We start from the raw sequence: 68,022 nt of genomic DNA, 5'->3' as shown, positions 1-68,022 counted from the left end.
CAAGCAGGTGTTGCTCAAAAGTCGTGGTGTGACAACAATGTCATCCAGATACACCGCGCAGGACTTATAAACCAGGCCAGCTAGAACATTGTTTATAAGCTGCTGAAAAGTCACAGGGGTGTTACACAGGCCAAAAGGAAGGACTCTGAAACGAAACAGGCCACAGTGCATGATAAAAGTAGTCTTTGGTTTAGCTTCTTCAGCAATGGGGACCTGCTCAAAACCTTGAGCGAGGTCTAGTGTTGTGAGAAACTTCCCTCTTGACAAAAAGTCCAGTGTTTCATTCACTTGCGGGAGTGGGTAAAAATCTTTCGCGGTCAGCTAATTTAGACCATGGAAGTCAACACAGAACCGTGGTTCGCGGGGGGGTTTGTTCACAGTGACCATGGGAGCAGCCCATTTTCACAGATCATCCATAATTACAGTTCTCATTGGGACACGTATTGTTAGTGAAGTGTGAGTCATAAAGTCCATCCCAAGAACCAAGGGGGATGTCAGGTCCTGCACTATCACAAACCGTTGATAGACTTGCTTGCCCATAAATCCAATGATTAACCAGGTTATTCCTAATGGATTGCAGTTAGTGCCATTGGCCAGTCTTATGGGTGGAGAATTCCACAGATTCTTTAATGACTTTTTTTTTTCAGGCAACAGGTCTGCATTTACTGCTGGAAGAGACTAACCTGTATCTAGTGTGGCATCCAGAGCTGCTCCATTAACGTTCACATAAACTCTGGGAGGGGCGTTCCACGGTGATTGTGAAGCTCCAGAAACGTTTCGTCATCATCCAGGTGACGTCTTCAGTCTCAGCGGACTGCAGCTTTCAATCTTATAAACAGTACATTTGCATAATGACTGAAACCAGCCCAGTGAAGGGACAATGGGCTGGGAGGTCAGTTCCTTAATCTTAATTATGCAAATTCTCGAGGCCTGGAGTTCGAGACCCCTGATCTAAGTGCTCTGTTGGGATTGTATAAGTGGAGGAGTTCAGAGAGATAGCTGGGCGCTAAATTATTTAGAATTTTAAAAGTGAACAAAAGAATTTTAAAATCTATGCGATATTTAACAGGGAGCCAATGTAGTTTGGCTAAAATTGGAGTGATGCGTTCATAGATTCTCGTACCTGTTAAAAGACGCGCAGCTGCATTTTGAATTAACTGAAGCCGGTAAAGAGAAGAGTGTTGGAGGCCGGAGTAGAGGCAGTTACAGTCATCCAATCTGGATGTGATAAATGCGTGGATAAGCTTTTCAAGGTCCTTTAAAGGAGGGAACGGCTTTGCTTTGGAAATCTGACGCAACTGGCAAAAGCTGTTTTTTTACCACAGTGGAGACCTGTTTCTCAAGTTTTAAAGAGCCATCCAGGAACTGTCACGGGAGTGGAACGGACTCAGGCGCAGACTGAGGTAGCACAGTTCAACGACACTTTATTAATCACACTGGTGCACTATATACACGTGAAGGGGGGGGAAACACCAGGGTCCCGGGGATCACTTGGCTGGGGAGACACACTTCTTCGCACTCGCTCTGCTCCTCGTCCAAACAGTCTCCACACAAGCAGCTCAGCTCACTCTCCTACTCACGGGGTCCAGGGGTCACAAAAGGGCTGATCCAGGTAAACCTGTTTACACAGACGAGGGTAAGTCGAAGGCAAACACGGGAACAGTAGAATCGCAAGGAAGCCAGGCAATACTAACGAGAGTTACTCAATATTCCAGCGACGAACAGCTCAGAGCCCCAGCCTTAAGAGCCAGAGAACTGCAATCCGCTCGAGATCAGCTGCAGGTGCGTGGGCCAAGGGCAGGAGCCCAATCAGAGCTCCGCCCAGGCAGACAGGTAGGAGAGACAGAGTGAGAGAAAAACAACAAACACTTGTGGCCACACTGGGCTGGCCGGGGAGGCACAGGGACCATGACAGGAACACTCACAGGTTCCTTACAGTGAGCGAGAGATGGCTAGCGAGAGGGCCAAGGGCATCAGCTAACTGGTCTAGCAGAGTGTGACTACCAAAGACTATGATTTTGGTCTTATTCTCGTTCAGTGTAAGAAAATTATGTGATAACCAAAATTTAACTTCATGCAAACAGTTGAACAGAGGTTGCAAAGAAGCAGACACATTGGATTTCAAAGGTGAATAAATCTGGATATCATCAGCATAACAGTGAAAGGAGATGTTGTATTTACTAAAAATTAATCCCAACGTCAACATGTACAAAGAGAAGAGAGCAGGGCCGAGCACGGACCCTTGAGGCACACCACAGTAAATAGGGGCAGAAGCTGAGGAGTGTTGCCCCATAGCAACAGAGAACGACCTCTCTGAGAGGTAGGATTTAAACCAAGTTAAACCGTACCTTTGAGACCAACAACATGTTCCAGTCTTGACAGAAGAATGTTGTGGTTAACCAAAGCAGCAGTCAAGTCAAGTAAAACTAAAACCACGGAGTATCCAGAGTCAACAGTTAAAAGAAGATCATTAAAAACTCTAAGTAAGGCTGTCTCTGTGCTGGGGCGAGGTTTCAAACCAGGCTGAAACTTTTCATTAATACCATTTACATCTAAAAAGGCCTGAAGTTGTTTTAGAACTACCGTTTCCAATATTTTGGAAATAAAAGGGAGTTTGGAGATCGGCCTGTAGTTAGTGAGAGCATTAGGGTCAAGATTTTTCTTTTTCATAATAGGTTGCACAACAGCATGCTTAAAGACAGACGGTACACAACCTGATGACAATGATGCATTCAGCAGAGATAAGATACAAGGACCAATAACATGTAAAGCTTCCTTAAAGAAACGAGAAGGAAGAATATTATGCGGGGAACCAGAGATTTTGAGATGATCAATTATGTCTTTTAAAGCAGAATAAGACACTGGCTCAAACTGTTGGAAGACAGTCAAGCATTCAGAGGCTGGAACTGGGTCTAAAACTGATGATGAATGAGATGGATGAGAAGCCCTTAGAGCTGAGATTTTATCAGAGAAATACTTTAAGTATTTATCACAAAGAGCAGGGGAGGCATCCCTATAAGTGATAGTGCAAGGGTTTACCACAGAGTTAAAAGTATTGAAAAGGGCTCGGGGGTTGTGGCTATTAGTCATGATAATGCTGGACAAAAAGGCAGATTTGGCAGCTTTAACAGACTTTTGATACTTTTGATATAATTAGGGAGGATGTCCAGAGAGACGTGGAGTTTGTCTTTCCTCCATTTTCATATCTCATCACTCTCCACTTTCTGTTCATCTGAGAAAAAGACACAATTTGCTATTGCATTGATCGATTATTTATTATCCACACTTAACAACTCTTGCACCTGATCCATAATAAAGCAATGATAGAAAAAATGTTATAGAACCAAAGCATTGTGTTTATTTATTTTTTTCACTAGCTGGGCCCACGTCCTCATTTTAGGTTTGACAGCGTTTTAGTAGGTAAAGGTGATGCTTGGACATGAGTTGAGCTGTGGTTTGGGGAAGGCCTCGAAGGGGACTGGCGACGGCTCCCATGCCTGGCAGATCCCCAAAGAAGGCGTCCCCTAGAAGGTCGAAGATCTCAGCAGTAACAATTTGATTTTCAATTCAACGTATTTATACGGCACCAAATCACAGTGACAGACGCCTAAAGACCCTGCAATGATGTCTGGCAGAACCAGGCTCACGGAGTGGCGGGGCCATCTGCTGTTTTTGGGGTGAGAGAGAGAGAACAGGACAAAGATAAGTGCAGGGAGAGCGAACGCCGAGTGACATCCCCACCGAAAGGAGAGGGAAATAACTGGTGGCAGGCCAGCGAAGATGAACAGCCCTCAGTAAAGTAGTCGAGGATTTCATGAAGTGGAGTGGATGAGCTCGGACAATTAGGAAGGAATGTTTGGAGAAGAGATCAAATGAAGGGTTGATTAATTGAAACACTGACTGGAGGAAAATTGCCTTCTGTAATGATCAGCCCCCAAATTGTCAGAGAGCAGAGTGCGAGTCCACCAAACTTCATGGGAGATGATAAGATGTTTAGACGTAGTCAGAACTGTGAGTTGGCTTAGAGAGCGGTCTTGAATGACGGTGTCGAGGGTGGATGCTAGATGATGCTAGTGAAAGCACATGAAAAGTGAAGGGACGCCATGAAGAATTAGGCGCATTGTGCGGTTTGGATGTCTTAAAAGGGGCGATAGAGGACAGAATCTGGTATCCCCGAACCATGAAAGTTCGCTGGTGCTTTGCAAAGACAGGAAAGATGGCAGAGAAACTGGCATCTCGGTGCCGGCAGGGTTTGTTGCTACATCTTGTGGAAGACTGGACAAAACGGAGAAACTGGTTAGAGGAATGGGATCCCAGTGCCGAAAGCTTGCTGCTGCCATTGCAAATGATGGAAATAGGGAGCCTAGCATCCCATTCACACACACACTGACACAGATACACACTCACTCCCCTTCCCCACTCCAAACTCCTCCGATACTTGCCTCCCATCCGGCGCAGACGGTGGGTCAGCTGGAATGTGCAGTGATGCAGCGACCCTGATGCCGCTTACTCGGCTCACTCCCTGTTGCTTGTCATGTGTTTTCATGGTGTTATGGTGTGAAGATTCATGCACTTTTGTGCTGTGATGTTTTTGTTTTCTGAGCAGAGTTTCTTTGTTCCTCCTCGACTGTCCATTGTTGTTATACATTTCATTGTTTTCTTTACATTACCTGTTGTGACCTGCCTCCCCAATGTGATGTATGTACGTTTAGAAAAGGTCCAATTTTGCTGCAGGCAACTGCAAGGGACAAATAAAGGCTTAAATCAATCAACTATAGTCTATGTGCACTTTCCCCTCCTGAGTCACCTGATGGTTTGCCAGAATCTCTTCGAGGCAGTCCAAAAGTCTTTTTCCATGGCCTCTCTGAACTCCTCCCACACATGAGTTTTTGCTTTAGCCACTGCCCGAGCCTTGTTCAGCCTGTTGGTTCCTGGTTGGCTTCCTCTGAAGTTATCAAGGCTAATCAAGCCCGATAGGACTCCTTCTTCAGGCTGGTGGTTCCCTTTCACCTCTGATGTCCACCATCAGGTTCGGGGCTTACCACCTTGACAGACACCAACCACCTGGAAGTGCTGAACAGGGTCCATTCAGACTAGTGCGCCCTTGCAATGCTGTCAAAGATCTGCTGCAGGTGGGTGTTGAAGATCAGTAACTCTACCCCAGATAGAGCAAACTATTTCCTGGATCTTCTGCTCATAGGGGTTTTTGAGTCGCTCTTCATCTGGTCCCTCACCCAGGACCAATTGGCCATGGGAGACGCTACCAGGGGACAAAAAGCCCCACAAGACACACAAACCCCTCCACCTTGATAAGGTAATGAATCCCGGATAGCAATGGCATATAGAAAGTATTATTTTTATGTCATAGCTGATCAGAGGTAATATAGGCATTGATAAATAACAATTAGCATCCTGAAAGCCTCTGTGATCCAGGCACTTTAAGTATTTTAAAAACCTTTTCCAAACTTAAATAAGTTAAAATTTAAAGTAAAGTAAAAGTAAAAGGAGACTTTTCATCAATCTATCCCACATGAGATGAACCAGATCAGAAACAGATTCAACATCATGGCATCAGCACTGCTTTCTGCTCCTCTGCATCACAGCCATGAACCTGCTGCAGGTGATTCACACGGTGATGGATCCATCACACTGATGCTCACAGCTGGGTCTGGAGAGCACCGAGCTGAACTTAACCAGATGTTGTCTTCAGTCTGTGAGTCTTGGAGTGTAAAGCTGATGGGGATCAGCTCTCATCGTAGCTGCAGACACTTCAGGTCACTTCACCCTTTAACCTCAGCCTGTGGCTGTATCCCAATTCAGGGTCTGCAGCCTTAAAGGCCGCATTTTAAGGCCGATTACGTCACAGCGGCGCGCCGAAGGCTGTCCCAATTCAAAGGCTGCTCGAAATGCGGCCCTGAAATGCGTCCTTCATTTCCCTGAATTTTAAGGACGTGGCAGTGTAGACTTCGTGGCCCAACATATCCCAGAATGCATAGCGCGGCGGTGGGTGTGGATAAATTTGCCGAAAAAAACGGCGGATGAGGGGCGGCTGAAGAGTAAACTTTAAGTAAGTACTGAATATTACGTCACTTATGTGCAAATGTTTAATAACGAAGAACATTAAACATTCCTGTTGGCCACATGTCGGCAAAGTCATGTGACATTAGTGACGTTTGTACTAACTTGGTTTTAAAGCCTTTACTTTAAAATATACGCCGTTCAATAGCTGAGCTTAATCTTACAGAGAATGATCAAAGCTCATGTAGCAACAAACAAATGAACAAAAGATTTTCTCCTTCATTTCTGTCAAACACAGCTGTATGACACATTTCCAGCTGTTAGTATCATGGTTGCTAGGCAACCTGGGCAGCGCAACAGAGGCTTTTTTTTTTTAACTTTATTGACAAACAACAGTATCAGCGCAACGGAGGCTAGACCGTCCCATTACACAAGCCTCGTACTTCCGGCCTTAGCGGTCTTTGAGTACGCGGCCCTTGAGGATCGTTGAGGCTGCGTTCTTTAAGGCTGCAGACCCTGAATTGGGATACAGCCTGTGTCAGACGTTTCAAACCCAGACAGACCAGCAGGTGTAGTTTCTCCTGTGGCCACCAGAGGGCAGACGTTCAGCAAACTGCTCCTCAGAGTCCAACATCCTCAAACCAGGAGGCGGGCTCAGTGCTGGGGAGGAGCTGGACCATCAGAGAGGAGGGGGTTATCAGAAGTGAGGAGAGGAGCGCGCTCAGTCAGGACGGCTCACTGCTCCTCTGAGCATCACAGGGAAACACGAGTGATTTAAGCCTTAAAGCTGTGATTTTTAAAGTGTTACCTCAACCACACTGATGTAGCTGCTGTTGTAATCAGAGGTTGTCAAAGATTTTCATTTCAAAAGCCAAAATACCTCTCGCCCACACTCTGACCCACAACTTTTCTCAGTCATTAATGATAAAAGAGTTTAAGGGTTTGAGAACAGCTTGGTCGTTGAAGCTGCAGCTGGTAGCTTATAATAACATATAACCTCCAATAAAAGTCCTGGAAATTCACTCACAAAACTGAAGCTCAGATTTCTTAGAGGGTCTGTTAGTACAGTAACCTCACAGACGATGTGTCATATCAATGAAAATGCTCCAGCAGCACAAACACTGTGCAGAGATCTAGTTCAGGGACTCCAGTTAGCTGAGGTGAAGCCTAGAAGACTGCTAGCGGCTACCTGTGTCACCATCCACCTGTCTGAGCGTTTTCTGGTCTGATTACTGACCTGGAAGATCCGCAGTAAAAACAAAGGAGAAATGCACATTTCAAGACAAGAAATAGTCGCCTAACATGTTTCATTTTTGAATAGATATTTCTGATTCCTGTGTAAAAGAAAGAACGTGTCCTTTCTATCAAAGGTCGTCGTACTGATGTGCACTTCTGCCAGCTCTACGCAGGATCTTTGTGAACGGCTTCATTTTATTTTCAGGTCCTTGCATCATCTTTTTTGTACACACTGTTTTAAATACCACGTCCCACTTTCTTAAAAAGAATTAAACTAATTAAATTTTAATAAGTGAAAAATCCCAGCACCCTGTTGGTTGAACCTTTCTTTTTTTGGTCCTTGAGTCTGCATCTCATTCTGACTCGTGCTCTGTGATTGGACGGCTCTTTCGGAAACCAGTTTGGTGATGTGTGTTCAAGGGGAGGGAACTATACAGACGTTATTATAAAAACATGAAGTTACAAAGAAGAGGACCCACTCGTGACTGCCCACCAACCACATCTAGCAGGCAGGATGGCCGGCAAACATGCAAATGATGGTAAGAACGTTTTATATTTGAGCTTTTGGATGAACCAGCAGAGCGAGGACTCGTTCTCTTCCTCAGACTAATATTTCCAGGTTTACGTTCGTGTATGTTAACTGTCAGCCTGTGGAGTTACCTGTAACTTTGAAAGTAACTTTCCATTTCTCACACACTTTGGTGTTTTAGTCAAACTCAGCTTTCTTGTCACATTCAACAGATGCTGCCAATATTCAGTGACGCTTCCACCGTCACACAACAGCTGCTCGTTATACTGTTCATGTTATTAGACAAAAACACAGAGAACAGCAGTTCATCTGGAGAATTCAGTGAAGTTTAAAGACTTCAGCTGCAGATGTTCACTGCACGATTTAAACTAAATGTTTAAAGTTTAGAGTTTCACTCAAAGGTCCCTTACAGATGTTTTACTAACTTGGTGTTTCAGCAAAACTAGAAAGTCATTTTGTTTCTGACATGATGTAATTTATGTTATTTATTTATATTTATAATGGAGTGCTTTACTATCATTGGTTGTAGTTTAATAGTTACAGTTTCAGACATTTTCTTCCTTTTAGCTGTTTAACTGTATTCTCAGGGCAGAGCTCCAGGAGGTGTGAACATCATTAATGCTCCTAAAATTATTTTCATACTTAAATAAAACTTTACTTTCATTTCTATCCATGTATTATACTGAAAGGGTTTTCTTTAAATAGATGGCTGCCTGGTTCACATGGCAGGTGACTGCTGCAGAACTGAGACGCCTTAAAAACCATCTGAAGCCTTTCAGGTGTTTTGCAGCATTAGACATAAAGAGCACCGAGTCATCAGCAAAGCAGCGTTTAGCTCAGTGAGACTCTACAAAGCTGGAGTCAGCTGTTCAACCCAGACTAACTGATCATGTCTTTGAAAAGCAAAGGAAGCAAATAGGATCAATTTAAGCTAATGTCAGTTGTTGTTGTCTAGATCAGTCACACTGTGACTGCTGCAGTGTTGATGTGTGATGAATGTCGTGTAAATTCTCAAACAGGGCCGACAAAGCTGAGGATTATCCTCGTTGGGAAGACTGGAGCTGGGAAGACTTCAACCATCAACACGTTCCTGGGTAAACCTGCTGTGAAGAAGAACCGCCTTCTCTCAGATACAACACCGTGCAAGACGGAGACGGCACAGTTTGGAGACCAAGAACTGGTTTTAGTTGATACTCCTGGTCTGTGCCACACCAACTATAAAAAAGAGGAAGTGCTGAATAAGATCACTGCATCCGTGTTTGAGGCTGATCAGGGTCCTCATGTGTTCCTGTATGTGCAAAAATGGGTGGGAGATAACACACAAGACGAGAAACGAGTGGAAGCCCTGAAGAAGATGTTTGGCGACGCGTCAGGGCCTTACTTTTTCCTCTTGATGACTGTAGATGGAGCTGAGGATGAGGATAAGATAACAAAGTTTACTCAGAGAGTTGGTTTTAAAACAGAGAACTATTGTGTCCTTAACAACAAAGGTGAAAAAGACCAGAAAACTGAAAAGGTAAAGGAGCTGGTGGACAAAATCAATCAGGTGGTGCAAACTAACAAGGCAGAGGGCAAAGAATATTACACCAAGGAAATGTTGGAAGAACATAAGAACAGGCTGAAACCAACATATCAGGTCAGTGATGCAAACAGGGACCTGACCTCTGTGGTGGGGGGCTTGTTAGCTTCTATGCTGGGTGAAGAATTAGCTCAGAAAGTGATACAGTTTAATTCTTACCTGGCAAAGGAGTGTGATGAATGGCTCTGACTGTAGCCGTGCAACAGCCACTTACAACATCCAGCACGATGAAAAGGATCAGCGAGGGTCATGAGACTTTTTCTTAAACTGATTATGTGACTTAAAGCCTTCAGACTGAGTTTGAAGAAACGACATTAAACATCCTTTGATGCATTAACGACCATCCAGCCCTGTTTTTAATGCAGCGCCGCCCGAAGATCACGAGCGTCCAAACCTGATGAACGATGTTGTTGCACAGAGCGTCTCTGAGTGTTGATGTCACTGTGCTGTGGCTGATGATGAGCATTATTCTGAAATTGTTCTCCAGTTTGTAGATGCAGGTTTGTGCTGATTGGTGAGCTTTTATTTCTGACGCTGCGTCTCTCACCCTGATCGAGACAACCAGCGGTTTCCTCTCAGTACCTCTGAGACGTGTTGACATCGTCATTTCATATGTATTCTTCATGATTTTTAATGTTCCCCTTCTGTTTTTCTTCACATTTGAATGTTTTTGGAGTTAGGTTCGGACACATTGGCAGTTTACTTTCATGCTTTTGATCGATTAAAACTGTGAACATTTTTGCTGCTGCAGGACTTGTTAAAGTTGCTTCCTTATATGTTTTTTCTACAGTTTGTTAAATTTGCAGAAACAATGATAAAATGTCCAAATTAAAATAAATTGGCCTTTTAAATGTCACCTGTCCCGACTCTCTTTCTACTCGTGTGCTGTTTTTTTCTGTTATAACGTTAGATTGCCGAGTGCTGCAACTTTATTCCAGCATTAGTTGGGATGTAAGTATAAAGGAACGAGCTCTTTATGCGCAGGTATTTATGGCTGCAGCTGTATTACCAATGCTAACATTCTCTTATTTTGAAAAGTATTGATACGGCCTCTCTTTCCCCTCTTGTCCACAGCTCATATAGCTCAGCGCACACACAGGCATGCATTAGACTGGATCGTTAGCCTCACTTCTATAAACTTGATTAATTTTGTAAAGAACAATTCTCACACACAAACAACGAGTCCTCTTCAGCTCTGCGGTTCAGAGTCAGCAGCAGCTGAGATTTAATCATGTGGAGTTTATCAGCACTGACAGAGACATTCAGGCTCTGACTCAGCTCCTGTCCTCCTGCTGTGACCTGAAACAGCCTCAGTGCTCCATGTTTATGCCTCAGGTTCTAAAATGCATCAGAGGTTTGTGAGACCAGCTCTGCTGAGTTAGTGATGTCTCTGTTGCCTGTCCATACAAACATAACAAATGTTAATTATGTTCGAGTATTGTTAATGACTGAGGGCGGAAGTAATGTGGACACTGCTCCAGTCTGTCGTGGTGAAGCAAGGAGGGGAAAGTAAAGCTGTCAGTTTACCTGTTCCTGGTCTCATCTGTGCTCATGAGCTTTGGGTAGTGAAGAAATGAAAGTGTGAATACAAGAAATGAGTTTGCTCTAGAGGATGGCCGTATTTTCTGGAGTGATGCGGTCAGGAGTTCAGTCAACAGCAGCACACTGACGTGGTTTGGGCACCTGACGAGGATGCTTCTGGCAGCTTCCTGTGTGAGGCGTTATGAGCATGTCCATATGAAAGGAGACACCTGGGCAGACTGAGGACACTGCTCCTGAAGACATAAGAAATTATGTCTCTGGGTGACTTGGTGTCTCGCTAGAAATAAGTGCTTGGGTTAAGGAGGTCTGGGCATCTCTGCTGAGACCACTGCCTTCATCATCTGGACCTGGAGAAGAGGCAGAAAATGGTTGGATGGATGTGGCAACTGTGTCAATCAGCTAAATGTGGCACTGCTGCCTGACCCCCAGATCTGTCAGACCCCATCAGGATCCCCCTCAGAGCTGAGGACGCCATCATCCACCTGATGCCTGTTATCGGACCCGGAGTTAGCAACATCCCCCAAGAACCCGAAGAGGAGAGTCCTGGCCCCTAGCCCTGCCAGTGTAGCAGAAATGATGAGGATGATGATGCAGCAGCAGCCGTTCTTCTCTGCGTGAGGAGCTTAATGTTGTTCGTGTGTAATTTACGTTGAGTAGGCTAACCACGTTATTACATTAATGCATGTAAGGTGAACTAGCAAACATCATCATAGCTACATGCGGCTGTCTTCTTGTTTGATGGCAGATACTCCCTTCACCCTGGCCAAAAAGGCTAAAATGACCAAAGAAAAAGAGGAAAACAGTTAAACATGAGAGGTTTTTGGACAAAGTTTGTGTTTTTTCCATTGTTTAAGCACTGCTTCCAGCCAAGAGTGATACCATATATGCCCCATAGCTGCAGAAAAGGCTAACATTGTTATCTTTTTACAAAAAAACAGCTGAACATGAGAGGTTTTTGGACAAAGTTTGTGTTCTCCATTCTTTAAGCACCGGTTTGAGCACCGTTTAACCCTTGTGTGGTGTTCATATTTTTGTTACTCAGCCAGTGTTCATGGGTCTGGTGGACCCGCTAGAGTTTTGGCTTTCCAAATTAACACTATCAAACAATTTTATGTTAAATTACTCAACAGATGTTTACTTCATCCCAATTACAAGACATATGAACAGCAAACATGGTTAATTTTTTCCCTTTACCTTTGTTAGATCACATTTATGAATTAATGTGCTTCTCGTTTTTCTTTTATATAAAATGTTATAAATAAATCAGTTATAATCAAGTGGAGTGAGTGGAAAGACACAACACATTTACACGTGAAAAAATAATTAATTGTTTAATTTTTCTTTTGAAAAAAACTGAACACGGGTCTCACAGACCCGAACACCATACAAGGGTTAAGCACCGGCACCGTTTCAAAAGTACCGGTTTGGCACCGGTATCGGATAAAACCTAAACGATACCCATCCCTAGTTAAAACACCACTGCACTTTACAGGAAGAGCCAGAATCGTCTCTGAGGTCTTTTAACATCTGTCGGACAATGCTCAGGATTTTCTATGATTTTCTATGAGTCTGTTGTGGCCAGTACCATCATCTGTGCTGTTGCATGCTGGGAAAGCAGGTCAAGGGTCACAGATGCTAACAGACTCAATAAACTGATCAAAATGCAGTAATGTTGTAGGGATGGAGCTGTAAAGTTCACCTAATGCACAGCACACAGAGCAGTACACCCTCTTGCACATGCTCGACTGTAAAAATAACAAATAACAAAGTTCTACAGTTTAGAGTAAAATGTCAATCATATATATTTACTCTCTGTAATATTTTGCATATTTATATTTCTTAAATTTTGTCAGTTTCTTTGTAAAATATTTGTATTATTTGATTTAGTTCAGTCTGTTCTTATTGTCTTGGAGCAACTATAACCATATCATTTCTTCTGGGATTAATAAAGTATTCTGATTCTGAGCAAGGTTTTAGTCTCCCACCATGGTTTTATCCAACACTGACAGATAAATGCTCCGTGAAAAGGCTGCGTTAGGACACTGGCTGTGGTTAATAACCTGGGTTACAGACCGAGTGTATGTGATCTTTGGTGTTTGTTTTTCCTCCTTGCCTTTTAGTTTACGTTTCACTAACAGCTACAGTCACCTGTGTCACCATCCACCTCTCAGTTAAAGAGACCACGCCCCTAATTATGCAGACTTAAAGCCTTAGTTGAAGCAGGTGCGTTGTAAAAAGCTCAGTGCAGGAGCCTCTGCTGGACATTAGAGGAACTGCAGGTTTTGGTGCTTCAGTGCTGATGGTTCATCTCATCCTGACATTTGATCTGAATAACAAACACATTAATGCTGTTTTATTGTGATGTTTCCTGCTGTCGTCAGAAGGTTAAGTGTGAGGAGGCAGACCTGTGGAAATGCACTCTGATGATGCACTTTTTTCAGCCTTCTGATTGGTTTCTTTCAGCCGGACTTCTGATTGGACAGCTGAAGTTTAGGGGAGGGAACCAGGAGCAGACTTGAATATAGAGGTGAGTTGGAAATGTAAACAGTCAGAAGAAGACATGGATGGTCGTACTGCAATGGAGACCAAGGTACTGATTGATCCACAGCCCATGGGTGAGTGTATTTGTCCTGCAGTGATCCTCAGGCTGGTGTGTGCTTTGAGTTTTGGGACAGTCATTATTTCCTGAAACATAAAACAGGAGCAGCTCTTTGCTTAAATCACTGGGACACGATTTCATTTTCAGTCTGAAATGTTTTTTAGTTCACACATGTTAGGTTTGTTCATTTACTCTCAGTCTAAAGCTTGATCAGCACCAAGCTGCACTCAAAGAAATCATTTATGATTTTTAAGCTGTAAAGATTTTATATCACAGATAAGAGGAAAATAACCAAATGAATCTCATATGACTCTTAATATTTGAGTCAATAATAGAAATTATAAATATATAATAATTCAAGTTTTATAAAACTCTGAGCTGATGAGTTGATATTAATAAAAGTTTTAAATGTATCATCTGCTCATGAAATAAAACAGTTTCTGTTTTTTTAATGTGAATATTTTTATCGCACTTTTAAAACAAAGTTGTTCAATAATCAGATCCTTTCATTTTATAGAAAAACTATTGATGAGCTGTAAAATCATCATCAGGTGATCTGACAGTAAAGGTGATAAAGTCAGCGTTCAGTCCTGATATTTTAGGAGGCTTTATGATGGTGAGATGATTTTTTATTCTGGTATTTCTGGACGTTTTCTGTTTCAGTCAGTTCAAATCTATCGTGACAGCATTTCGCCGCCATTTTCCTTGCGATCCTCTAAACGTCTCGAACCTGTGCGGTTAAATCCGTCACATCTACGACTTTAAACTATAAATGTGATGAAATCAGTTTCTGTGGATTCACTGAAGTCTTTGTTCTTGGAGTGAAGCTGAAGCTTCTTCATATTTGGTTCTGGACACTCGGACTTCTTCACCTCTGTTCAAACTTCCTGGTAAGTAAACTGATTTATTAACAACAGTTTGATTTTTAATATGATGAAATAAACGAGGGTGACAGCGAGCAGTTAACCAGCTTTACTTTGGTATCAGTAGCATTAGCTTTTGTGTTGATGTTAATCCAGCTAATAAACTGTAATATGCAAATGCTATAAATGAACTTTTAAACCTGACTTTGGTCCAGTTCTCTCATTTTCACTGCCTTGTTGTGTCTGTCGGTCTTTAGATGCAGTTCTCTCCTCGTTGGTAAGGATGCAGACTTTCTTTTCAGCAATAATTTTCAGATCATGAGTTGAATATTTTTGTAAACACTAAATGTTTCATGTAAAAAGTCCTGACTCCTCTTCATGTTTAATCCTCTGCAGCTTCTATCAGATTCAGTCTGCAGCGATGTGGAACCGAGTCTGAAATAATTCTCCTTTGGTGAGTGCAAAGTTCTCAGACATGAACAAAGTTATATGGAGGTTTTATGACTCTTTACAGACACAGGTTATATAAAGCAGGATCACAGTGACGGCTTCATGTTCTGACGCTTCTCTGAAACACTTCCTGTTAAATCTGTTACTCCCAGTATTTCAGTGTATCACAGATACGTTAAACAGCTGGTAGCTGTCCACAGACGAGACCCAGGCCTTCCATTAAACTTCATGAGTGGCCGTTACCTGCTGGCATAGCAGCTGTTTGTACTGATGACCCAGAATGAAGCTTCTATGTGCACACCTGTGCTCCGCCTCAGCATCGCCCAGCTAAATCTGTGTGCCATCGATTTACTCAAGTTTCCAGAGGACATAAAAATAATGAAGTCCATGTCACATTCAGTCCAAAAACCTTTCTTCAAATGTTGATCTCAATCCTAACAGTGACATTTTGTAGTTTTATTGAATAACACTGAATTCAAACAGTGACCACATCCCTTCATTTTTATATTTTATGAATAAACCTGATTATATCCATGTGAAACAATGAGTGTGATTTGTCCTCATATGTCTCGGGTCTGTTTTTTACAGAAGCTCCATCATCGGCTCCGTTTATTTAAAGAGCAGATGAAGATAACAGGCGTCATATGGGCAAATCAAATTTGTTCTATTTTCAAACAAAAGCGATATCATGAAGTCTAAAGGTTCTGCCTTTTAAATGTTTTTTATGAGACAGTGTCAAAATAAGACCATTTTTATTGATTCTCATTTTGTTTTGTCTTTTAAGCCACAGTGGGACTCCATAAACTGTTTCATGGCCGAAGTGTATCTCTACAGGACGAGACACTCAATAGAAAGATTGTTGTGTCTGGATGTCACTCTGAAACAGGTCGTGTGATAAATACTGAACTCTGGGCCATCTCTGTCCCATCTTTGCCAAACCATGTGCCATATTTTATTTGGGATTTTTGGTTAGAGTTGGGAGCCTAAACTGGGCTCTACATCTGCAGATGCACCAGAGCATGCCCGGTCAACAGGACCCCACCAGAGGCGGAGCCAGCCATTTTATACACCCGGGCTTAGCCCTATCCGGTCTTTAAGTGATGACGTGACAAATCCTACTTCCGGGCCTAAAGTAGTCTGCGTTTAATATGGCTTTTGTGTTGTTAACATGTTTAATGTTTTGTATTTTCTTCAATTTAATCTCAAAAAGCTCCTAAAACAGTCAGTGATCACTGTTGACCTCCCTCGGCTTTTATTACCGCTAATCATTTATTTAAGCTCAGTTTTTTTTTTTTTTGTATTGTATTGTATTGTATCTTTATTTCAGACATATGCAGAAAAAACAACAACAATAGTTTTAACAGTTTTAACCTTACGATGTAGCTACAGCCCAGGGATTCCAAACCCCCTCAGTCAGGACATGCTATATTGTATTTAGATGGAAGCTAGCGAGCTAACTTCCTTTAAAACTTCCTAACTTCCTTTCCCCTTCCATCAGTACATAACTGAAACCGATTTAGAGAGTTTGTTTAGCCGTGGAGGGTAACAACAGAAAGTATGAAATAAACACACATGTAAGCAAGGGCTGGGCGATATATCGAGTTTTTTAAAAATATCGATATATTTTTATATGAGATATAAGATGTGACAATATCTTTTATATCGATATAGTCTATGTTACGTTATAATTATAGTTGTGGAGCCACAAGTTTGCCTCTCTTTCATCCACTTTTGTCTTTACGCAACGTTACTCGACCTTGCCTCTCCTTCACTGAACACAACTCCCCCTCCTTCCCCATCGCTTCACCTGCAGGCAGCGACAAGATGGACACGGCAAATCTCCGTTAACGAGTTACTGCGCATCGCCCCATGCGTGGGGCTGGACGGCATCAACGTGTTAACGAGCTAACCACGCTAACAAGCTAACCACGCTAACGAGCTAACCACGCTTTTTGTTATGCACAAAAACAACAGTTTTCTTTTATTTATGGAGCATTATTATTTAATAAATGCTGATAATTTATTTTTGAGTAGTTTTTTTCATGTACATCTATGCTGTATGTTAATAAAAGTGCCTGTGTGACATCTGGGACACAGCTTTGACTAAGAACTCTCTGTTTGTTCTTACTTTATGGCTTTAAAAAAAATATCGAGATATATATCTTATATCGCCATCCAGCTAAAAAATATCGAGATATGAATTTTGGGTCATATCGCCCAGCCCTAATGTAAGCTAAGACTCTCTAAAAAACAGCATTGTTGTTGTTCAGCTTTTCATTTCGCCATTTGTTGATTCACTCGAAGAACAAGTAACGTAATATGGGTCAAGTGATCAGTTTGATATCAATCTTTTGTGATACACCGTCATATTTACATTATTTGTACAGTAGGAATGATTTGCTTTTGTACCTGGTGAAACTAAGCTCTCCTCTGTGCAGCAAACTCGCAGGCAGCAGCTTCTCCCCCCTCGCTCACATGTGTAAGTGCTCAGTCGCCCAGTGCCTGAGCTCGGATCATACCAAAATTAGGGGGGATTTACGACTGTGCGTCATGTAGTTTTTGTTTTATACAGTTGTCAGTCAGGCATCTAACTATGAAACAAATAACACTCCAAGACCCCGGGCTTCTGATAAGATTACCCGGGCTTAAGCCCAGTAAGCCCGGGTTTGACCCCATCCCCCCCAAAAAAAGAAAACATCAGTATATTAATCAGCAGCTTAGAGTTGCTGGTTGCAGCATGCTTTGCTAGCTTTAAGTCAGCTAACTTTACTTGACCAGGAAATTAATCCCGACTCCAGGTTTCTCCAAACTCTAACTATATCCATTCCTGATTAGAGCCACACCTTTTTGTCCTCATGCTGAAGCACACTTGGGTTCTGCTGCAGGACTCTGTAGTGACCTCAAAGTCCCGACCTGAATCCGATTGAGATGCTGTGGCATGACCTTAAAAAGTTGGTTCATGCTCAAAAACCCTCCAAAGATGAGTGGGCCAAAACTCCTCCACAGTGCTGGAAGATTCATTGGCAGTTACAAGGTACATTTGAGATTCAAGAGGTTGTTCTTCCGAAACATGAGATACGAGCACGAGAGATTTTGGGCAATCTTTTTTTGTGTCTCTGCTGAAAGATTTTGTGTTTCCTTGTCTGTGAACGTTCTTAGTCATCGTAGTCTAAGGAGCTTAGAAAGAAAAGCTTCTGGACTTTCTTAAGTTGCTTGAAGACGTTTCACCTCTCATCCGAGAAGCTTCTTCAGTTCTAAGGTCAAATGGTGGAGAGTCCCAGATTTAAGTCCAGTGGCACATGAGCCAAGGTGTGAAAAGCACATGAGCCAAGGTGGGAAACTGGGCGTGGGTCCCAATCAGCCAGAGTTTCGGGTGTGTTCATTGTGAAACCTGGCCCCACCTTATCATGTGATTTCCTGAGGTCAGATGGCCCAGGATGTGAGTGGGCGTTAAGGCGTCTGGGAGGGATCTCAAAACTGGAGATAGATGGCAGAGAGTTGGTGTCGTAAACCACCGCCTCTGTTCAAAGATGGTCGCTCACAGTGGACATAGATGGCTTCTTTCACTCCTCTTTCAAACCATCTGTCCTCTCTGTCCAAAATGTGAACATTGGCATCCTCAAAAGAGAGGATCCTCTTTTGAGAATTTCTAAGCTCCTTAGACTTTGTGTTTCCTTGTTAATAAACGCTGATTGTTCATTCCTCCTGCCTTCATGTTTTATATTTCCTTCCTCGCAGCTGCTTTATGATTTATGAGATGGTGACTGGGACAGTTCTCACATACTAATATTCTTCCAACAGATGACCTGAGGATCGTGCTGTTTGGGAAGACCAGGGTTGGTAAAAGTACTCTAGGAAACATCATCATGGGGAACACAGAGACTTTCACCTCAAAGGATTCGTCCAAAGATCGCACACAGAAATCCCACAGCACTGTGGAAGGTCAAAAAGTGGCTGTTGTTGATACTCCAGGTCTGTTTAAACCTGGAAAACATGAAGATGAGCTGGTGAACGAGATCAAGCGATCCATTGATCTTGCCAGTCCTGGTCCTCATGTGTTCCTGCTGGTGCTGAGGTTCGGTATGATCACCTCTGAAGAATTAGAGGTACTGGAGGTTTTTGTGCGCACCTTTGGCAGACGTGCATTGGCCTACACAACAGTGGTGTTCACCCATAGAAATGAAGATGAAGACTATGAAGCTAACATACAGGAGGCTATGATCGAGAGTAAGGATTTCAGGGAACTCATTGAGCAGTGCCAGTGGAGATATTTTGCTTTTAACATTGAAGACAAAAGTCCTGCTCAGGTCACCGAGCTGCTGAAGAAGATAACACCGATGGGAAAAGATTACTTCTACACTCCTGACATGCTCCAAGAGGCTGGAAAACCGGACGAGCAGGACGAAAAACCAAAAACAGCAGAAACAACAGGCAGGCGTGCGCTTCTGGAAAGGACTGGATTGGTGGGAATCATTTTGGGATCTGTGGGGGGATATTTACTTGGAGGTGGTGAGCTGACGTCTACATCGGGAGCTTTACTGGGAGCTTTAGGGGGTTCAGTACTGTTGATGGGAACAACAGCTTTAGCGATGAAGGCCAAAATGCTCACTGAGAAATGCTGCAAAAAGTGAGTTTTTAGTCCTACTGGGGGATTTTGATTTAGTTAAGCTCTTCAAACTGAGTTAACCACATCTAATTTTCATATTTCAGGAAGGGTTTTTAAGACAGAGTCAGTGGTTTGCAGAGTAGTTTACAGTGAAATAAGTACTAACTACCATGGGTGCTTCGGTGTTGGTGGAGGGGAGGGCAACACGATTACTGGATACTTTCATTACTGGGAAACAAACCTAAAACAGAACATCACTTTCCTTTTGGAAGCAGGTTTCCACCTGATGAAAGTACCACTCACAGGAGACAATGTCTCATAATAATGACTCATGTCAGGTGTGAATATATCACAGGAAGTGGACAGTCTGGAAACCTGACCAGAACCAGATGTTTAGCTGTGTTGGAGCATCTAAAAGAAAGTCTGTGAGGCGCTCAGCAGAGAGTGATGAGGAGGAGAACGACCGCGGTGTTTGGATCTGCTGCTGACGTCTCAGAGCTCGATTGTACGAGTTTCCAAAAGCAGCTGAATGAATGGAGGCTCTGAGCTCCACGCTGTGGGACTCCACCACCACCCTGCCAGATGGGAGCTTTTTGTACATGAACACATCATCATTGTACATTATTATATACAACTGAACATTCACCAGGTCACCAGAGTTTAGGGTTCAGGTTTTGTATGAGCCACATGTTAATAAAAAACTAGATGTTAGATTCAGATGATGTTTCTAATATTTTGGCTTTACGATGTTTCCTCTTGTGAGTCTGAAACAACTGAAACAGGATAAAAACAGGTGAAGCCCAACTCTGGATCTGCTGCAGTGACCTGCTGGATGCTAAGTGAACTTTTATCTTCATTAACCTGTGACTGCTTTCACATCCAGTGGTGATCTGTGAGATAACACACAGTCTTTAAATGTCTTTTTGTGTGTTGGACAGATCGGTAATCTATCAGTTTGATCAGGTTAGATCCTGCTGGCCGTCACAGACTCTGTTCTACATTCATACAGTTTGTTCTCATTTTAAAGGATTTTTGGGTTTCAGGGTTTTCTTGTGTTTGTTCTCCTGGATAAACTCCATGTTCTCACTTTAGGAGTTTCTACAGGACTGTTTCCTGATACAAATGCAAATGTGTGCTTCAGCTTCAGTGCAGACGGTTTTCACATGTTTGTGGATGGAAACACTTCGGTGTCTTAAACCTGTATATAGATATATATGATATATATTGTTTTCGTGCCTGAACTTGTATAGAAATATATAATCCATTACCTATACTCTAATATGTAATATGCACTCTTATGGCAATGCTAATTTTACTCATACTGTGGTCGCTCGCTATAACACGGTTCACCTTTCGCGGCCTCGCTGTTTCGCTGATTTTTTGTGTGCAATTTTGCATAATTTTTTTTGTATCATTGTGTTCTGCGTCCTGATCGACTGTAGACCATTGTCCATCTCCTCCGTGCCCTCTCTCCTGTACAGTACAGAATCACTACATCGATCCTTAGCAGTGTGACTCTGAAGTGCAGTACTGACGTTTTCTCCATGCCTTGCAAGGCACCTGCGGTAGCACTCAAGAGGCAGAGGAAGATGCTAACCATCACACAAAAAGTTGGACTTCTGGACATGCTAAAGCAAGGTAGAAGTTACCGTATTTTTTGGATTATAAGGCGCATTAAGCAAAACAAATCAAAACAAGTCAAACTTTACTGAACTCATTCTTCTTGCGTCCTCCACTTCTGTTTTAGCTGTTTTTTAAAAGCCACCACAGATCCACAGATCTCAGGCTCAAAGGGAGAGACTTCCACAGTCTGGGGGCCACAGTTACAAAACCTCTGTCGCCTTTTGTTTTCAGCCTCGTGTGTTGGACAACCAGCAAGCCCTGATCACATGACCTCAGGGACCTGCTGGGAATGTATGGACGTTCACTGATATATGTTGGTGCTTGTCTATGCAGAGCCCTGAAAGTCAAGGTCAAAACCTAAATATGATGGTCCACAGTATCAAAGGCAGAGGGCCAGACACATGCTGTGTACAAAGAAAAGAATCCATGACTCTAAGGAAACCTCTGCCAAACAGGTCAGAGTCATCATCAGTGTGTATATTAAAATCCTCGACTATAACCAGTCTGGACAGCTTCAAAGTCGAGGATAAAAAGTCGCTGAACTTTAAAAACATGCTGTTCAGGCCAGGTGGACGATACACTACAGCGCTTTATTTCCAATTTTAACCAGCTGTAGTTCAAACGATGAAAAGTGTTGACAGAAACGTTTCAGGGATTTTCAGTCATTCTGCACACCAGATGGGTTAATAGTGTTAAAAATGTTAATCGCATTGACCGTGATGGCGGATTAATTTGCATTATCGCATTAATTTTGACAGCACTAACTAGAAACTGCAGACCATGAGGAGTTCTATGGGGAATTCATATTATATAATAATTATACACATGTAATCCAGTATTTGTACTCTTGTATCAGTATATGTTAGAGCATGTTCTGTAGTCCAGAGCATGAGCACATATAACACAGTCACATCTGTCCTGATGTGAACCCACAGGCTCGTGCTGAGGAGTTTGGTAAACAGTCTAAATGATGTCTGACTGTTATTGTTATTGTGTGTTGTATTAAGTACCAGCTCTGCTTTGGATTTTGTGCCTGAACTTGTTGTGCAGGAAGTCCTGACCTTGTGCCTTTGAGCAGCAAACACATGTGAACATGCAGACAGACAGTGGGACGTGTCTGCAGACGTCTCCCTGTGTTAGCAGAGGAACATGTCCGTCTCATAGATGGACCGAGATCAGAGATGTGGAGACAGGAAATGTGGTTGCTAAGTGGTTGCTATGGGCACTGATGTGGTATAAAACAGGCCGATGAAGAAATCAGGGTCTGGTTAATTCAGTGACTCCAGGTTGTTGTGTTCTCTCTGCTCAGGTCACACACCTTTCTGCTGATATGGAGGAGCAGTGGTGCTACTCTCAGTCCCTCCCAAACCCCCTCATCCCGTCTCAGACGGCCTTTCAGTCACTACTGTGTCTGTGACCAAAGGTGAACGTAGATGAACAGCAAGCTCTCTGTTCAACAGACCAGCACAGCATTGCTGCAGATTAACTTGTTTGGTTGTGAAGGGCTGCAGTCTTCCTCATTTAGCTCCAGTTTGGTGTAATAGCTAAAGTGTGACTGTGAGCTGCTGACACGGCTCTGGGTTAGCGTGCAGTCAGGTGAGTGAACATCGTCTCAGCAGTTTTCAGATTAACTGACATGTTTTCATTCTGGTTTGGACACAAAATCCAAAACAACATCATTTTATTATCATACAACATATATATCCATGTGCGGATCACATGTGGTTTGGATATAGCCGTACACAGTCAGGCACAGTGCGAGACATTAAAATGTGCTGTTGTGTGTGAACTTTAGCTCACAGCAAACACGACTGTGAGGCCTGGAATCCACATCTGTATTAGTGAGGGTGAGATTAAGCAATCCACCAGAATCATTCACACACGTGTGTGTAAACTGCAAAACCAGCTGCTGCACTAAAATGAGTGAATTTAGAGTTAAACTCATGAATAAGACAAAGAAACCACACGCAGGAATGGCTCGCTTACGAGGAAGTTTAATCATTGTGACCTCAGGTGTCAAGTTCGGTGAAACGCTGCCCTCTGCTGCTCACAGCAGGAAGCACAGCCTCCAGCTTCAGCCTGTCAGGACTGGAAAAGCAGCCCTGACAGCAGGTCTGACCAGACACCATGAGTCACTGGTTAGCCTGGGTGCTGCTGGTGTGGTTGAGGTTATGGTGAAGCTCTGTGGACGGCCTTCTGTCCAGCATCCTCTGTCTTCAGGGTGATTTTCATCATCTGGATGCTGTGGTTGCCGGGCAGATTAGACCCGGCCAGCTCAGGTGTGTCGGCATCAAACTGGTCGAGCTGAACCTCGATGCAGCTCAGGTTCCACCTGTGCAGCAGCACCTCGATCGACCAGTCGGCGCTGAAACACACGAAGAAGAAGCTGTGAACTCTGTTTGCTCCGCTGCAGCTCTTTGTCATCAGTTGAAGAAGAGATCCGGTATCGAACCCTCAGGCTACGTGTCTGACTTTGTGACACCTCCTTTGGCTCCTTCTTAACCAAAATAGGACTTTTTCAACACAAAACACTAAATAACTGCAACCGAGTGTTTATTTTCATGATTATGTACAATTAGTCCGGTGACTTTATGTTATTTTGCACATTTTAATGAAATATAATTGTATTTACAAAATGGAGTAAAAAGAATAAAAAAGAGTAAATATGGTCATTTTTGTTGGTGTAATGAAGGATGTTCCTGGAGCGCACATTATCATGAATGAGATCACATTTTGGGTGTTAGCGTGTGCTTCGTCTCTCAGAGCTCCTTACGTGACTGTTACACTACAGAAGGAAAAACTTTTCCACATTAAAGTTTAGCAGCTTCAGTTTTCTTCTTTTTGTATTGAAAAAGATGAAAATGAAAAATGTGATTGTTTACATCAGTGATTCCTGAGCTGCTGCCCCCTGGTGGGCTGTGGAAGAACAAATTATTTAAAATAAATATCTAAATACATTAAAATGATTCAAATGGTAGTTTTAAATTAAAATTATTATAATCATTTTTTAAAGAACAATTTTTAATCTCATGCCACTTTCTGATCACTGAAATCGCACAGACTGGGTCTGAGGCTCGTGTAGTGATCAGAGTGGTGAAGGTTTTCGTCCACAGACTGAAACAGAGGAGCAGTCGTACCTTCGTACTTGGTACGTCGTCCAGAACTCGGCTTTGGGGTTTTTTCTCAGCAGGAAAAAAACGGTCACAAGGACGTCTTCAAAATCTGTAACAGGCAACAACTCGTCATCCTCCATAAACAATGTTTGTACAATCGTTTTACATCCTGGTGCATCAACAGGAAATATATTTCACATTTCTAAACGTCCTCAAAGAAAAACAGTCCAGTCAGATACGAGTGTGATTTTAGAGAAGCTGATACAGGAGCAGAGCACTTTATAAACAGTGGAGTAATATTAATAACTGCACTTTGTTCTTCCCTGATAACACAGACGGTCGACTCAGTCCAGGAGGTGACAGAGCTGTTTCACACCTGACTTACAAACACGCCCAGCTTCACTGAAATATCAACCGAACAATTTAAAACTACATAAAAATAATGAAGAAATACCAAACTATGATGTCTACGCTACGTCCAGATGAACAGAATCAACTTTTGGAGACCAAACTATGCAGCTGACCTTTGACCTACATGCAAGTCAACTATAACATTGTCAAAATCAAAAACACATTTTTAGAAAATTTCTATCAATCAGGTTTGAAAGCGTGACGGCGTCTGAATACTTTGTTTTGCTTTCTGACAGGAAAATGTGCTGCGAACCTTCGGGATCGTAGAAGACGTCTGAGCCCAGGATGACGTCCAGCTCGGGGAGCAGGACGAGGTCCGGGGAGATCTCACCCCAGCTGACACCCACCACCGGCACGTCGCTGAGGTCGTTGGCTTCGCAGCTGCGCCTGCAGTTCTCCAAACACGCCGGTCTGTCAGCGGCATCTGACAGGATCACCACGGCACCGCACCGCGCCGCAACCACGCCGGGCAGACTCACGCCTGCGCTGAGCTGAAACAGCGTTAACGCGACTCCTTTAGGCAGCTTTGCAGCTGGTTCGCTTTAAACCACGTGTTTCTCTGATGCTGACGAGAGTGGCTTACACACTACTAATAGTCTCAGGTTTATATTTGGCACCTAAAGTGATTTTACTCATATTAATTAAACCCCTTAAACTAAACTGTCTTCACTGAAATATTAATTTAAGGTTTGTCTAATTAAAATAACCTCGAACCCTCATTCGGTTCCACTGATCTATGTTTGCACATCAAATGACTCCTCAGACGGATCGTTGACAGCTCTGCGATGCTTTGGATCAGTGTAACCTATCTCCACATGTGTGAGTCTGAATGTGTGCTCCTGCTCACCTCCAGCATCTTCTTCCCTCTCAGCTCCTCTCTGTGCATCCACAGATACTGAGCCAGCACCACCGCACACGGCCACACATACATGCCGAACTGCGGGTCGAGGACCTGAGGCACCAAAAGAATTTTGGTTTTGTGGAACAAAATTAACACATGATGGGCTTTAGTCATCTGTTAACTGTTATCCTCGGATATCCTGTTGGCCAGTAATGATAATAAGTTGAGAAAATGAACTAATCAGTTGTTAAAGTGACAGAAAGCTGTAGTCCTAATTGATTCCACATCTAAGAAACTCAAGGCTTTTAGAGTTTCTGGCTTTTCAAATCACAAATGAGTCAATCCAACGTGTGCGCACAGAAACCTGACTTTATGGATTCATTTATTTACCTCCTGCCTTCCACTTACTGTGATATAACTGATGGAGGAAACCAGGAAAATCAGCAATGATGGTCCAGTTTACAAAAATAAACATATTAGGCCGAATAAAACAGAGGACTCGAAGGTATCGTATTAAAACTTATGTATTATTTATGTACCTATGGTTAATTTCAATGAAGCGTGATTCAACAGCACGCCGGTTAAATGGTTATAAATTTTACTTAAACACAAATATGCTTGTGTATTGCCTGTATGCTGTATTAAATCGAGGATTTTAAAATGTGACAATAGTCTCGATTTGTACAAAACTTAAATTTGACAACTTTTAAGGAGCTAACACGTCGATTTCTAAACAGCACAACAACGAATTTAATTTATAATGAAGCATTAGTTTCTCACTCTGAGTGTATTTTCTGTTGCTATACACTCGGTATAATGTTACATTTACAGGTTTGAACAGACCTCGGGTATGGAGACACAGAGGGACTCCCGTGCGTTTTTCCTCTCGTCTTCAAACGTGAACACCTTATAAGCTATGCTCGGCGTTTCGGTTCCACTGTCGGCCATCCTGTAAGCATACACGCTTTTACCTGACCTTGTTACATCTACCTGCCATCAGTCCAGTTCTTTGTTTTTAGGTATAAAACCCATATTTTTATTATCCCTGAAAACCTCATGCCACAGCTAACGCCACATTGGAAACTAGTTCCGCGCAGACCAAAACAGAAAGGAGGGCGTTAAAACAGCCAATGAAAATCACGGGCGGGAAGGTTCACTCGACTGCCCAACCAATTGACACTTACCTTCCGGTAGCTTATGTAGCCAATGAACTACCAGAGGGGCGGTGGCTAATTGCGTAATCAGTTGCGAAAGCATTGTGTCACACAGCTAACAGCTAGCTGCTCCTGTTAGCTGTTTATCAAACTTTATCCGCCCGGCAGGTTTTAAGAGTTCTGTCTCATCCACCATCTCACATCGGAGGACGTGTTTATCACACACCCGGCGGGTGGCTGTGTCGTTTTATCAGAGAAACCCGGAGAAGGTGTAAGAACAGCGCAGTTAGCCGGGTGAGAGCGCAGGCTGTTGGATGTGTTTGTGCGGTATCACCGGGTTAGCTTGACAGCTAGCTGAGCAAAGATAAACACGCCGGGCGGAGGAATGAACCACAAGAGCAAGAAGAGGATCAAAGAGGCGAAACGCAGCGCCAGACCCGAACTGAAGGACTCGCTAGACTGGATAAAACACGGCTACCATGAGACCTTCGACCTGTCGCACCGTACTGTGAAGGTAACTGTTGATGCTAAGCTAACAGTGGCTAACAGGGGAGTGCAGCTTGTCACGTACACAATGTGGGAGACGTCGCCGCTGCTCGCGCCGCCGGCACGTGAGATGTTTGATATGAGCTCCTGTTAATGTCCGTCTGTCTTCATCACACATATAACACCCGAGAGCCAACACGAATGTGGAGGAACAGGCGAAGTAAAAGTACTGATAGCCGGGGGTAGTATCAATAACACATACTTAAGGTGCTGGAAGTACAGCAGGTGTATCACAGAAGCAGACGGTTATATTCTCTTAATAAACTTTGTTAACATTTTATAAAAGTACTTGCGAAGAAAAATCGATCAAAGTTTCGACCAAACTTTATTCATAAAGCACTTTTACAAACTGTAATTCAGACATTTAGTGGCCACTGCAACCGAAAACGATGAAACACAAAACACAGTAAAAGACAATACACTGGTAATGACCTAAAATAACCGTGTTATAATAACGACCCCGTAATATAATGTAAAAAGATTAATACATCAAAGATAAATAGTAAAATATTCATGATACAAAATAGAATGAAGTATATTGGGCACAAATACTCTTTATTTGTCTCAGGTCCACAGGAAGTGTTTTCCCTCCATTAAATGTTAAAATTTTAACGATGTGCAGGATTTAAACATGGGAAGGTTTCACAGTTTGATCTCATGAAAAGCAGGAAAACACCAAACTGAGCTGCAGCTGTGTGACGTTCGGGAGTGGCATTACAGCTGTTATAAAAGACATATAATGGTAATATGTAACGCACTCTGTGCTGTATTTCAGGACAGTGTGGAGCGCGTGGACACCCTCCATCTGACCACAGAGGAGTTCATCGAGCGCTTCGAGCGCCCCTACAAGCCCGTCGTCCTCCTTAACTGTCAGGAGACCTGGCCCGCACGGGAAAAATGGACGCTGGAGCGCTTAAAACGCAAATACCGCAACCAGAAGTTCAAGTGTGGTGAGGATAATGACGGTTACTCAGTGAAGATGAAGATGAAGTACTACGTGGAGTACCTGGAGTCCACCCGTGACGACAGCCCGCTCTACATCTTTGACAGCAGCTACGGTGAACACGCCAAGCGGCAGAAGCTGCTGGAGGACTACGATGTTCCCGTCTTCTTCAGGGACGACCTCTTCCAGTTTGCAGGAGAGAAGCGCAGGCCGCCCTACAGGTGAGTGGTCTTATCTGCTCCGTCTCTATCCAATCAGGAGCACTCGCTCTTCATTTGATCAGCTGATTGGTCAGATCTCTATTGGCTGTAATTTGACCTCTTGATGGATTATTTGATATTTTTGATTTGTTCGGTTTCATTTGGCTTTTGAGCCCTCAGATTTCACCAATATGTCGTCCCAGTACCCACATTAACAGTTTCTCTGAGCTTGTGACGTCTGATTTCATTCGCTTAATTTCCCCCACAGATGGTTTGTGATGGGCCCGGCCCGGTCCGGCACCGGCATCCACATTGACCCGCTGGGCACCAGCGCCTGGAACGCTCTGGTTCAGGGACACAAGCGATGGTGTCTGTTCCCCACCAACACGCCACGGGAGCTGATCAAAGTGACGAGAGAGGACGGCGGCAACCAGCAGGATGAGGCGGTCACCTGGTTCAGCGTGGTTTATCCCCGCACGCAGCAGCCCACCTGGCCCGCAGAGTTCAGACCGCTGGAGATCCTGCAGAGACCCGGGGAGACGGTGTTCGTGCCCGGTCAGTGAGGATGTGCTGTGATGGCTTCTGTCCGTAGGGATGCTCTTGATTCATTTTTAATTCAGTTTATCCGTCCGTCCATTCTCTTTGGCTTGTCCTTGTCAGGGTCACGGAGGGGGGCTGGAGCCTATCACATCTAACATGGGGTGAAAGGCGGGTACATCCTGGACAGGTCGCCAGTCTGTCGCAGGGCTAATTCAGATTATCAACAAAAACAAAACGCAGAAAATATACAGAAAGATCAGTCAATCCTACAAAGTGGTGTCGGTGTGTTTACATGCTGCTGTTATGCTGTTTAAACCCTCTAACTCCCAACCTGTTAGCCGCCCCTCCCTGAGCCTGGTTCTGCCGGAGGTTTCTTCCTGTTAAAGGGAGTTTTTCCTTCCCACTGTCGCCAAAGTGCTGCTCATAGGGGGTCACATGACTGTTGGGTTTACTCTGAATTATTATAGATACAGTGGGATGCAGAAGTTTGGGCAGCCTTGTTCATAGTCATTATTTTCCTGTATAAATCGTTGGTTGTTACAATAAAACATGTCAGTTAAATATATCATAGAGGAGACACACACAGTGATATTTGAGAAGTGAAATGAAGTTTATTGGATTTACAGAAAGTGTGCAAGAATTGTTTAAACAAAATCAGGCAGCTGCATAAATTTGGGCTCCACAAAAAAAATAAATGAAATCAATATTTAGCAGATCTGCCTTTTGCAGAAATTCCAGCCTCTAAATGCTTCCTGTCGGTTCCACTGAGAGTCTGGATTGTGGTTGAAGGTATTTTGGACGATTCCTCTTTACACAACATCTCTCGTTCATTCAGGTTTGATGGCTTCCGAGCATGAACAGCTCTCTTTGACTCACAGCACAGATCTTCAATAATATTCAGGTCTGGGCTGAGATGAACGTTCCAGAACGTTGTACTTGTTCCTCTGCATGAAAGCTTCAGTGGATTTTGAGCAGTGTCTCGGGTCGTTGTCTTGTTGAAAGGTCCAGCCCCGGCGCAGCTTCAGCTTTGTCACTGATTCCTGGACATTGGTCTCCAGAATCTGCTGATACTGAGTGAAATCCATGTGTCCCTGCACTGGCCACACAGCCCCACAGCATGATGGAGCCACCACCATATTTTACTGGAGGCAGCAGGTGTTGTTCTTGGACTGCTGTGTTCTGTTTCCTCCGTGCATAACGCCGCTTGTTATGCCCAAATAACTCAGTTGTAGTTTCATCAGTCCACAGCAGCTTATTCCAGAATGAAGCTGGTTTGTCCAAATGTGCTTCAGCAAACCTCAAGCAGCTCTGTTTGATAAGATAAGATAGAACTTTATTAATCCCTCGGGTGGGTTCCTCTGGGAAATTTGTGCTGTGGGCGGAGCAAAGGCTTCCTCTGCATCACTCTCACATGCAGCATCTCCTTGTGTAAAGTGCACCGAATGTTAGAACGATGCACAGCGACTCCATCTGCTGCAACATGATGTTGCAGGTCTTTGGTGCTGGTCTGTGGGTCGACTCTGACTGTTCTCACCGTCACTTCTGTCTATCTGAGATGTTTCTTGGTCTGTCACTTCGAGCCTTAACTTGAGCTAAGCCTGTGGTCTTCCATTGTCTCGATATGTTCCTAACTGTAGAGACAGACGGCTTGAATCTCTGAGGCAGCTTTCTGTGTCCTTCCCACCACGATGCTGAACAATCTTTGTCTTCAGGTCATTTGACAGTTGTTCTGAGACCCCCATGTTGCTAGTCTTCAGAGGAAATTAAAAGAGGGAAACTTACAATTGACCCCCTTAAATACTGTTTCTCATTATTGGATTCACCTGTGCATGTAGGTCAGGGGTCACTGAGCTTACCAAGCCAATTTGAGTTCCAATAATCAGTCCTAAAGGTTTGGAATCAATAAAATGACAACAGTGCCCAAACTTATGCACCTGCCTGATTTTGTTTAAACACTTACTGCACACTTTCTGTGAATCCAATAAGCTTCATTTCACTTCTCAAATATCACTGTGTGTCTATGATATATTTAACTGACATGTTTTTATTGTACCAACGATTTATACAGGAAAATAATGACTATGAACAAGGCTGCCCAAACTTTTGCATCCCGCTGTACGATATAAAGCACCTTGAGGTGACTGTTCTTGTGATTTGATGCTTTACAAGTAAAACTGACTCGAACACGTTCAGAGCATCTGATTGGTTTTTGTTTAGCACTTCTGACGTCTCGTCAGGGTTTTGCTTCCTCCATTAAAAAGAATTCGCTTCCATACTGGCTTCATTATTCAATCCATCTTTTAATCTGTATGCATGTGAGTCATGTTTATTCTTATTACAGTTAAATGACCTGTATATGAGTATGTGGGGGTCTTTGTTTTAATTCAGTGTTTTTGTACTGTAGCACCAAATCATAAGAACAGTCAGGTGCTTTACAGGCACAGGTGAAGGACGACAGTAATTCAGAGAAACCCTCACTTTGGTGACCGTGGGAAAGAAAAACTCGTACATGGAACAGTCGCTCAAACAGACACAGCAGATCAAGGTGAATAAAATGTCGTTCATCCACAGCTGTTGTATTTTGCACAGGCACTGGTCGGGCAGCTAAGCTTCGTGTTTTGAGCACTGTCAGCCTTTCAGTTCCATCCAGGAACTCGCATGTGCTGATGACAGTGATGTCACTGACGGTCAGTGACTCTAGGCTGGTGTTCAGTGTTTACAGTGGATGAGTGGGAATGCTCGCTGACCCAGCCGTGACCCGACAGCGGCGCCGACCTTTCAGAACGCACTGACCTACATTCACGTAATGCCGACAGAGCTGATGGTGATGAGCACGGATTAAACCCTCAGCTGCTCCTTGGGCACCGCTCCAGGTTTTAGTCCTACCTAACAGACAGCACAGAGACAGGAGGGAGGTGCTGTCTGTTAGCGCCCACATCGCCCTGAAAGGTCCCCACTGACCGTTGTGTCACCTCACCAAAGTGCCAAACACACTGAATTTAATGAGACGGAGATGAGCAGAAAGGTGGAAGCTCAGCTCGAGTGTAGTGTGTTTGCCTCGCCTGCTCTACCTGATGAGCCGAACCGACACCCAGTGCATTTAACGGCTATGTCGGTAATGTCGTCGATTCTGGTTTGTAAGACAGTCGGACTTCTGTGGAAACAGGTCGATGTCCCAGTGGGGCAGCTGATATCGAGCAGAGCCACGTTCGGGTTGTTCAGATCTTTTTGCTTTTTGGTGTTGAACCATTTTTTCGTCTTTCTGTAGGCGGATGGTGGCACGTGGTCCTCAACCTGGACACGACAATCGCCGTCACTCAGAACTTTGCCAGCTCAGTTAACTTCCCCATCGTGTGGCACAAAACGGTTCGAGGACGTCCCAAACTCTCCAGGAAGTGGTACCGGTAAGGACGGGTCAGGAGGAGGACGACATCTTTAGATGTGAATTATCTCTTTGTGGTCCCAGTCTGAGTTTTAGGGTGGACTAGAATGTGAACTGTAGCTGGTGGAGTGAGGACTTCTCGCAGGCTGCGCTAACGGTGGCTGCTTTTGTTGTTTCAGGATCCTGAAGCAGGAGCGGCCCGACCTGGCGGTGCTGGCAGACAAAGTGGACCTGCAGGAGTCCACGGGCATCGCATCGGACAGCTCCAGTGACTCGTCATCGTCCTCGTCCTCCAGCTCGTCAGACTCAGACTCTGACGTATGTGCTGACACACACACACTTCCTGTGATGGAGGCAGTGGAGGTGTATATGAAGGTGTACAGAGATGTCTGTGCAGTGCTGTGCAGAAGTCTTGGACCTCAGTTCTTTACATATTTTGTTAGGAAAATGTGCACCAAGTTACTGAAACATGGAAATGCAGTAAACACAATACAGAGTGTGTAGTTCTGATGAGCTTTGAATATTTGACCGTCAGCTCGGTCTGAACTCTCATCTCTGTAAGGATCTTCGGGAATAGTTCCCCAGATTATTCCAAGCTCTTCTTCGGATGTTTCTGCCTTTTTGTCTATGAAACTGGTTCTGTCTGTTATGTGTAGACTCGGCTCTGGTTCATTCTCGAGTTCGGAGGCTTTACAAACAAACAATCGTCTGAAAATGCTCAGGTACAACGACTGGACTGAAAATGAGTGAAAAAGCGGCCAAAGACCTTCAGAGAGCAGGAGAAGAGTCTGAGGCTTTTGCACAGAATTATAGACAAACCTGTAGAGACTCCAGGCTGGGCTGCGTGTGGCCTCATCGTTTCTCACAGCTGCATCACCAGCTGGGCAGACGAGTGCTCCTTAGTTTATAATCTCATAAATTATAAAAACAATTATGAAGCTACATTTATGCTAACACGTGTTCTCCTGTTTATTGTATGTAATACTCACCACCACCAGCAGGGGGAGTGGTGGTCTTGGAAGCTGTTTAGAAGAAGGTAATGATTACTGTATGTGGAGCTGTAAGAGACAAAGCGTCCAACAGTACTTTTGCTCCAGATGTTGTTCTGAAACACCTGTGAAACAATATCACTCCTCATCTTCCACGTTTATGTGAAGCGTTTAAGTTTTAGACCAAGGAGGAAAATCCAAATCACTGAGGGCGGTCGTCCTGCAGAGTGTTTTTAAATATTCGCAGCAGCAGACGTAGGTGAATGCCGAAATGAGATCCGGCACCTGGCTGCAGGATATAAAGTGTGATCGCTCAGGTACAGTCCTGGCTTATATTGATCCCAGCTGTCACATCACACCTGAGCTGGCAGCAGGGTTCTTACTGATGCAGTGACGAGGTGCGTCTGTGGGAGTGCACGCACGCCTTAAAGTTGTCCCTGACAAATACTCCATTTTTATAAAAGGTGAACGTCAGACTAACAGGAAACACACAAACTTCCTCTGGAAAACGTTAAAAACTCGTACTTGTAGTTTGTCGCCACTGTGGAACCCGTCTGAGCATGTGCACTCTGTCTCCTCCCACAGGCGGGGTCGGGCTCTGAGGGCGACGCCATGTCTCACCGAAGGAAGAAGAGACGCACCTGTGGCACGGCGGCCAACGGAGACACGAGCAGCCAGGATGACTGCGTCAGCAAGGAGAGGAGCTCGTCACGATGACCTCCGCCCGGCGGCGGTGACTCTACGGCTCCAGCTGCTTCTCGTCTCGCTGAAGGTGTGAAACCCTGAGGAGGAGGAGACCTGCCACCACTGTGCTTTTCTCTGTAGCTTCTGTAAGGATGAGGCTGTGAAGAGGCGTTTATGGAGCTGGACGGCTTTTGAGGGGCGTGTTTAACTGTAAACGAACTGCCGGCGGGCGTCACACTTTGAGCAGGATTTCACCGGCACTTCAGCTTTTCCACCATTTCTCCAACTTCAATGTCAGTTTTCTGCTTTTCAAACTCTGATAGCGTCTCCGGTTTCTCGCCGTCGACTCGCTGGTCGTCTACGTGAATCTGAGCTCTTTGGTGCTTTGGGCGGTGTACATGGGAACGCCTCCGGAGCCGCTGTCTTAAAGGGACTGTAATTGTCCCCCTGACGTTTTCACAAAGGTTCCAGTGGAATATTTTTATAACAGAACATTTGCAGTTTGAGTTTGTAGCAGAGAAAGTTTCTAAAAATCCCGATTGATCCGAACGCAGCGTGACACAAACCGATCTCGATGTCCTTTTATGAAACATGTAGTAATCAGCTGCCTCTCCAGTGAGCTCTTATCTCATGGACAGACTCCCACTCTCCACCTGCTGCAGGTGTGCGCAGGTGTGCGCAGGTGACCCACCCCCCACCCAGCTTCCCCTCAGAGGAGCCTGAGGGAAGAACAGGCACCTGCGGTCCATGATGGAGGAGGTGGAGTGCAGCTGTGGGGCGAGATCGTCTCTGGAGAAGCAGCTGAAAGAAGTCGAAAACGACCACAACAGCAAGACAGGAAGTGACAGGCCTAGCTAGTTGGTAAGGACTCAGCTTTCAAAATAAGAGCGCATCACGGTTAGCTGGTGGTCCTTTGGTGTTGGCTTTCGTGCGCTGATGCGGTCGATGAGTTTCTGATGTGATGCCTTTTAAACAGTTTCCTGATTGAAGGACGTGAGCGGCGCTTTTAAACACGTCTTAGATAAACGTATTTTGTTCTGACAGTGTTGAACCTCGTCCGTTAGCGTGGGCTCAGATCACACCGTTAATGAATGTTTTAGATAAACGTCCACAGGCTGGGATGTTCCTCACACCCTCTCGTTTCTGCCTACGTGCACGAGCTGAAACTGGGTCAGCGTTCTGTCTCAGCTGTTTCCTGTTATCTGGAGAGACGAGGGTGGCGGCGTCCACGTCTCAGGTCGGCGCTTCGTTTCTGTTCGTTTGTTTGCAAACTGTCTTAAGAACCAGATGTGACCCGAGGCCCGGTCCTCTCCTCTCCACCTGACGCTGAAGTCATGGAGGTGTCAACTTAGCGCCTTAACGTGCCAGACGGAGACTTCCTGCCTGCTGTCTGACACTTCCTGTTCGAACCAAACAGACTAATGACATTAGAGCAGGACCTCTGCAGCTCTCAGCTGATGTTTCTACTTTGTGCCAAAATCAAGAGACGAACAGCCGAGAGGTCGTGGACGGCGGTGGCGTGTGGGAGGAGCCTGTTAGTTTGTTGTTGAGTATCAGCTGAGGCTTCATTTGAATTATTCATAAACTTTCTGACCACAGCAACTAAAATCGTATCGTAACAGTGAAAACGGGCTCGCGTGCGGCTGTTTAAAGGGACGTTTCGCCCCAGTGATGCAACGTGTCCTCCAGCCTGTCCTGAGTTTGTCGCCTCAGAGCAAAGTGAGAGAGTTTTTATTTATGTATATATTTTTTTAGAGGTTTGTCTTCTTCACCATGACAGCAGTGACGCTCCAAGTACCAAAAATCCATTAAAAAAACCTTTAGAAATCTCGACCCGGTCACTGTTCGGTTTAATGAGTAATCTGTAATCATGCAGTCTGATATTTGTCTGCAAGTCTGGAGCTGCTGAGGTTTTTAAACGTTCAGGAGAAGCAAAGATGTCTGCCACCCCAGCACAGCAGGTGACTGCAGGCTGGAGGGAACTTTTATTCTGAGTCTTTGTCGGGCGACCTGTCACTACACTGGACACGAAATATAAACCTCACCAAACAGAAATGAAACTAAAGATGTTTTATTTCCTCATCAAATGTTTTTTCTAAACAATCAGAGAAACGTCTCATTAAAGCCCAGATCTGTTTAATCTCCTGTCATCAAACACAATAAACCAGAGTCAGATCGCCGGCTGCACCTGTGCGTTCGCTTCCTGCCGACCTGTCGCGTTAAAGTGCCTGACAGTGCTGTGACTGACTGTAGGGGGCGCTGTTTTACCTGTTCTCAAAGGCACGCTGCTGCTCTGTGACGCCGTCACACGGTGCCTTTAAGTGAAGGTGTGCGTTCTGTGTCGATGACGAGAAGCTCAGATGTGTGATTGAGTTCATTGTTCCTCAATAAAAGTTTTCTATGATTGAAACATCGTCTCATTTTTTCTGTTCCTGTAAAAACTGATTTCAGCTGAAAAATCACTGAAATAAAGTTCATTTACTTTTCTAAGGAGCTCCTTAGACTACGATGACCTGCATGACTGAAAACCTTCACATTCATTTACTTTTCACGCTGCGCTCCACGCTCTGTGACCGGCTACAGAACAGTGTCAGGATCGCAACAGGACTTCAGCCAGCATTACCACAAACACTTCCACAGGGTTGCGTCCTCAGCCCCACCCTCTACACCCTGTGCATCATACTGAAGTTTGCAGATGACACTGCAGTGATCGGTCGCATCACTGGTGGGGACGAGGCGGCTTATAGGAGAGAGGTGGCCGGTCTGTCATGGTGTGAGGACAACCTCACCCTCAACACTGATAAAACAAAGGAGATGATAGTGGACATGAGGAAGAAGAGGTATGATATTGGTATGATCCGAGCTCAGACACTAAGCGACTGAGCGAGGGGGCGGGGCAGCTGCTGCCTGTGAGTGCGCTGTTGGAGAAACGGAGCCAGCCATACTAAGGAGAGCTTAAGTTCGACCAGGTAACAAAGCAAATCATTCGTACCGTACAAATAATGTAAATGTGACGGTGAATCACGAAAGATTGATATCAAACTGATCACTTGACCAATATTACGTTACTCGCTCTTCAAGTGAATCAACAAATGGCAAAATGAAAAGCCGAACAAATGCTATTTTTTAGAGTCTTAGCTTACGTGTGTTTATTTCATATTTTCAGTTCTTACCCTCCCCGACTAAATCGGTTTCAGTTATGTACTGAAACATAAGAATGGACATTCGAGGCTTCTTTCAAAGAAAAAACTCAGGTAAATGTTATTTTCTATATTATGCTTTGTATGTTGTTCAGTATATTTCTATGCAAAACAAGAGGAATTTCAGTACACAGCAGGATATTCACATTTGTAACCAGATATTTACACTTTATGGAGAAAACATTTTTACTGTACAACATCAATTTAGAGTAAACTTTTGTTTTAGATAAATATTGAAATATATTTTGAATGAGTTAAATGTCAGAATAAAGAGAGACAGAGCTTCTGTTTTTATCACTTTCATCAAATTTAGGAGTACATATACACTAAGTTTATTGTTAATTAATAAGAAAACTCCAGACGATTCCATTCTGAGCTGAAGAAGCTTCTGATAGGTTCGTAGAGTCCATGTGAGTAAACTGGTGGCACAGCTGTGGATGCATATAAGGCAAAACACAGAGCCTGTTTCTGTGACATGGGAACATCAAGAGATGTCAACAAAACACCAGGAACAGAACTGTGGAGCTCCATAAGTGTGGCTCAGTTTGAATACAATTTGGTGCCATTTACAATTAAGAAATACAGACAGTTTATCTCTTTACTCTTAAAGTTAACAAATATGTTTTTATATTAATCTAAAAAATAAACATTTAGTCTGATTTGATGTTACAATTAAAAAAGTGTTTTTATCTGAAGAGTTTGTAAATATCTGTATAACTGTGTATTTGATGATTGTCAGCACAAAGAGGGAGAGAGGAACAGAGAGGAACAAGAGCAGGTGAGACTCACATGTTAGTCAAATGGTTGCTTACTAAAAGTATCACTGTATCACAGGTCCTCATGTATCTCGTACCCAGTGTTTCTTTTTAGGTTTGTTATTTTTCAAATTCTATATTTATTAAGTTCTGCAGCTTGTTCGCACAACGAGGATAAATAATTATATAAACTTTTCTCAATCTAAATATTGGACTTTGGTAGAATTAAAAAATAAGTGTAGTGCAGGTCTATGATGATTTTTAGTGCTGCTATCATCTAGTTCTGATTCTAGTTCTGTCTTGGTTAAGTCCTCAGTAGTCCTGATTTTGAACTGTTGTAGTCCTGTTTTATTTCCGGATCAGTTCTGGGTCTGGTTGAATCGGGGTTTAGTCCTCGTGTCTTGATACAGCCTGACTTTGTTCTTTCTTGCTGCTTAATTAAAAAACTAGTTTAAGGTGTCCTGCACATGTGATATATATTTTTCCCTATATGAAGTCATTCTTTTTTGAACAAAACTCAAAACAGAGCCAATTAATCCTTCAGTCATTTCAACCCCCCCCCCCAAAAAAAAAATAAAAAATCCCACATGCATACTACCCTTTAGGGCTAAGCCCCGGGTGTTTCAAATGTCTGGCTCCGCCTCTGGTTTAGGAGTGTGAAAGCTACTCCTCCTTCCCCACAGCCATCAGACTCTTGAACCTACCTCAACTGCAATTTGCATTCTAAGCTCCTTTGTACATGCCTTTACATTGACAACTGTATACCTCACTTGTCTTCATTTACATGTCTTTTACTATTTTTATCCTTATTTTATCCTAATAACTTGTCTTATTTTTATCCTCAGTTTGTTCCTTCAACCCTACCAAACTTGTGTGTGTGGACAGCAAAGGAAGAATTTCATTGCACAGAGAAATTTCTTCTGTACATGTCACACAGTGGAAATTTGTATTTATCTTGTATATTGTTTTTGTTCTGATTTTGGTGTTTGTTTGTGGGTGTCGTTTTGTTTGCATGGTTTTTAGTGTTTTATGTGACATGGTTTTTATCCACTGTGGACTGGCTGCACATGGGACAAATTAGCTGATAGGGACCACCTGCTGAGGCAGGGGTGTGTCCAGAGGTGGCCTATCAGCTGTGTAAAGACCTTTTAAAAACAGGCTAGCTGAGCACTGAAGAGAGAGGCCCCAGACTGGAAGGTTAATGCGAGATGGCCAGTGTGATGCGGCGACCCAGTCCTGACCTCATGGAACGGCAACAGTAAGAGACGACGCGTGTGATTGGCAGCAGGGCAGAGGTTCTGGCCCCTATTTGTTATGTTACAGGACACCGACGCAAGGGGAGCTGTGGCGGTGGTCGCATGATGGATTCGGGTGCAGAACGCAAGCCGGGCTGGGAAGTGATGGGCCAGCGGAAGGACAAGAAGATGGGAGGCTCTTTCTTGTCTGCCGAAGACGGGGCTGGCGTGGACTCTGCTCTAAAGAAGGAATTCCTGGCCTGCTGATGGACCCATAATGAACATGTGGCCTAATTATAGCAGGGGGGGTTTTAGTGAATGTAGAAAATGGTAGTTTTACGGGTTTTAGAATTGTTTTTAGTAGAGAGCAAACATTTTATTACGTACATTTTAAGGGTGTTTTTATTTGTGCTCCCTGGCCCAGTAATAAACTGTTCCTGATCAGACCTGCTTCCTCGCTGTGCCCGTGGTATCTGACTCGCTTGCTCCCCCTTGTATTTTAAAGAATCTTTCTTTTTAGCGTGACATTCTGGCGCGATCGCTTTAGTGTCGCCGCGCGTTACATACACATGACAATAAACCCTTTAAATCTTGAATTGTTTATGCAGCCCAACAGGATTATTAAAAATGTTTTAGAAAATAAAATGCATCGTTTCTCTGGTCTTGAACCTGAAGCTCGTTTTCTGAAGTGTTTCAGGAGAATTTAATAATCAGATTTTTAAAATGTGCTCTGCAGGTAGGAGATGTGTATGTTAAAATCTGAACTGTCACATTATTAGGTACACCTCGTTAGTACATCCATGAGACTCCGCCCTCAGAGGGACCAACAACCCCGCCACCGTCACATCACCCTGATGCTCAGGTTGAACTTCAGCGGCTCGTCTTCACCATACCTGCGTGTGAGCAGCTGCTGCCATGTGATTGGCTTATTGGTTCATTATTTAACAAGCAGATAACTAGGTGTGCCCAATCAAGTGTACGCACACCATTTATAACCTTTGAAACGTCTGCTGGTTGGCAGGCTTCTTGTCTGTTGTGTTTTAAATGTGGGAAACAAAAAACATTTAAAGATTTATTTAGTTAGAACACAAGTTGATCTTTATTCTCATCGTAAGCACCGCCGAACTTGATGTGCGACCATTAGAATGAAAGAGCAACAGAAAAGAAAATATTCAGTCATAAATAAAAAGAATAGATAATAATTCTGATAATGGCAGCGGAACAGATCCTAACAGGTATTTCAGACTCGCACTCTGACTGCAGGTATTGCACAGGAAATGCTCAGCACGTGACCGCTTAAAGCTGTTGTTCAGCCTGATGGTCGGGCTGCAGTCGAGCAGAGCTTCCGGTGCCTTTGAATTCACTTTAAAGAAAAGAAAACTAAATGCCCACGCAGACACTAGGCTTGGGGCTTTGCTTTGGTAAGCAGCTTATCTGCTTGAAAATTAGCCCTCGATGCCTCTTTTACCCCTTTGTTAACGACTTTTATTTTGAAATATCTAACTGGGTTTACATGCTGTTTGTAGGGTTTATAATTTTTGAAACCATTCTTCAATGCTGTGGTAGCCTGTGTGTCAGATAGTTTAAAGTTGTATAAGTCCTGTTCATTTGAACAAGAAGCCGGCGAGTTATTGTGCCCTACATGTCAGGTCTCTTATTTTGAAAAGTACAAACGACTGGTTTGTATTAAACACTCTGAACCCGCATTTGAGTTTTCGGTCTTTAATTTCGAAAACCCACTTGGAGTATTTTATTTTGAAGCAGATCCGGCTGCTGCCCCTGTATGTATGTGTGTGTGTGTGTGTGTGTGTGTGTGTGTGTGTGTGTGTCAGTGTCAGCTGTTGAGGTCAGATTGTGTGAGGAGGCGGGATGAGGCTCAGTGTGTGATCGCAGCCTGATTAACACACACGGTCCTCAGCCTCCTCTTGAACAAACACACACTCCGTGACTTTTCGGCTCTTCATCATGGACTTGGACCCCGCCGTCATCGTCCCCGCCATCCTCTTCACCGTCGTTGCCATTTATTTCGCTACGTCGCTCCTCAGCAGGAAGCCCGATGTCTCCTCCTCGTCTGCCGGGAGCAAGAGGTCCAAACTCGGGTACGGAGACGACCTTCTTCCACAAGGAGCTCTGGAAGAAGAGCCCGAAGCCTCCCTGCGACCAGAGCCTCCAGCTCCGAGCGTGGAGGACATTGGGGCGGCCGAGACGATCCAGGTGAGCTCCATCGATGCTGTTATTGATCAGACTGGTGTTTGTTTGTTTGTTTGTTTGTTTGTTTGCTTGTTTTGTTTTTTTAAAGAAGCGGCTACTTTTAATTGATAAAACGCAGATCTACGAACCCGGGAAATGAACTTTAGTTCCAAAACTGATCAATAAGCAATAAAAGATGTAAGAAGTACAAACGAGACGCAGTTTGTAACTGCAGCCTGTCAGACAGGAGCCTTTAATGCCTCAGTCCTTCAGTTTCATCACCTGCGTCTGAAGAAGGCGGTACCAGATACTTTAATCATTTACTGTCACTTTATATAAACAGATGATTAAAAAGAGAATAACAGCAAACACCAGGTTATTGTTTGTCCACAGGAGACATACTCTCCCTATCTCCCTGTCTCTCTCCCTCTCTCCCTCCCTCTCTCTCATATTGGCTCCTTTTCACTGGATAAAGTTCAGATAAACTTTCTCATTAAGGTAAAATGATGTTTCCTCTGTAACAGTTTCGGACCAAACGCAGTCGATCTGTGTTCGTGTGTTTAGGTTAACGGTGATTGGCTGAAAGCATAACTGGCAGATCAGACAGAGATGACAGGAAGCTGCTGTTTATTCAGTCTGATTATTGGAGGTGATGGCAGGTGCTCCTTTACGTCCACATGAACTTCCTGCTTGAATCGGTTTATTTTAGTGGCTGTTTGTTTTTGTTTTACATCTTTATTTATATCGACTAATCACTAACTAACATATTAGTTACATATCAGTGAAACTGCAGTTATCACAGACTGTATATGGAAAACGGACGTCGAGATACTGACTGTTGCCATCTTGGTTTTTTAAACCAAAAATAAAAGAAGGCTAACAATAGCAACCTTTAGCATTACTTTAGCATCACAAAACCTTATTATTATGTTACGTTGTGTTTTTCTATCATTCTGTCACTTCGCTGCTCTTGTTTGCACATTTGCACGGGCACTTTGTTTCTGCTGTCTGATAACAAAAAAAAAAAGCTTCCTTAGATAGTTAGTTTGTTTGTTTGTTTGTTTTTTCTTGTTAATTTATGCTGTAATTTATGTTAGGTCAGTCTGTCTTGTCTCTGCTAGCAGCTAACTAGGCCTCTTAGTTAGCTAGTTTAGTGTTTTCTGTTAATTTATGTTGTAAATTTATGTTGCATGTAGCACCTTGGTCCTGGAGGAATGTTGTTTCGCTTCACTGTGTACTAACTGTATATGGTTGAAGTGACTATAAAGCCAACTTGACTTGACTACTTCTCAGTAACAGCCAATCAAAATCTAGCTCAGCCTTATTGGACAGTTTGTTGGTACAGGGACCTCACAGCAGACATATTATTGGTCACATGATGTCATTAACAATGCTCCCAACCGCACAAACAGGTCCAGAGGTCCAGCTCAGGTGAAGCTAGCAGATGCAGGAGCCTTAATGCCAACATTAAGCTCTCTCTCTCCCTCCTTTTGCACAAGTCGAGCAGCGTGTCAGGTTACATTTCACTGCAGGTTATACTTGTATAACTATGCGTGTGACGAATAAAGAGTCTTGAATCTAAATACAGTTTAAACAGGTGAGCTATAAACAGGTGTTGTGAAGGAGGAAACGATCCACAGAGGCCGACAGTTTGTGCATCGGGCTGTGAACATGTGTATTTCTGCAATAAAGGTTTAACATGGGAGCCTCTAGTGGACGTGAGAGGAACTGCAGCTTGTAGAGCTTCATTTGGATGTTTGGTTGCCCCGAGTTACCACCTGCTCTCCTCGAGCTACCTGTGTGTGTTGCTCTGTGAGTGATTAATAACCGTCCACCAGTAAACGGCGGGTGCACTCTGGACTGACGACTGGAGGCCCGATGCCCAAACATGGTCACCACCTTTTCCCTGTGATTGGTGGATTTGCTTGTGCACACTCTGACTCGTCTTTATGGAAATGTTGAACTGTTTTTGGGAGGGTGGAGTGAAATGCACACACAAGCTGTGGTGTTGGACTCGTTTGAATACCTGCTGATGTGAGAGCTGTTAAACATGCAAACCATCTGCCCGCCATCTTTAAACAGCCTGCAGAATGTGTAACAGGTCTCCGACTAACCGTCTATATTTGGTGCCAGACACTAACTCCACACTGACACCACCTATAGGAGGTGGGTGTGGCGCTGTGGCGTGGGCATGTTTGACAGCTGTGAGCTCAACCTGCTGATCCCACTTTTTAAATCCAGCGACTCTGAGTTGCTGAGCCTCCTCTGATAACGTTACCCAAGCACACCGAGCTGCAGCTGTCAGGCTTACTGTACGACTGCCGCAATGCATCGTGGGCCATCTCACAGCGTTCATAAAGGACGTCTGTCTGAGAGCTGGAACACAGCGAGTGTTGTTTTCTGTGTGGGAGTGACAGCAGCACAGCCAAAGGGACACTGGCTGCACTTTCTATTTTACCTCAAACTTACATTCAGACAGAAGGAAGAAAGTTTGGGAATCAAACCCTCAGCCTTCCTGCTCCGTAGATGTGCTGTGGAAGAGTTTCCTGCTCTGACCGTTGGATTAAAACACTGTTTAGTTTGGATTATTTGACTTAGTCAAATGATCATTTTGTGGTGTTAGAGCTGGGGACCAAAACATAAGGAACATTATGTTTGGGAAATAATTATTCTAATTAGAATCATTTAAATATTAATTTAACATTTTACTGCCGCAGAGGAAAGAATTAAGACGTTTAGATTTATTCCAAGAAAATCCATGAAGAATATTCAAGTTTTAAAAACACGTGTTTTTATTTCACTGTCAGCTGATGCTTGTGCTGATTCTGATGTTCATGCAGAGACTAAACAGCAGAGCTTCGTCTCGTTCCTCCGGTGAAAGCTGCACAACGTGAGCTCACTCACATCTCCATAAATGGAGAGCTGCTTCGCCACGAGCGACACACTTTCAAAGAATGAGGAAGGAGAGGAAATGTTAACCAGCTCTGAAGAAACAACTTTCACTGTTGACTTTGAGCTAAAGATGTTTCCTCTGTGTCCACGTGTTAAACGAGAAGCAGCACTTTTTCCAGCCCGAGCACATCAGCTCAATAAAAAACTCTTTATTGCATTAATCTGGGCACAACGCGCTGCTCTCTCTGTGTTTGCCTTATCTAGGCTGCAGTCTGGATGGAGGTGGAGTAACGTTAACAGAAGGATTAGTCCAACATGCTAAGCAGAAACATGTCACAGAGTCACGCCGGCTGAACAAGAAGGAGAAATCAGGCTGAGACGCATGAAAACAGCTCTCGGCCAGATATGCCACTCGCTGCTAGAAAAACTGACCTGCTGATAGTGAAAACTCAATTTTATTTCACAACAACAGTCGCCTCAAAGTGCTTTATACTGTAAAGTAGACCCTACATACAGAGAAAAACCCAACAATCATATGACCCCCTATGAGCAGCACTTTGGCGACAGTGGGAAGGAAAAACTCCCTTTTAACAGGAAGAAACCTCCGGCAGAACCAGGCTCAGGGAGGGGCGGGGCCATCTGCTGCAACCAGCTGGGGGTGAGGGGAGGACCTACGGCCTACGTCTATTGCAGCATAACTAAGGGAGGATTCAGGGTCACCTGGTCCAGCCCTAACTATATGCTGTAGCAAAAAGGAAAGTTTGAAGCCTAATCTTGAAAGTAGAGATAGTGTCTGTCTCCTGAATCCAAACTGGAAGCTGGTTCCACAGAAGAGGGGCCTGAAAACTGAAGGCTCTGCCTCCCATTCTACTTTTAAATACTCTAGGAACAACAAGTAGGCCTGCAGAGCGAGAGCGAAGTGCTCTAATAGGGTGATATGGTACTACAAGGTCATTAAGATAAAAAGAGCCGAGGTTTCAACAGGATGTGCTTGAACTCTGGGAGGAAACAGTCACAACGTTTGGTGTTTCAGGAACAACTATACATGAAATCAAACATGTGAGACTCTCGTCTTCTTTGGGTTTTATCAAACTGAGCAGCAGCGAGTCGTGGAAGCTGTGAGCCGTTCTCTCCAGCCTGACATACCTCTGCTGGTATTTCCCCCGGCCTGGCGCCGTTCCTGCCTCTCCTCCTCCCTCTGAGGCCTGCTCGGCTCTGGCTCAGTACTCCTCTGCTCCACAGAGCTGCTGGCTGGGCATCAAATCCGGGACAAAACAATGTGGTGATTACACTGAGCTTGGCACCGTCACCCTCACCACCACCGCCGCAACCACACCCTGTCCCCGCCCGGCCTCTGAGAGAACTTCCTGGTGTTTATTGGTTGTAGCTGCTGGGGAGGAGTTTGCTCTTTATAGCACCACCAGAGCCTGAAACAGAGGATGTGAAAGGGCCGGTCTCAGCGATTGGCCTCGCACTCTGAATCTAAATGTTTGTCTCACAGATGTTGGTCTGTATGAGATGAAGTAAGATGATCTGTGTGAGAGGACACGGTGGAAGCGTCTCCGTCGTAAATGGAGGTGGAGTCAGCAGCTGAAGTGGAGATAGGGCAGCGAGCAGGAGGATAACAAAGAGTCTGTTCACACAGAGGCTGGAGCGCTCGCCTCGGCACGCTGCCCTCAGCTGAATCATACTGGGATGAAATTTATGGGAAGACCTGCAAATGACAACTGTAGCCAAGCAACCGTCTCCAAAATCAGTGGAGCAAGAATTCTTATATCAGATGAGACCAAATCACCTGCAGTCTGTAACATCCACGTGGCCCAGCTGGTGGATTGACTTTATTCTGATTAATTACGTTTTTCTTTTTCATTGTAAACTTTATAATCTCATATAACAGAAGAGCAGAGCTGTGTTCACAGCGTCCAGCTGCCTTCAAACAACACCAATAAGCCCTCATTAACATTTACCTGCTGTGGCTCCACTGTAACATTACCTGACAGCTTGAAGTAATCAGCTGACCCATCCACCCACCCCGACCTCCTCCCTGTCTCACCGAGCTCCTCGTCTGCTGTCAGAGCTGCTGTATGCGGTTCAAAGAAAACCTGAAGGCTTGTTTTGTAATTTGCAGGTGTAAGAAACAGTTTAAGAAAAGAAGCAAAGCAAAGCTTGGAGGTTGAAACGTTTGCATCGTGTGTCCGACGTCTGAGTGATCTGTCCGGTTTGCTCAGGTAGCTCAGTGAATTCCCCACATGCCAGCTGAGCTGATGCTTCCTCTGCGCCTGTTATGGAGCTGAAATGGCTTTTAGGAGCACAGCACTCAGTGTAATGTTACAGATATGCTTAGCAGGACGTGCTCTCAGAGGTGGTGAAGGCGGCGGTGACTGAGCCTAATCCACAGTGGAAGAGCTTGTTTTCCAGAATCCCAGCTTCAGCCTTTGTACGTTCTAAGTTCTTGCAATCATATCTTATAATGACTGTTAATGAGTTTAGAACATGGTCCCAATTAAAGAGCTCACAATCCTAATTTGGTGTCATAATCTGTTCTGACTGAATGAATGCAATCGCTCGTTTGAAGTCGGGCTACGAACAGAAAGCAGAAAACCTCCCGTAGCAAACGTCTCATCCCTTCACTGCATATTCATATCAAAAATAATCTGTCGATAGAGTTTAAGTCGTGTAAGTTTGATGGTTTATGTGCCGATGGTAAATTGGTCACACATTAACTTTTGTGCTGCCTGGTAGATACGTTCTCCAAATTAGGAAGTTGATGTTTGTTTCATGAAAGGACGCCGCTGCACACAATGACCTCATCACTCCTTTAACAAACTGTTTTCTGGTTTAGGCCCGGAGTCCAAACAGGGCCCGTCCTCATCGTTCTGCTGACTCACAGAGCGATTTAATGAGCTGCATTTAGCACCGTGGGTATTTCAGTGATTCAGAGCTCAGGAATTCAGAGGAAGAGACCCGTGTTTCCGGCTAAACAGATGCCATGCCAGTGTGAGGCTGTGATGGAGGGCTGCTGTGAGGTTAAGACAAGCGTGCACCAGCTGTCTCTGTGGTGAGACCAGCAGCAGACTGTGGGGTCTCTCCGGGTCAGGGCGAGACCGATGGAGCAGAGCGGGCCTAAAATCAAAAAAAGATTTCTGCCTCCATTTCTCTGGGCTCAAGATCGGTTAATACTCATAAAAATGGCCATTTCCTAGAAGACGTGTCACATTTTTGTTCATATGATCCAAACCTTCTAGTTCAGGGGCTGTTATGGTCCGCCTCATTACAACACTCAGACTGTGACACATCACTGTCTGACTGACGTTTGCTGGATGTTTGCTTTCTAATCTTTGATTTACTACTTTGTCATTTTGATTTAACATCCTATAAACTTGATGTACCTTATGACAGCGGTCCCCAACCCCCGGGCCTCGGACCGGTACCGGTCCGTGAGTTGTTTGGTACCGGGCTGCGAGAGTCGAGGCTCAGGTGTGAAATGTATAGTTTTCAGGGTTTTTATCGGTTTTCAGCGTTATTTTGTTATCGTTTTTGTCGTTTACTCGGTTTTCCTGGGTCTTTTCACGTGTGTTATGAATAAATCTTCTTTTTTTCGGTACTGGTACTAGTTTTATTTTGTTGTATTTATCCGCGACACCTTAAAGGCCGGTCCATGAAAATATTGTCGGGCATAAACTGGTCCGTGGCGCAAAAAAGGTTGGGGACCGCTGCCTTATGATACCTCTCTGTGAAAAAGCTTTGAGGTCAGAGGAGAATGGACAGACTGATAGGAAGGAAACAGAAACTCTAATAGTCTAAGGAGCTTGGAAAGAAAAGCGTCTGGACTTCTTTAGGTTGCTTGAAGACGTTTCACCTCTCATCCGAGAAGCTTCTTCATTACATTCAAGGTATGTAGAAGAGCATCTCTGAACCTTGAAGCAGCAGAACACCACACAACCGTGTCACTCCTGTCAAATTCAAATTTTATTTGTCACACACACACAACCATACACAGTATGACATGGGGGTGAAATGCTTGTAGCTGTACAATGCCCGACCATTAAATGACAGAAGAAAAGTTTTACAATATTTACAATTTACTACAAAATTTACAAATTAACTTAGAAATTTACAGTAAAGAATGTGCAAATAGCAGAAGAGATTATAAAGATAAGGATTATAAATTATAGGAATTATAGGATTATAGGAAATGTGTGGTGGTGCGTGTGGTGACGTGTGTGAGAGTCCAGTCTTATAGTGACGTGTTTGGGAGAGTCCAGTCCTACACCTGGTTTAGGCCCGAATAGCCTGGGGGAAGAAGCTCCTCTTCATTCTCTCTGTTTTGGCCTTAAGGGAGCGGAAGCGCTTCCCAGACCTCAACAGTGAGAAGAGTCCATTGTTGGGATGGGAGAGGTCCATCATAATCTTCCTAGCTTTGGACTTGCACCGCTTGGTGTAGATGGACAGCAGGTCAGGGAGCTCTGATTGAATGATGCGTTCTGCCGAGCGCACCACCCTTTGCAGATCTCGTCTGTCCTGCTTGGTGCTGTTCCCAAACCAGGTGCAGATGTTTGACGTCAGGACGCTCTCGATGGTGCAGGAGTAGAAGTTCTTGAGCACCTTCAGTGGCAGATGGAAATCTCTAAGTCTTCTGAGGAAGAAGAGACGCTGACGGGCTTTCTTAACCAGGGTGTTGATGTGACAGGACCATGACAGGTCCTGAGTGATGTGGACACCCAGGTATCGGAAACTGTCCACTCTCTCCACTGGCGTGCCACTGATGATGAGGGGTTTGTAATTCCTCGCCTGCTTTGTAGTGAAGTCCACGATCAGCTCCTTAGTCTTGCTGACGTTTAGGAGGAGGTTATTCTCCTGGCACCAGGTCTCCAGGTTCCTAATCTCCTCCAGGTAGGCCGTCTCGATGTTGTCGGAGATCAGGCCCACAACAGCAGTGTCGTCAGCAAACTTGACAATGGAGGTGGTGTCGGATGTGGCTACACAGTCATAAGTGTACAGTGAGTACAGCAGGGGGCTTAAAACACAGCCCTGAGGCACTCCAGTGCTGAGTGAGATGGAGGGGGAGACTTGTTTCCCACCCTCACTGTTGGGGTCTGTCTGTGAGGAAGTTGAGGATCCACTGACACAGTGATGAGCTGAGTCCTAGATCCGTCAACTTGGTGAAAAGCTTAGAGGGAATTATTGTGTTGAATGCTGAACTGTAGTCCACGAACAGCATCCTAACATAATTCCCTCTGCCAGTGTCCAGGTGACTCAGGGATGTGTGGAGCAGGTGAGATATGGCATCGTCTGTGGAACGATTAGTCCGGTAAGCAAACTGAAGTGAGTCGATGGTGGGAGGAAGTGAAGAAGTGATGTGATCTCTCATCAGTCTTTCAAAACACTTCATCACAATTGAAGTCAGTGCTACTGGACGGTAGTCATTGTGGCAAGCGGGCTGTTGTTTCTTTGGAACAGGGACAATAATGGACCGTTTGAAGCATGTGGGAACCACAGCTTGGGCCAGGGAGAGGTTGAAGATCTCCGTGAACACCGGTGCTAGTTGATCAGCGCAGGCTCTAAGGACCCGGCCAGGGATTGCATCTGGTCCTGCTGCCTTCCTGGTGTTCACCCTCCTGAAGGTGTTCCTCACGGCATGCTCTGTGATGACGAATGCATTTTCTTCACTGGTGCACTCCGAGCGCGCGCAGCCGTCGAAGCGAGCATAAAACGTGTTCAGCTCATCAGCCAGTGAAGCTTCTGCATTCATCATTGAAGAAGCTGGTCGTTTATAGTCCGTTATAGTCCGCAGTCCTTTCCACAGGCTCCTAGAGTCGCACTGTCGTAGCTGTGACTCTAGTTTTTCCCCGTAGCTCCGCTTTGCCTTTCGGACCGCGCTGCGCACGTTGTAGGACGCAGCCTTGTATAGGTCCATATTACCGGAGACAAGCCCTTCATTGTAGGCAGCGGTGCGTGATCTCAGAGCGCCGCGGATGTTTTTATCCAACCACGGCTTCTGGTTGGGAAACGTTCGGATGATAGTTCTTTCTGCTGTGTCGTCCGCTAGTTTCCCGATAAATCCCACAACCGCTTCCGTAAACATGTTGATGTCATCAGAGCTGCGCCGAAACATGTCACAGTCTGCGTCATCCAGTGCGTCCTGCAGCGCGGCCACCGATTGGTCCGTCCAGCGAGCGACCTCCCTCCTGATTGGTGGTTGCTGCTTTAGCCTTTGTTTGTAAGCAGGTATGAGGAAGATGGCGGAATGGTCCGATTTTCCAAATGCCGGCAGGGGCTGAGCCTTGTAACAGTTCTTGAACAGGGTGTAGCAGTGGTCTAATGTCCTCGTGCCCCGGGTGGGGCAGTTGATGTGCTGGTGAAGGTTGTGAAATGTCCGTTTGAGATTCACTCTGTTAAAATCTCCCATAACAATGAGTGCGGCATCTCGGTGAAGTGTTTGTTGATGTGTGAGAGCCTCATGTAGCTCACATAAGGCAGTGTCCGAGTCCGCGTGAGGCGGAATGTAAACAGTGCAGGCAATGACCGCAGTGAATTCCCGAGGGAGATAGAAAGGGCGACACTTAACGATCAAAAGCTCCAGATTGGGCGAGCAAGAGCGTGTGAGTGGGGAGATGTTTGTGCTGTCGCACCATCTGTTGTTCACCATCAAACACACTCCACCACCTCTTTTCTTCCCCGACTCCATTGTCCTGTCCATGCGGTAAACCGAAAAGAACCCCGTCGGCTGCACGGCGTGGTCTGGTATCGCTGGGTTCAGCCAAGTCTCGGTGAAGCAGAGGAGGTTGCAGTCCCGAATGTCTCTCTGGAACTTGATTCTGGCTCTGAGGTCATCAAGCTTGTTCTCGATGGATTGAACATTGGCTAGCAGGATACTGGGCATGGGTGCGCGGTGTGCGCGAGCCCGTAGCCTGTTCCTGATGCCGGCTCTTTTACCTCGAGGCCGTCGCTTAGGGTCGCGTCCTTTGTTCTCTCTCAGGATCTCCTTTGGCCAGGTTGGGTCCGGAGTGGCCAGGTTGGGTCCGGAGTTCAATCTTCTGTCAGTGTGAGCAGGAAACTGAGGGTTCAGTTCACACACCAACAGAGGAAGATGTTTGCTGGTCTGATGAGTCACGTTCAGACGGTCAGTTTGGAATCAACATGACAGCATGGATCCATCCTGCCTGTGCTCCGGCCGCTGCTCGTGTGATGGTGTGGGGAGGTTTCAGTACCAGCTTAGTATGGTTTACACTGCCCGAGTGTTGCTGCTGGCCGTGCCCATCCCTGTATGACCTCAGGCCAGCTCCAGGTCTCAAAGCTCAGATCATCTTGGACTGCTTTCTAGAACTCGGCAATGAGCTCACTGTACGCAGTCACAGATCTCAGTTTAATAGAGTTCAAAGTTCCTTCGTCTCCATAAAGCCTTCCAAGTGTTTGGTTTCTTTAACCCCTGGAGGGTCCTAGAAAAATGCATACACTATTGGGCTTAGAGCCACAAATCGACCCAAGACCCTCCAGGGGTTAAGGCCACAAGCGCCTCCTAAAGACGAGGACAGGAGGAAAGCTTGGATGGTGGTATGGCAGAGAGGCTGAGGCAGAAACCAGATCTGCTGCTTGGATGTCGATGTGTGCAACCTCAGCACAGACAGGTGCAACAGTAGAGCCAAATAGGGAGGTCAGCCGCTAGATATATACCTGGGTATATATAGTACATACACTGTACATAGCTGTATGGATGAGCTGCTGGGTGTCAAGGAAGGGACAGGTTAGCTGAAGAGGGTTTTATTTGTCCCAGTGTTGCTGTGGAGGTGCTGCGAGTGACAGTAATGACCTCCAGATGAGTTGGTCTGTGCAGAGGTCATTACAGGGAGTCCACATGTGTCCAGGTATTTTTCATTGCTGAAGTATAAGTCTTCCTTCAAGTCTGGGTGATATTACATTTCTCTGCTTCATGAAATTCTTGTTTCATGGCGGTTGTTTGGTTTTCCTCTGCGGCCCAGATTCAAAGCATCTGGGTTCGGTTCCCCGAGTCAGCAAAATCCAGCGCCAGTGAGATTTGAACAAGCAAGACAATATTTGCACATTGACGGGTTAACTGTGCTCTTACTGTGTAATAACGGTCTGTAATCCTAAAAAACATTTTGTAATAAAGGTCTTTAAAGTTATCAAAAACCAGCCTTCGTGAAATCTGTTTCATTTTCTCAAAAGCAAAAATTACTTTGAATTACAGGATGACGTCATTCATAAACTTTCCCAAAGCAGATTCCAGACTTCAGCAGGTTTATCGGGTTTATCTCAGTTTTGACAGTCGGCGAGCTGCTCGTTCAACTGTGACGTCCACTGCTGTGAACTGTTTTCATAATCTTTCTCTTTTCAGGCTGTCCCAGAACCACAACATGTCCCAGAACCAGCGCAGATATCAGAAGCTGAGCCGGAAGCAGCAGAAGATCCAGAGGTCACAGAAGCAGTCAGAGCACCAGAACCTGTGGCAGAACCAATAAAAGTGCCAGAGACAAGAGCAGAGCAACCACCAGCACCAGAAGCAGTCCCTGAACCAACAAAAGAGCCAAAGTATGTTCCAGAATCAGTCACAGTATCAGAACTTGTCTCTGAAGCTGTGTCAGGCCCAGAACCTGTTCTCGAACCAGATGAAGCACAAGAAACAGCAGCAGTGTCTGAACCCATACCAGGCTTGGTATCAGGCCCAGAACAAGCTGCAGAACCTACCCCAGAGTCCAAACCTGTAGCAGAGCCCTTATCAGAACCAGACAGGTCCCCTGAACTCATATCTGAACCCAAAACTGTCCCAGAACCTGTTACTGATCCAGAACCTGTGCTCGTGTCTGAAGTGGCAGCCCAGAAGTCCGCGACTGAACCCGAAGAACCGCTTGAGCAGATTCCCAGACCCAATGAAGGTCTGACAGAACCATCGCACAAGCAGGAACCAGAACCAGAGACCATCCTGGATGATGGTAAGTCTGCTAGCTGGACTGTGCATTTCTACTCTTCTGTCTCTGTTCAGAGAGGTTTTGGTCTTAGTTGACCTCGGTGGACCACATGAGTCCAGAACTGGTTTTATTTCTTGGCCAAGGACTGCCTAGTGTCTAAGTTTCCAGTAATTAAATATTAGGAGCACCCCGAGGCTCTATCCTGGGGCCTCTTCTGTTCAACATAAATTTGAAAAGCCAAACTTGTTAAAAAACCTGTTAAATAATTCAGTACAGCCTGTGTACTGATTTCTTTAGTGAAGAATGATGGTTCCTCAATTTCGCTTTATTTATTTAGCGCCAAATCACGACAACCGTTGGCTCAAGGCTCCTGAACGTCTCAATGCCAACACCTCAAAAACATTTGCTTTGAACAGTGACATGTGGTGTAACATGTATGTGACAATGACATTGGTTCAGTATATCTGCTGCTAAAACAGACTAAACGTGCTGAAAGTTTGAACCCGCTGTGAACACTGAAGCTCCCACATACGTGCTCTGGGTTTACGTGTCAGCTTCGTTTACACTGAAGACAATCTTTGAGCAGAAAACTGAGGCCAGCAGCTGCGCGTCACAGATAAGTCACTTCCAGGAAACATTAGGAGTGTACACAGATGCTGGGCTACTGAAATACAATGTGTGACCCAGAGGAATATATTTTAGAACAGCTGATTTGCTGTTAATGAATCAGCAAGGAGGAAATCCGGCTACTCCCTGTGATCACTGTGACCTGCAAGTCTGGATCAGTATCCAGGTTCATGCATGATGCACAACTGTGCTCCGTGCGGCCGGCTGTCGACGCTGGCTGAGCCAGAGCGTGGTTACTGTATCAGCCGGCGTGCGTAGAGGTGAAGCAGCCATCTGCTGCAGGAGGATGATACTTAATCTTGAACAGGCAGCAAAGCTCTTGGCGTGCAGGCTGACGGCTCGCCATATGACCTCCAAGCTGTCACGCAGCAGCTGGAGCGACAGGTGCGTTTGTGTGCTCGGAGGTTATTGCTGCACAAATACAGTGGCAGAAATGATCAACCACAGACTGCAGTGATGTGACCGCTTGGACTTTGCTTCTAAGCTCTTTTAAATCTACAGTAAGAACTTTTCACCAAAACTGTGAGTCCTGCCGCTCTCGTTACTTCAAGAAAGAAAACAGAGATGCACTTTAGTTGTTAGTCACTCAGCAAATGAATATAAAGAATAAAAAAAAGAAAAATCTTGTATTGTCAGTATGAGCTGATGAGTTAGAGCTGACATCAGCCAGATGCTAACATGTCTGCGCTCCCTCTGCTGTTCCAGATGTGGCTGCAGCTGCTGATGTGCTGAGCTTCACCCCGGGAATGAAACAGAGTAAGATGGCAGTGCTGATGACCCAGGAGGACATGGAGGAGGAGCAGAGGTTGGTTTCCTGGCTGACAGTTTCACTGCATGCTAACACTGACCTTGGTGCTGTGTGCCGTGATCACGCTGTTCTATCCTGCATGGACGGGTCGGCTGCACGGAGCAGCCAAAGCTGATTGGCTCCTTAAACCTTTCTGACACTCGGCGTGGAAGATTTGATGGAAGAGCTCAGGAAACAAAAAACAGCTGTGGTTTCATTTGAACTCATCAGGTTTTAATTAACCAGCTATTGTATGGATGTGGTTAGAGAGCTGTCTCTACCAGCACGTGGCTCAGTGTGGACAATGCTGTGTGTCAGTCGAATGCTGATTGGTTAAAAGTGGGCGGGAACAGGGAAGGGCGTGACGCCATGAATGGGAGAAGCAGGAAAGGTGGAGACTTGAACCCACCGACAGTAAACGGCTGCTTTGTGTAGACTGGGCTCGGTGTGGAACCAGAACCATGGCCTCCCTTTGCACCACCTCAGGTACACCTTTGTCGTACCTGTGCTGGGAGCAGCTCTGCCTCTTGAGGCTCTTTACACACTCCCGTGTTTCCATCCCAGCAGAATTTTAACTGAGGCAGCTGATTATTCAAATCGAGACTTTTGCCGAGGACTCGGTCCGTCCTCGCTGGAGCGAGAGAGCGCTCTGGTTCGTACATCCAGAGCAGCTTCTGTCTCCTCCGTTCGTGTCTGTTCTACGCGTCCTGAGGCTGACGCTGTCTGAACGCAGTGTTATGTAATCTGCTGCTACATGCTGTCTGTGCCCGTCTGTGAGCCTGCAGCTGGACGGAGTTCCCGTTGCTTCTTTGTTGAATCACAGTTAAGTAGAGAAGCAGCCTGCGGACGAAAGTCTGGCAGATTTCACCGTTTTTATTTTCTGCTCTTGTCGGTGTGGGGCGTGCACGTCTGCAGCGCTCTGATTGGACACTGGAGCTTTGTGTGGCTTGGTGCTGCTGCTGCACTGTGTTCCTGGAGCAGGGGAGGCCTCTCTGTTCTCAGTTTGCTGAGAGAAGCTTGTGCAGAATCCTCGCCGAGCATCTGTTAAACTCTGAATGTTTGCTTCCAGCTGCGCAGTGACCTTACCTTTGTGTTCAGTCTGACCCCAGCCTCGTCAAACACCTGGAGGCCAAAACCTTCTGAGTCAGGAGAAACTCGAGAAAGGGCGAGTCCCTCCAGACTGAAGGTCGCTCCTCACTGTGGGACACAGAGGCTTGCACAAAAGATGCTAACTGACCACAAACAGTCATTTTTCTGTCCTCTTGTAATCAGCTGTCATGCATCATGTGATGGATCTACGTTAGTGCATGAGGTGTCTGCATGCAGCTGCTGCATGCAGAGAGATGGGCGTGTTTCAAAGACAGATACAGCCAGCGCTGCAGTTTGTTTTGCACAGGTTTGGGTCAAAGTTCATCCCTGATTGGTCCCAGTCCTGCTGCAGCAGCCTGATGCGTCCTGTACTGGGACTGTTGCATCCTTATTCATCAGAATACATGTTGTGCATACTGGGAGGATCACCATCATGTGACACCTGTGATGTGCTGCTCTCACTTATAATTTGGTTATGACGCCGCGTGCATGTGTCTGATAGCCGTGTTCAGTTACACACAGAATCGTGATCATCAAACTTTTCATTTAAGCTTCTTTTTATATCCGCCCCTCCTGGAATATCCCAGCATGCACCAACCTTTTTTTTTCTGGAGAATTTGCACGTTTTTCTGGATTGTATGAGTGACGTGTCTGACAGCCTCCACCTTTATCTTTCCAGGATAGAGCTCACGTCTGATTTTACCTCTCTGTAATCAGCCTCAGCAGACTCAGTGTGGTAGGAAGGAGCTGGTAAGGAGAATATCCCCTCCCTGAACCCTCAGCCCTGCCCGTCCTTAATCACCCCTAACGCTGCAGCACAGATAGACTGACGCCGACATTCACAGTGAGAAACAGAGCAAATGCAGCCAGTTAGATCAAAGCGTCCAATAAGAAGCTATAAACTGATTAACGTCTCTCCTGCAGAGCCGACAGCAGCTGCAGGTTTGACGTCTCTCATCTGAAGTTTCTTCAGGAGAACAAACATGTTGATCAAAGCAATTAAATGTGCTGGAGGAACATAATTAAAGAGCATCTGTAATAACTGCAATGATTTGATTATTTGAGTCAATCTGCAAAATGACGATAAAAATAAACTCTGAGAATCAGCGTTTACAGAAGCCGTCGTGTGATTCGCTTCAGCTGCAACATTAAAAGAAAACAGAATGTTACTAAAGGGATATTAAAGCCGTGCGTGTAGCGCCATTGTGGTACTTCTTTCACTGTGACCGTGGAGTCTCCTCCGTGGGGAGGGTCTGTGTTTGTGTCTCCCGTGGACGTTCGGGTCCAGCTGCTGGTTGGGTCCCTGCTGACACTGAGAACATGTTTTTGTGTTTTCTGCCCACGAGTGGGCGTGTCCCAACTTTTAATCGTTTCCTGTCTCTGCAGTGAGATATTCTGCATGAGGTGCTGATGACTGATTATTGATTGGTCTATCCCTGCGGCTGATGCTCCTCCCTGTTTCACGCTCATTCCTCTGCTGTTGGTCACATGGTCTGTGTTTACACCAGCCCGCCGCTCCAGACAGCGGCTGCTTATCCTCTTATCATTATTGTCCTTCACCGTCTGCTAACAGGAAGCTCAGCCCCGCCCCTTTAACCTCCCAGCAGTGTACCAACTGAGTGTGACCCAGCAGGGACAAAAGGCGGCTGATGTGGGTCACATGTTCTCTGTGGGGATAAAGGAGACGCTCCACCTCCAGCTGCAGCAGGAGCGCGCTCAGTGTTGTGAGGCTTCACGAGCTTTTAATCTAAAAGAAAAGAGCGCCGGGGTCACGTGACCACGCTGGGGCTGACGTGAGTTTCCCAGGCTCCAGGGTTGGACGAGCTCTGGGAGCATTTTCACAGACGTGTGATGGGAACTCTTTGAGTCATGTGAAGAAGATCAGGCTTGGTGCTGCAGTCACAGCGTGGACGGGTCCTCAGACTCCCCTTCATGTGATTCGGTCCTGCTGTGCGCTGCCTTCTTTACCTCAGACAGGTGAGATGCTCCTCTTCAGTCCAGCCGCTGACCTCAGACACACAGCTTTCATTATCTCCGTTACTTCAGGGCTACTGCCTGTTTATGGAGGCAGAGGTGTGACTGAGAATCATTGGATTTGGTTTTTATTCCTGGTTCATGTTTCCTGCCAGCCCGTCTCTTTGTCCTGCGAGTATCCGGTCATCTCTGATTCAGTCTCCAGCTTTCACACACACATTTCCTGACCTGCATAAACTACTGGAACACTTGGTTGCAGAGGCCACAGTAACTCGATTTTACTGTTCGTCTGCCTCACAGACGAGTGGAGCTGCAAACTTTGAGAAAAGGCCTGAGAGCAGACGTCACAGCTGCTGCCTCGTCCGGAGCAGTTTAATTTCTGGGTGTGGACTTTGATATCACTGCTGCTGTGATTCTAGCAGCGGGCTGCCAGACTTCATATCAGCCTCCTGCAGAAACTGTGCAGCGTCAGAGCAGGGTTACAATGATTCAGACGGGGTCCTGGAGGCGCTTAAACACATCCATAAAAATAGAGGTTGAATCATTTAAGCCAAACAGTTCAGCGCTTTATCCAAAGCACAGGAAACCGTGGCCCATAATTAACGGTTGCTGTTATGGAGAAAACGAGCAGTTTGATGGAGAGTCCTCCGCCTGCGTCTGAGCTCAGTTTCTTTTTTGGACTTTTCCACTGCGCGCAGCGTGGAGCTCACCAGCGCCCTCCTCTGGTCAAACACACCACACATTCAAAAGAACCATAATAATACCTCATATGAGTATAATCAGCTGTCACACAGTCAACGTCAGCCTGGACCAGGACACTGTGGAGTTCCCCACCCCTGTCATATGGAGTATTTTATTCCACGCCGACCGTGACGAGGGGCTGCTGAAGCAGAGAGCGTTTCTAAACGTGTTAGTGACGCATGTTCAGGTGCTGTTGAAACACAATACAAGCTTTACTTGTTCCACGTCCTTCCTGTCGCGACCTTTGCTTTGTGGCTGTAGCCTGAGGCAGCAGCTGCTGTCTCACCTGTGCAGGTGAAGCGTCGCTGTGGACCGGCTGCTCATCGAGCGCTCGCCTCTGCTCGTTTATTTCTGTCTTCGCTCTGGTCTCGTCACATCTGTCAGCTTCTGTCCAGCTGTGCTGCTCGCCTGCTAACCCTGCATGCTGCCTGCTACGGCTCAGCTAACGGTGAGTGCCGCCCTTTGCTTCACCTGTCAGGAGAGCCGTCATTAACCATGTTAGGCAACGTGTCCATGAGTCGAACTAGTTAACCTAACTGACCTCTGACTCTGGTCGCCTCGATCAGCTGGAGTCACTCGTGAAGGACTTTCCACTGAACTGTTAGCTCAGGCTTCCCGGTGACCGCTCAGCAACCTGCAGTCAAGGAAACGCGTGTTGTCTCCGACTGGAGGGTGACTGTTGCCTAGGTTACATCAGCCCCAAAGTGCTGCACCTAAAACCTGTGTGTGTTTTATGTTCTGGTAGCAGACCTCTGCAGTCTCCTGTGGTTCGCACTCAGTGTTGCCAACTCCTCAGTAAGGAAAATCGCTATTGGTTGTCCTAAAAGTCGCTAAATGACGTCATCGCCTAATTTGCATAATTGGTCATGCTAATCTAATTGTAACCTATGTTGTTGGAGAGAGAAATAACATCGTGGAAGAGACATAAAGGGAGTTAAAAACGTCCTAAATGCAGTTAGAGTTTATTTAGAACTACAAATTAAATTTCTTTTAGCAATTATTGTTTTTTTTAATGTCACAATTCCAACCCTGCTCCTTTACCCGGGCTTGGACCGGCAAGTGACCCGAAATAGGCGCTCTGGTGGAGTTACTTTGTGTTTGTGTTTATAAGTAGTTTTAAACCTTGTGATCCACAAAACAGCATAAGAGTAAAAGAACTGACTGCGTTACAGCACCCGCTGCTTGTTGAGAGTAAAAGCCATACGCGCTTTCACGTCTGAAAACTCGCTAAATATAGCGACAGAGTCGCTAAATTGGCAACACTGTTCGCACTGGATCAGACTGCAAACACCAACCACAGGAAACAGAACATTTGCTTTCAAAGTAAAAGTTGTGCCTTATCGCTGTAGCCAACACATTTCATGCAGCTTTTACTCTGAAGGCGAGCTCTGCCACAACAGCTCAGTGAGTCGTTGACGACTCGTTGCAAGTCGGCGACTTCTATGCAAACTACGAGGCACCAAAGCAACCTGGAGGAGGTTTTCGGTGCAGCACCGTTTACTTCTCTGCCCAAAAAACTTCAGCATCTATAAACCTGAATATTCGAGTAGAGTCAGTGTTGGCGTTAGCATCTCTCAGAGCTGAGGTGACTCCAGAACAACGTCACGTTAAACTGCGCTAACTCTGGTGCGTGTTAGCGTCACCGGGTTTAGATTTTCAGACGGTTTGAGTCATTTTTAGAAGTTTTCCTGTAGTTGTGATCTCAAACTAGTGTTTTCTTTGTGTTCTTACAGCTGATCTGTGAGGATGAGGGGCTCTGAAGAGATGAGATAAGACCCTGCAGGAAGTCCTACTTTCTTCTCTTGTTGTTGAGTTTTGAGGTTTGAGCTGCTTGTGAAAAGCAAACGTCTTCACACCAAAGTGCCTCCAGGAGTTTCTTTTCTGTCTGCTTTTCGTGTCCAGCTTTTCTGAAGCAAACAAATTAATTATGTGAGTGAATGTTAATGAAGTTAACCTCAGTATAACCTGGTTCTCACTGCTGGTTTCAAATGAAGAAAGAAAATTAGACGACAAGCTGCAATAAAACGTTCCTGCTGGCTTCAGTGTTCAGTTGTGATTTTAAAAGTTAACCATGAAATAAAAGCGTGAAACATGTTGTTGATTCTTTCTGATCTTCATCCATCCATCCATTCGCTTCCGCTTATCCTTTTTCAGGGTCGCGGGGGGCGCTGGAGCCTATCCCAGCTGTCATAGGGCGAAAGTCTTTCTGATCTTTGTTTTGTAAATTCTGGATTATTAAAAGTACTTTTGCCCATTCTTGATGTTTGTTTATTCTTTCCTGTTTCCTGTTTTTGCTTCAAAGTTTAGGTGGAGCTGACAGAGACAACAGCACCATCAGGTGGTTGTTTAGAGGCAACATATGAAAAACTAAAAGTGTAACCACAGACGACACAAAAAATGAAAGTCCCTCCAAATATGGCAAACCTGCATTAAGATGTCCTCTGGCTGTAAGAGGTCAGGAGGTGAGCCTGCTGCTCAGCTGATCTCTGAGCTCGTCCAGCCTGTCGGGTTGATGAGCTCAGAGATCTCTCACTGAGAATTTAGGATCAAAAGTGATGAGTGACGAGTCTGGTTTCAAAATATCAAGATGCAGATGATTGAAACGCTCCTGTTTTATCTCAGCCTCAAGACCTAACAGAGGAGGGGCAGACGAAATACTGTCAGCTTACAGCCACTGCTGGGAATCATCAGTGGAAACACTTTCAGAGACGTTTGCAGTGCCAGAGTCTTTGGACTGGTTTCATTTAGCTGGATGTGTGTTGGAGTTAAAACTGCTGATTAATGAAGAAAATCAAATTTTGATCCACATGCAGTAACATCTGAAAGATTCTGATTGGCAGCCTCATTTTTCAGCCTGACGATGATCCCATACACACTGCCAGCGCAGTGAAAGCATGTCAACACACAGTGGAGCACTATCAGTCATGGATGGGCCTCCCCAGAGCTGGAGCTCAGCATTCCTGAAGCAGTGCGGGGACCAATGTTCCCCCCAAGCTGCGCGCGTGCACAATTCTGCACTGCTGCACGGCCTCTGCACACAGAAAAAAATCTACCTGAATTGAAATTAAAATAAATGCGTTAACAATTCTGTTCTTCAGTGTTAGTCAGACAGTGACTGGCTGCTCCTGTACGGGATCAGAACGATGCCGCCTTATCCCACATTCGTATATATGCAGCCAATCAACGTTGACAGGCTATGACAGCGTCCTTATGTGCCGACACCGCTGTTTTAGCGAGCAAAGCGGCGTGTAGTGATGCGCGAATCATGAACGAATCGTTCAGTACTCGAGAATCACTTTACTGACTCGTGAATCATGATTCACAAACCCAACTGACTCACTGACTCATCCCTGTTGCTGTTAGCAAACTCATTTCATTAGTAGAAATGTATCTAGCTTATAATTAAAATTGTGGAGAAAAACACAACATCCAGTTTCTTAACAAAAACATTTCTGCTCTGAACATGAAGAAAAAACCCTGAGTAGAAGCTCACATCAGGACAATCGCTCCTCAGTTCACAGTAGCATCGCTCTGCTAACTAAGTGTAGTCAATGGTTTTGTTGTGTGTCAGAACAATGAGGCGCCTGCTGAGTGTTACAGGTGTTACAGCAGTGACACATCTGCTGCTGTCAGGCCTGCAGGTATCAGGCTGTTGTTCTCCTTCATCTCATAGTGGACACAAATTATTTTTTGGAGCGGCACAAATAATTTGCGTGGCATCAGATTTGATGCAGAACAGCTGATTGTTCTGTAAATAGTTTGAAATGTTTGTTTAAAAAACGCCTTGGCTGCATTTTTAGGTAAACAGCTGCAAAAAATCTTGTTGTTTGCATTACTCAGTTACTTTTTTGAAGAAGTAACTATATCATTACCTGCCCAACATTGGTCATTATTTACTGTATTTTGCAGAGTTACAGACTCTCTAACAGACCACAGACTCAGAAGTCAGAGCTTTATAAAAAGAAAAAAAAGAAAAGAAAGAAAGTTGTGTTTTCAAAATTGGAGTTCAAGTTATTTTTACTTCCAATAGTGTTAACATGCTGCACAGGTCATGAACAAGATTTTTTTAAATTTTCATTGTAAGTGGGCTAAAGCAGTTAACTAAAAGTAGTGTAACATAAATGTAAATGCTGTAATTTGATTACTTTAATGAACCATGCATGGATTCGATGCTGGCGTGACCGTGTGCTCACGTCTGCTGTTGCTCACTGTGGTCCAAGTGTCCGCTCAGGGAGTTTGTGTGTTCAGACACATGAAACATTAGAGGGAACATTGGTAAGGACATCCTGAGGCAGAAACATCCAAAGAAGAGCTCTGAACGTCCTTCAAGAAGCCTGGAGAAGAGATCCTCAGAGAGCTGAAGGATGATGGTGCTCACACCAAACATTCATTGTCAAGCTCGTTGGCTGAAGACTTCAGCGCAGTACTGTCTAATGATGTGCTACCTGGTTGCTAGCTGCAGGCAGCTATGTAAGGCTCAGATGGTGCAGATGGTGAGACTGTTAGCTGTTTGCAATAATCTGGTTCATTCATATTGAAATCATTCAGTGAACATCCAAACCCACTATCTGAAAACACCTGAGCGAGGATCAACAATAAAAACGATCCTGGAGGCTAAACTGTTAACCGTGTGTGTGTGTGTGTGTGTGTGTGTGTGTGTGTGTGTGTGTGTGTGTGTGTGTGTGTGTGTTGACATCCCAGGGTGCAACAGGAGCAGCTGGCGGCCATCTTCCAGCTGCTGAAGGCGAACCAGGAGGTGACGGAGGCCGACATAGAGGAGCAGCTGAAGCTTTACTCCCTCTGAAACACGAGAGACGCCATCGATCTGTCCACTCAGGAAGTCTATCACCATGACCACCATCACCAGCATCATGTCTCCAGACTGCAGCTCGCCATCTGTCAGACTCTAGGGACATCACTTCCTGCCAAAGTAATGCTAGGCTAAATTGTAGTAGCAGTTTGAAGAGCGCGCTAATGGAAGCTGGCAGGCTTCAGATTCATATTCATGGCAGACACGTGAGTGCGGCGGCGTCCTCGTGACGTTTCCCCTCAAACCGCTTCATTGGCTCTCGTCTGAGAGCTTCTGACGTCACCAAAGACCAAAAAAAGAAACAGTGTGTGGGATGATTTCAGCCTCAAAGCTCACTGAACTCTTTTCTACATTAACTCTGTAAAAAACATTTCAGTGCTCATTAACAAACATTTTTCAAATATTTGCTGCAAATATTGTTATTTTAAAATAATATTAATGGAACATTTTTGCATCAAGATTGTCATGAAAACAACTTTTTTTCCGTCCACCGTTCATTTTTTATTTCATAGTTCATTTAAAGCATTTATAGTATTTTTAATTAGTTTTCATAATAATAATAAAAATGTCCCCAAGTGTCCCCCGAGCTGTGATTGGCCTCCTACTCAGGTCTGGCTGCTTCTTCTTCTGTCGCTGTTTTTCTGCACTGGAGCATCTGCAGTCACAATAAAGCTGTTTGAAATCTCGCAGTTGAGTGAAGTGTTATATTTTCCTGCAGGAAACGACAGAACACGCTGGGATGATGTACTGTAAGGCCGGCTTCTGTAGTCCATCCTATAGGCAGTGTAGTTTCAGCAGTGCAGACATGATTAAGGAGTCCAGCGTAAAAGCAGTCTGCTTCTCCTTTCCTGAGTCCTTTTAAGTCTCTCCTTCACACCTTTCCTTCACTCCATGGCCTTTTCCCACTGTGTGGAAACTGATCTGGAAAAGGAGACTTGAGTTCATGTCGGGGCAGCTGGATCAACTCACAGAGAGAAACATCAGTGCCACCTAGTGGTTAATGGTGAAACTGCAGAACAACAGGCTCAGCAGCAGAGGCTTGTTTGTTTGCAGCTGCAGGCTGTGTTTCCTCCTGTGAGCAGCAGAGGGCAGCATTTCACTAAACCACACAGGTTCAGGGCTTCACCTCTGAGACTGTGAGCAGAAACACGCTGTGCTTCCTGTTCGAGCTCTCTGCTCTTTCCTCTCACCCTCCCTTACTTCATTTTTCAGCAGAGCCGTCTGCCTTTGATTCCCCAGCATCTAAGGCTACGTCTAGGCTAGGCTAGGCTACGACGTAGCCCAAGGTGACGTCCCCACAGCAGGTTAAATACCTGGGACTCTCCATGATAGAGGTGAAAAAAACACAAAGATATTTTTGTGATTCGTTTGATTCGAGTATTTTTAAGCTATCAAGTAAGAGTTTGATATAAAAATCTCAAACTGAAGGACCAAATCCAACCCTTTGGACATTTTAAAGTGGACATGAACAACGACATGTAGAAAGGAAAATTCTCAGCATGGATCTCTGCTCTGTAAAATGGTCTGTGAAGCTGGATTTAGGAAATAAGTGTTAAAGTTAACCCGACAAGGAAAATGTCGGTCGAGTGAACCACGGGGTTGTCGAACTGAAACAGGCTCTCCTGCACACAGTCCTCATTTATACAGTTCTCTGCAAACCCGAACATCACGGCTAACAGGAGGACATACCTGTTCCAGCACAGCCAAACATCGAAGAACCACTTACTGCTAAAGGGACTGACAGTGGAAGTGGGCACTGGCTCCTTGGTTTCTTAACATGAAGCTTATCATTGCAACACAAAAAGAGACCTCCTTAGTCTGCTCTGCTCTAATGTTAGTTTCCATGTTTTCCACTGAGTTAGCAGTTCTGTCACCAGCTAGCTTACATGCATAGTAAGTCTATTAACAGCAAACAACCAACCGGTTGCTGTCACATTCTGTACTGACACAAGGTGGCGCTGAACATGTTGTACAAGCTTTAACTTATTTCACTTATTATACACCCATATCACTTTTTCTGGAGCTTAAATATTTTCCCCTCCTCTCCTGCTTGTAGCTGCTGCAGTCTGCACAGCAACCCACCAAAACCAGACAGTAGAACAGACAGGAGAGCTGACGTTAGAGGTGACAGCATCCACAGCGACACTGAAGTGTGGAGAGGTCTGTGATCACGTGCTCCACCCTAGTAACACTACAATCTCAATATCAAAGCACTGCTTCAGGTAATAAATGAAAAATGCAACATAACAGAAATTATAAATTATATTATTTGGATTTTTATTACTTTACACAGTTTTTAAAGTGATTTAAATGCTACAAAAAGAGCAATCACAAGCTCCCAGAACAGCATCTTCAAACAGCAAAACATGGAGATAATAAATTCAATGTGCAAATTTGAAAGCTGACAGTAACAGATGTTTGGCTTCTATGATTTTTCTTTTTTAAAGAGCAATTTTGGAGGATGATGTTCTGTTTCAGGTTTGTTTCCCAGTAAAGTATCTGGAGGTACCCAGTAATCTTGTGGCTCTCCCCTCCACCAACAACTGCTAATTCACTGGTGATTATTTTACTGTAAACTACTCTGCAAACCACTGAAAGTTAGATGTTTTTAAAGAGTTTAGAGAGCTCAACCAATCAGCAACCAGAATACAAACTGTACAGATGTCCCTTAGCTTGTGATAAAAGACAGAAACATCTTGTGAGGTTGAGGCACAAAACGATGATAACAGTCATTGCTCAAGACTTTCTACATTTGAAGCAATGCATGTTCAGGGATTGTAACATCTAGTCCTGTTGCTTAAAGCACAAATATCCCTTACAATATGAAAAGGTAAAAAAAGAAAAAGAGACCTGGTTGCATGAACATTACACCGACTCACTGCTGCATCATGTGGTACAAACTGGTATTAGATGAAAATACAGCCCAGGTCAAATCGTCACGGTAACGAGCCATCGTGGCCATTCCTTTCATTTTTAAAGGTTTGAATCTGTTTTTGAAACATTTTACAAAAAGCTAAATCAATTAAAAACTCACTTTTTGCAGCATTTCTCAGTGAGCATTTTGGCCTTCATCGCTAAAGCTGTTGTTCCCATCAACAGTACTGAACCCCCTAAAGCTCCCAGTAAAGCTCCCGATGTAGACGTCAGCTCACCACCTCCAAGTAAATATCCCCCCACAGATCCCAAAATGATTCCCACCAATCCAGTCCTTTCCAGAAGCGCACGCCTGCCTGTTCTTTCTGCTGTTTTTGGTTTTTCGTCCTGCTCGTCCGGTTTTCCAGCCTCTTGGAGCATGTCAGGAGTGTAGAAGTAATCTTTTCCCATCGGTGTTATCTTCTTCAGCAGCTCGGTGACCTGAGCAGGACTTTTGTCTTCAATGTTAAAAGCAAAATATCTCCACTGGCACTGCTCAATGAGTTCTCTGAAATCCTTACTCTCGATCATAGCCTCCTGTATGTTAGCTTCATAGTCTTCATCTTCATTTCTATGGGTGAACACCACTGTTGTGTAGGCCAATGCACGTCTGCCAAAGGTGCGCACAAAAACCTCCAGTACCTCTAATTCTTCAGAGGTGATCATACCGAACCTCAGCACCAGCAGGAACACATGAGGACCAGGACTGGCAAGATCAATGGATCGCTTGATCTCGTTCACCAGCTCATCTTCATGTTTTCCAGGTTTAAACAGACCTGGAGTATCAACAACAGCCACTTTTTGACCTTCCACAGTGCTGTGGGATTTCTGTGTGCGATCTTTGGACGAATCCTTTGAGGTGAAAGTCTCTGTGTTCCCCATGATGATGTTTCCTAGAGTACTTTTACCAACCGAGGTCTTTCCAAACAGCACGATCCTCAGGTCATCTGTTGGAAGAATATTAGTATGTGAGAACTGTCCCAGTCACCATCTCTTACAGCACTGACATAAATCATAAAGCAGCTGCGAGGAAGGAAATATAAAACATGAAGGCAGGAGGAATGAACAATCAGCGTTTATTAACAAGGAAACACAAAATCCTTTCAGCAGAGACACAAAACAAGATTCCCAAAAATGCAGAGTGGGAAACCACAGAGTGCAAGACGATGGATCAGACAAACATTAAGAGAAGGCTCTGAATTGACCGACGTGACCTGAACATGTCTGTGCAGCAGCCATAATCACAGCTGGTAGGATGAACACTAAAGAAAGGTTCCTTGGTGCTTCCTTTGTTACCTCCTTTAGTAGAGGAGACACTGGAGCATCCATATACGAAGGAGATAATCCACAGTTAAGCACCATCAGCAGCTGATGTGTGGTAGTCTGATGCTCTGAGCACCATGCTTGTGTGTTCATGGTCTTATAGAGTGATTGGACGCAGGTGAAGACAATCAAACACGTGATTTCAAACAAACTTTTGTCACTTTGTCATTATGAGGTGTTGTACGAGAATTTAAAGACGAAAAATCAAAAGGCTGTAACATGAAAAAATGTGGAAAGCTTTCTGAATTAAGCAGATCTTTCATTGGATAAAGCAAATAAAAAAGTTTCTATTTATTTTCATGTGCATATCACATTAAGTGGCATAAAACTGACCAAAATCATCTCTACACAAATGTAAACATGTTCAGTTACAGATCAGGGGCCCGTTCTTCGTACCTCGCTAAGTAGGTTAGCCGGATTAGATTGTTGACGATTTCGCGTGATCCTGGATCAGTCGGTTCCCTGAAGCTCATCCGGGACTTGCTGTCATAGCAACAGAGCCGTAAGCGTAAACCTGCTCGGGAGCAGGTTCACTTTATGTAAACAGGATTAGATCGCGGCCACGCAGGTATGTCCGCTTCATTTATACGAAAGCAACAGCGATATTCCACCACTGTTTCACCATAAATAAATATTATCAATGTAACTAAAGATAATGCAGCACCTGATCCATTTATTGATTTCACACAGATACATACAGGTCATTTCCTA

General features: G+C 44.8%; 6 protein-coding genes across 10 annotated transcripts; 4 read left to right on the top strand and 2 right to left on the bottom strand.

The window, feature by feature from the left end:
• Positions 1-7,747: 7,747 nt before the first annotated feature.
• LOC101487383 (GTPase IMAP family member 9-like) lies at positions 7,748-10,180 on the top strand. The gene is made up of 2 exons (XM_004556565.2): positions 7,748-7,793; positions 8,803-10,180. Exons 1-2 carry the CDS (start codon positions 7,769-7,771, stop codon positions 9,549-9,551), a joined length of 774 nt encoding a protein of 257 aa, XP_004556622.1. The 5' UTR covers positions 7,748-7,768; the 3' UTR covers positions 9,552-10,180.
• Positions 10,181-13,446: 3,266 nt separating this feature from the next.
• Positions 13,447-25,229, top strand: LOC143418422 (GTPase IMAP family member 4-like). 2 transcript variants are annotated; one of them, XR_013098439.1, is made up of 5 exons: positions 13,447-13,519; positions 14,167-14,393; positions 14,624-14,643; positions 14,763-14,820; positions 14,969-15,588. XR_013098439.1 is itself a non-coding variant. In XM_076883500.1 (2 exons), exons 1-2 carry the CDS (start codon positions 13,483-13,485, stop codon positions 19,445-19,447), a joined length of 867 nt encoding a protein of 288 aa, XP_076739615.1. In that variant the 5' UTR covers positions 13,466-13,482; the 3' UTR covers positions 19,448-25,229. The 2 variants fall into 2 exon arrangements, 1 of the variants encoding a protein (XP_076739615.1); XM_076883500.1 differs by lacking the exons at positions 14,167-14,393; positions 14,624-14,643; positions 14,763-14,820; positions 14,969-15,588 and adding an exon at positions 18,618-25,229 and having other exon boundaries at positions 13,466-13,519.
• On the bottom strand, positions 23,024-26,505 carry mettl23 (methyltransferase 23, arginine). Its single transcript, XM_004556485.5, has 5 exons — positions 26,254-26,505; positions 25,417-25,521; positions 24,823-25,060; positions 24,183-24,267; positions 23,024-23,410 (listed from the first exon to the last, which is right to left on the bottom strand). Exons 1-5 carry the CDS (start codon positions 26,356-26,358, stop codon positions 23,215-23,217), a joined length of 729 nt encoding a protein of 242 aa, XP_004556542.1. The 5' UTR covers positions 26,359-26,505; the 3' UTR covers positions 23,024-23,214.
• A 136-nt stretch (positions 26,506-26,641) lies between these two features.
• On the top strand, positions 26,642-36,258 carry jmjd6 (jumonji domain containing 6, arginine demethylase and lysine hydroxylase). The gene is made up of 6 exons (XM_004556484.6): positions 26,642-27,078; positions 27,886-28,274; positions 28,522-28,808; positions 32,062-32,197; positions 32,355-32,493; positions 33,750-36,258. Exons 1-6 carry the CDS (start codon positions 26,950-26,952, stop codon positions 33,879-33,881), a joined length of 1,212 nt encoding a protein of 403 aa, XP_004556541.1. The 5' UTR covers positions 26,642-26,949; the 3' UTR covers positions 33,882-36,258.
• Positions 36,259-40,858: 4,600 nt separating this feature from the next.
• On the top strand, positions 40,859-63,764 carry si:ch73-366l1.5 (FILIA-N KH-like domain-containing protein). 4 transcript variants are annotated; one of them, XR_013098438.1, is made up of 6 exons: positions 40,860-41,252; positions 52,477-53,071; positions 54,380-54,479; positions 56,230-56,394; positions 56,475-58,713; positions 59,999-60,521. XR_013098438.1 is itself a non-coding variant. In XM_012920591.5 (5 exons), exons 1-4 carry the CDS (start codon positions 41,004-41,006, stop codon positions 56,261-56,263), a joined length of 978 nt encoding a protein of 325 aa, XP_012776045.2. In that variant the 5' UTR covers positions 40,860-41,003; the 3' UTR covers positions 56,264-56,300; positions 59,999-60,521. The 4 variants fall into 4 exon arrangements, 3 of the variants coding, with proteins under 3 accessions (XP_024658043.2, XP_012776045.2, XP_004556540.2); XM_012920591.5 differs by lacking the exon at positions 56,475-58,713 and having other exon boundaries at positions 56,230-56,300; XM_024802275.2 differs by lacking the exons at positions 56,230-56,394; positions 56,475-58,713; positions 59,999-60,521 and adding an exon at positions 62,967-63,764 and having other exon boundaries at positions 40,859-41,252.
• Positions 63,765-65,261: 1,497 nt separating this feature from the next.
• Positions 65,262-67,372, bottom strand: LOC101464336 (GTPase IMAP family member 4). The gene is made up of 2 exons (XM_014407762.2): positions 67,285-67,372; positions 65,262-66,935 (listed from the first exon to the last, which is right to left on the bottom strand). Exon 2 carries the CDS (start codon positions 66,868-66,870, stop codon positions 66,106-66,108), a length of 765 nt encoding a protein of 254 aa, XP_014263248.2. The 5' UTR covers positions 66,871-66,935; positions 67,285-67,372; the 3' UTR covers positions 65,262-66,105.
• Positions 67,373-68,022: the final 650 nt, after the last annotated feature.

Source organism: Maylandia zebra, linkage group LG4 (assembly GCF_041146795.1).
Source record: "Maylandia zebra isolate NMK-2024a linkage group LG4, Mzebra_GT3a, whole genome shotgun sequence".
In the NCBI taxonomy this organism is placed as follows: Eukaryota; Metazoa; Chordata; class Actinopteri; order Cichliformes; family Cichlidae; genus Maylandia; species Maylandia zebra.
This window is presented reverse-complemented; position numbering and strand designations above follow the sequence as displayed.

Excerpts from the sequence above, each read along its gene's own strand:
- mettl23 (XM_004556485.5), bottom strand. The coding sequence starts at position 26,358 with ATGGCCGACAGTGGAACCGAAACGCCGAGCATAGCTTATAAGGTGTTC. Across the intron at positions 25,522-26,253 it reads TCTGTGTCTCCATACCCGAG|GTCCTCGACCCGCAGTTCGG; the intron begins GTCTGTTCAAAC and ends TTGGTGCCTCAG. Across the intron at positions 24,268-24,822 it reads CGTCTTCTACGATCCCGAAG|ATTTTGAAGACGTCCTTGTG; the intron begins GTTCGCAGCACA and ends TGCCTGTTACAG.
- si:ch73-366l1.5 (XM_024802275.2), top strand. The coding sequence starts at position 41,004 with ATGGACTTGGACCCCGCCGTCATCGTCCCCGCCATCCTCTTCACCGTC. Across the intron at positions 53,072-54,379 it reads AGAGACCATCCTGGATGATG|ATGTGGCTGCAGCTGCTGAT; the intron begins GTAAGTCTGCTA and ends CTGCTGTTCCAG. Across the intron at positions 54,480-62,966 it reads GACATGGAGGAGGAGCAGAG|GGTGCAACAGGAGCAGCTGG; the intron begins GTTGGTTTCCTG and ends TTGACATCCCAG.
- jmjd6 (XM_004556484.6), top strand. The coding sequence starts at position 26,950 with ATGAACCACAAGAGCAAGAAGAGGATCAAAGAGGCGAAACGCAGCGCC. Across the intron at positions 28,275-28,521 it reads AAGCGCAGGCCGCCCTACAG|ATGGTTTGTGATGGGCCCGG; the intron begins GTGAGTGGTCTT and ends TTTCCCCCACAG. Across the intron at positions 32,198-32,354 it reads CTCTCCAGGAAGTGGTACCG|GATCCTGAAGCAGGAGCGGC; the intron begins GTAAGGACGGGT and ends TTGTTGTTTCAG.
- LOC101487383 (XM_004556565.2), top strand. The coding sequence starts at position 7,769 with ATGGCCGGCAAACATGCAAATGATG. Across the intron at positions 7,794-8,802 it reads CGGCAAACATGCAAATGATG|GGCCGACAAAGCTGAGGATT; the intron begins GTAAGAACGTTT and ends ATTCTCAAACAG.
- LOC143418422 (XM_076883500.1), top strand. The coding sequence starts at position 13,483 with ATGGAGACCAAGGTACTGATTGATCCACAGCCCATGG. Across the intron at positions 13,520-18,617 it reads GATTGATCCACAGCCCATGG|ATGACCTGAGGATCGTGCTG; the intron begins GTGAGTGTATTT and ends TTCTTCCAACAG.
- LOC101464336 (XM_014407762.2), bottom strand. The coding sequence starts at position 66,870 with ATGGGGAACACAGAGACTTTCACCTCAAAGGATTCGTCCAAAGATCGC.